This window comes from Prunus dulcis, chromosome 7 (assembly GCF_902201215.1).
Source record: "Prunus dulcis chromosome 7, ALMONDv2, whole genome shotgun sequence".
NCBI classification, from domain to species: Eukaryota; Viridiplantae; Streptophyta; class Magnoliopsida; order Rosales; family Rosaceae; genus Prunus; species Prunus dulcis.
The window spans coordinates 20,264,825-20,334,090 of record NC_047656.1 but is presented as its reverse complement, the minus strand read 5'-3'; the positions used below and the strand labels follow the sequence as shown (position 1 = coordinate 20,334,090).

At 38.3% G+C, this 69,266-nt stretch overlaps 8 protein-coding genes across 13 annotated transcripts; 6 read left to right on the top strand and 2 right to left on the bottom strand.

The window, feature by feature from the left end:
* Positions 1-22,564: 22,564 nt before the first annotated feature.
* Positions 22,565-23,327, bottom strand: LOC117633892. The gene has a single exon (XM_034367728.1). It carries the CDS (start codon positions 23,119-23,121, stop codon positions 22,729-22,731), a length of 393 nt encoding a protein of 130 aa, XP_034223619.1. The 5' UTR covers positions 23,122-23,327; the 3' UTR covers positions 22,565-22,728.
* A 1,640-nt stretch (positions 23,328-24,967) lies between these two features.
* On the top strand, positions 24,968-29,612 carry LOC117633891. Its single transcript, XM_034367727.1, has 8 exons — positions 24,968-25,306; positions 25,674-25,804; positions 26,024-26,978; positions 27,353-27,444; positions 27,767-27,841; positions 28,306-28,367; positions 28,433-28,502; positions 28,675-29,612. Exons 1-8 carry the CDS (start codon positions 25,135-25,137, stop codon positions 29,413-29,415), a joined length of 2,298 nt encoding a protein of 765 aa, XP_034223618.1. The 5' UTR covers positions 24,968-25,134; the 3' UTR covers positions 29,416-29,612.
* Positions 29,613-30,986: 1,374 nt separating this feature from the next.
* LOC117634166 (transmembrane 9 superfamily member 11) lies at positions 30,987-33,898 on the top strand. Its single transcript, XM_034368118.1, has 2 exons — positions 30,987-31,374; positions 31,576-33,898. Exon 2 carries the CDS (start codon positions 31,597-31,599, stop codon positions 33,568-33,570), a length of 1,974 nt encoding a protein of 657 aa, XP_034224009.1. The 5' UTR covers positions 30,987-31,374; positions 31,576-31,596; the 3' UTR covers positions 33,571-33,898.
* A 671-nt stretch (positions 33,899-34,569) lies between these two features.
* LOC117636054 (adenylate kinase 5, chloroplastic) lies at positions 34,570-39,886 on the top strand. 5 transcript variants are annotated; one of them, XR_004586981.1, is made up of 19 exons: positions 34,572-34,868; positions 34,973-35,074; positions 35,215-35,343; positions 35,436-35,570; positions 35,862-36,008; positions 36,290-36,364; positions 36,470-36,563; positions 36,782-36,810; positions 36,901-37,029; positions 37,606-37,641; positions 37,707-37,787; positions 37,877-38,015; positions 38,361-38,440; positions 38,557-38,622; positions 38,922-38,951; positions 39,105-39,135; positions 39,237-39,374; positions 39,500-39,529; positions 39,617-39,886. XR_004586981.1 is itself a non-coding variant. In XM_034370491.1 (19 exons), the coding sequence occupies exons 1-19, from the start codon at positions 34,665-34,667 to the stop codon at positions 39,639-39,641; spliced, it is 1,779 nt and encodes a 592-aa protein (XP_034226382.1). In that variant the 5' UTR covers positions 34,575-34,664; the 3' UTR covers positions 39,642-39,886. The 5 variants fall into 5 exon arrangements, 1 of the variants encoding a protein (XP_034226382.1); XM_034370491.1 differs by having other exon boundaries at positions 34,575-34,868; positions 39,026-39,135; XR_004586984.1 differs by lacking the exons at positions 39,500-39,529; positions 39,617-39,886 and having other exon boundaries at positions 34,570-34,868; positions 38,557-38,691; positions 39,237-39,274.
* Positions 39,887-41,498: 1,612 nt separating this feature from the next.
* On the top strand, positions 41,499-44,685 carry LOC117635599 (sugar transport protein 7). Its single transcript, XM_034369927.1, has 4 exons — positions 41,499-42,015; positions 42,680-42,999; positions 43,279-43,905; positions 44,018-44,685. The coding sequence occupies exons 1-4, from the start codon at positions 41,871-41,873 to the stop codon at positions 44,477-44,479; spliced, it is 1,554 nt and encodes a 517-aa protein (XP_034225818.1). The 5' UTR covers positions 41,499-41,870; the 3' UTR covers positions 44,480-44,685.
* Positions 44,686-44,985: 300 nt separating this feature from the next.
* On the bottom strand, positions 44,986-46,189 carry LOC117635600. Its single transcript, XM_034369928.1, has one exon. The coding sequence runs from the start codon at positions 46,059-46,061 to the stop codon at positions 45,444-45,446; it is 618 nt and encodes a 205-aa protein (XP_034225819.1). The 5' UTR covers positions 46,062-46,189; the 3' UTR covers positions 44,986-45,443.
* Positions 46,190-46,609: 420 nt separating this feature from the next.
* On the top strand, positions 46,610-49,882 carry LOC117635601. The gene is made up of 3 exons (XM_034369929.1): positions 46,610-46,962; positions 48,815-49,041; positions 49,463-49,882. Exons 2-3 carry the CDS (start codon positions 48,859-48,861, stop codon positions 49,742-49,744), a joined length of 465 nt encoding a protein of 154 aa, XP_034225820.1. The 5' UTR covers positions 46,610-46,962; positions 48,815-48,858; the 3' UTR covers positions 49,745-49,882.
* A 9,095-nt stretch (positions 49,883-58,977) lies between these two features.
* LOC117635032 (protein ENHANCED DISEASE RESISTANCE 2-like) lies at positions 58,978-65,905 on the top strand. Of its 2 annotated transcripts, none has more exons than XM_034369361.1 (22): positions 58,978-59,538; positions 59,636-59,710; positions 59,829-59,882; positions 60,167-60,232; positions 60,484-60,542; positions 60,824-60,900; positions 61,233-61,358; positions 61,516-61,550; positions 61,688-61,788; positions 61,856-61,939; positions 62,161-62,225; positions 62,361-62,432; positions 62,722-62,892; positions 63,110-63,294; positions 63,425-63,461; positions 63,726-63,901; positions 64,076-64,177; positions 64,285-64,332; positions 64,573-64,716; positions 64,809-64,904; positions 65,265-65,366; positions 65,591-65,905. In XM_034369361.1, the coding sequence occupies exons 1-22, from the start codon at positions 59,254-59,256 to the stop codon at positions 65,681-65,683; spliced, it is 2,253 nt and encodes a 750-aa protein (XP_034225252.1). In that variant the 5' UTR covers positions 58,978-59,253; the 3' UTR covers positions 65,684-65,905. The 2 variants fall into 2 exon arrangements, with proteins under 2 accessions (XP_034225252.1, XP_034225251.1); XM_034369360.1 differs by having other exon boundaries at positions 61,856-61,951.
* Positions 65,906-69,266: the final 3,361 nt, after the last annotated feature.

Here is a 69,266-nt window from a genome sequence, read left to right as displayed (position 1 = left end):
AATTTTTCTTCATCTTTCATGCCGTTTTGCTTATCTCTTCATCTTTCATGCCGTTTTTACAAAGAAACTCTGAAAAATCGACCTAGGCGGGAGAACACCGCCCCGAGTTCACTCTAAACGTTAGGGGTAGGTGCCAGGGAGTTAGGCGGCGCTTGGGCGCCCGCTTAGGCGGCCTGGGCGGGTCGGGTGGCTGCTTCTCTACTCTTCTCGACCCATCCAGTGGCGGCGACGGCTTCTTCTCTACTCATCAGAGGTATCTTTGAATTTTTCTTCTTTTCTTTGTTGCTGCTGCTGGGCTCACCTTATTTCAAGGGCACGCAAGAGGAGATGATGGAGGCAGAGAAAGATGAGAGATGATGGAGGTAGAGAGAGATGAGAGGTGATGGAGGCGGAGAGAGGAGAGATAAGTGAGGTTAGGGTTCGTCCAAAAAAAGGTGAAGATATAGGGTTAGTGAAACACAACATTTCACTTATGGGCTGCTATTTTAACTGGTATTTTCAGTTGTATTGAAGAAGGGTGACAATAATGTTTAATTACAGGAGGAATATGTGCTCAGTAGAATTTACACTTGGATGAAGGTAGAAGAAATCAAGAAACTAACCCCACAAAGCACCAATATTTCCTCAAAATCAATTTGATGTTTGAGTACTAGTGCTGGAGCAAGAATAAGATAATGAGAAACTTCACAATTAAAATTGCTTCTCACTTCCTAACTAACCTTTCAATTTCTTCTGACTCACCGGTAATCACCATATAATCGAGCTAGCCTCTGAAAACCTCTGTCCATTGTCTATGTGTGTGACAAGGCAGAATTATGAACCCCATTCACACTTCCTCTGTTTCCTGTGGACGTGGACATGTCGTCTACGAGAGGAGAAGAGAATTTGGAAGAAGCTGCTGCCTGAATGCACAAGAAACCGTCACTCCATGACTGTTTCTTGGGAAAAGAAATGTTCCTTTGACAAGCATTGGAGCAAACACCCCCCTCGGACCTGTGCAGAGCGCAACTGCAGTTCTTATGGTAAGGCCTTCGCTCAATTTCGGAGTCCAGCATTGAGAGGCTTCCTTCAAACACACACTGAAACATCATCCCAGCAACTCCTGCGCTAGTCATTCTATTCTTCTCTCTTCTCTGAGTCTCTTAAGTATTTTATGTTAAGGCTGGCTGTGAGCAAAGAGTAGCCACCAAGTGTTTGTGCATGGCTGTATGTTGTGTTTGAGTGTGTGGAAACTTTTGCATGCTTTCTAAAACATTTATATACAAGTTATGATAAATGGGGTGTGGGGGGAAATCAAGAAAAATGTTTGTGCTATTATTGTTCCCACGTAGTTTAGTATGGTATTCTTGCCAAAGTGGAAAAAGAGCAAGACGAGAGTTTTTATCTAGGGCAGTTCAGCTTTGAACTCGACTTGGCTTTATCTTTTGCCGCTCGGCTTTGGTATCTAATAAGTATTGGTCGGATTTATTGTTGGCCTGGCAAGAGCCTAGATTGATACACAGAGGCCTTATTTACCTAACAGGTCAGAAAGGCTGCTTATTTTATTATATTATTGTGCAGGGTTGGTGGCTAAATCTATGCAACAAACTAACAAAGGTCTGAGTCAAGCATCACTTTTCGTTATACAACGACCCACTAATCACTCACGGGGAATTCTAATATGGTTGTGCGCTTTCATTATTATATTAAATTGCACCATTTAGTGTTGAGATGGTGGATCTCTTGTTTGTCAAGTTTCCATCGATAGTCCTTGCACTGCATATTTGACATCAAGTTCTAGGAATTACAGCAACTGGCGCATAAGGGTTCCTTGACTTGGATTTTGTCTGTTTGGCATGGTATTGAAGCTACTGTTGGATTTTGGAGGCTGTTAACGTTTTTAACTTGTTTGATAGGGTTTTTATAGTTATATTGTTAGTCTCGACAACGACTCTGTTTTGAAGTGGTGTTAGTTTCTTTTATTTATATTTTTCTCTTCTGAAACCTTCTATGTGATTCAGTCCTTTGAGGAAAGAGACAGATTGCATTCAACTTAGAAATCAAAGTAGAACGTTGCTTGGTCTTGGTTTGGCTTTGAAACTTATTCTACTACGAAGTTGTGAATTAAGTTAACTAACCTTGTTTGCTTCACCAAAAACAAATCTTTGTAACTTATTTGATTGGAACCATGCCTTTGTTTAAACTGAAACTCCTTGTGCCAGTAGGATGACCTGGATTTATCTTTGTATGGCAGAGGGGTGTCGTCATGCAGAAAAAGGAAATGAAGGTGAATTTTGCCCCGTTCCATTCTCAAAAGAAGAAATTATGATGAGATGCTTTTTTTTCACTGAGACTTTATGTATCATCAGGTATTGGCATTACAATTTTTCATCGCAGCTATTCTGGTGGCCATTCCTCCCTCCTACTTCTCTTCTTTCCTAAGCTTTATGTGCAAGTGCAAGCGAGCATATGTGTGATTTACTTTTCTTAAAAATCTTGCTTGCTGTTTTTTACATTTACATTTTTTGGAAGTGCTTTTTTTACGTATTTGTATAGAACAAGGATGGTCCCGTTGAACTCAAGAGAGGTTTACTGTAGGCACGTTGAACTCAAGAGAAGTTTGCTATGGTGGTGGTTCTTGCCAAAAAAACATTGTTCTTTTTGGCTTTGTTTTCATGTGGTCTTGTCAAGGTAGTTAGGCAAGAAGCCAATTGTGTTTGAGAAATTCAGCTTTTCAATGTAGGGACTTAAGTTAAGAGAGTCAAGACAAATAGATCGGCTTTAGCAGTCGTTGTAATTGTGGAGTTTTAGCATAGCATTCTCCGTAATAACGTCTTTTAACTAATCTTGTTACCAATTATATCGTGACTGTTTCTATGCAACATCATTTTGGTTTTAGTAGTGTCCTCTCTCTCTCTCTCTCTCTCTCTCTCTCTCTCTCTCTCTCTCTCTCTCTCTCTTGTTTTTGGTGAAGATCATTCTGTTACTTAATTCGAGTGGAAGACCCCACTGGTCATTTTAGGAGAACATAGAAAATGGAGTATAACTTCGGCTTTTTCACAAGAAGAATCATGCTGTTGAGTAGAAGGCCCCTCTTGTCTCTTCGGGACATTTCTAATGGTTTTTTTAAATAAATTTTACTGTTTTTTTGGGGCTTAAAAATGAGAAAAGAAAAAACACAGAGAAATACAGGGTCATGCTTTGGTAGCAGTAAGGCCATACCAGAATTCTGATTAGTAGTAATAACCTTGTAGTTTTATGAGCTCGTGAGCAAGCAGCTTCTGTTTATTCTGAGAATCAATGTTATGATATGATGTTTGTTTTCGAGACGCCAAATGTTATGTTGCTTTGTACATTGAAATTGAATATTTTTGTGCCTCTGTACTTTGAGATCAGTAAGTGCACCTCTCACAAATAATTCTCACTTATCTGAATTAAGGTAAATACTTTGAACCTATTTAAGGTTGGAATATACTAAATTATGCATTTAGTTGGCATATGAAGCAATCAGGGCTGTCATATATCTTGTATTTTGCACAGATTTAGGTTGTCCTCTCAGTTGCTTTATGGTTGACCACCACACCTACTTAAGGCTTTCACTTATCTTCACTCTCTTTGGAGTAAGCAGTAATTAAGTTGTCATAATACTGGAATGTAAAAATCCATGGCCTGCTCTGCGTTTGGTATTGGCCAAAAATCAAAGATCTATTGACCTAACGAGACAGGCAATAGAGACGTTGGCATGCCATTTGCATTTGTGAAAGAATTTTTAACATTGCATTATGTGATATGTGAAAGGATGTCAATGGTAACAATGAGTTTGGCTTACTGAGTGTTTCATGCAGGTAAATCCGAAATGTTAAAAATCTGCAGAAAGCTCAAACCCACCTACTTAGTGATGCTATCCAGTAGTAGATCCTTGTACGATTTCATTTCATTCGTGATTCACTGGCTTATTTACTTTTCACTCTCTGTGCATTCTGGTTTATCAATCTGCCTTGCTATATAGTTAACTGGTTTGGTGAGAGATGACCACAGTAGAACTGCATTGGAAGAACTTCTAGAGAGGAATATGAGTAGCCCACCACTTACAGATACAATGTATAACAATTACTCGTAGGTCCTACACTCACAAATTTGCTTTTAAATAATTTTTTATCTTGTTTTGTTTTAGTTCTAGTTATATTTCATATTCTCTCTCCCCAGTTTTTTTATTTTTATAAACATTGTTTTTACCTCTGTCTCTCCTTTTAGTTAGAAAACATAAAACAAAGATAAAAACTTCATCGAACACTCGCCAGTTGATTGTATCTATGCATGAGAGAGAGAGAGAGAGAGAGAGAGAGAGAGAGAGACCTTGTATCAGAATGCTACAACATCAATTGCCACCATCGTCTTCTTTGCATCGTAGTTAGAAATTCTTGTCCATTAAACTAAAAATATTTTAGAGAAAGAAAAGGAAGGGAAACTCCTTTCTTCTCCTTGTTTTGACTATATTTTATATAGAATTATAAAACGCCTAAAAAATTTAAATAACTCATGCCTGCATTTTGTCCATACATGATACATGCGTGTAGTTGAATTGCCTAAGCAATGCCTTGCTTTATTTGTTGTTGCCCTATGTTAATCTAATTAACAATGATCTTCATCTTGAAAACTGTGTGAAATACAATGAAAGCTAAAATATATAAAAAGAACAAAAAAAAAAAAAAATTGCTTGGTTCAAATGCTAATGTTGTAGTAGAGGCATATACTGTGCCAGTGCAGAAAGAATGTTAACAGAGTAGAGTGTAGAATCAGGCATACAAGAACATGTGAACTTCGATAGTCTGTTGTATGTATGCAGTTTGAGTTGCATTGTATTAAAGAGAGAAATGTGACAATGTTTAATTACAGGAGGAATATAAACTCCGCAGAATTTACATTTGGATGAAAGAAGAAGAAGAAGAAACTAACCCACAAGCACCAATATTTCCTCAACGTCAATTTGATGCTGGGTACTAGTGCCGGAGGAGTACAAATTATGGACAAGAATAAGATCATGAGAAACTTTAACAATTAAAATTGCTTCTCATTTCCTAATTAATTCTTCCAACTCACCCGTAACCATCGAATGAAGCTAGCCTCTGAAAGGTGTCTATCTATCGTCTGTGACAAGGCCGAACTATGAACCCCAAGCCACACTTCCTCTATTTCCAGTGCATGTGGAAGTGGATGCTGCCTGCACGCACAGGGAACCGTCAGTCCATGACAGTTTCTTTGGAAAGGAAATGTTCCTTTTTTGAGGACAAGCATTGGAGCAAACACCCCCCTTGGATTTGTGAAGCGCACAAGTGCAGTTTTTATGGTATGGCCTTCGCTCAACTTCCATGTCCTGCATTGATAGGCTTCCTTCAAACACACTCTGAAACATCATCCCAGAAACTCCCGCTGTAGTCATTCTCTTTTCTTATCTGCTCTCTTGAATCTCTTGTATTAATTTGTGTAGAAGGCTGCGAGCAGCAGTGTGTGATGTGTAGCTAAGTATGTTGTGTTTGAGTGTGTTGAAACTTGTGCATGCTTTCTAAAGCATTTATATAGAAGAGGGGATTGATGTATGATAAATTAAGTGTGGGGGAAATCGAGAAATCTTTGTGCTATTGCTCCCACGTACCCTTGTTGAACTCGAACAAGTTTAGCATGGGATTCTTGCCAAAGTAGGGAGGAGACTAAAACAAGGTAGAATGAGAGACAAAAAGGAGAAGTGGTCGACTTGGCCTTTTCTTTTGTGGCTTGGCTTTGGTATCAAATTATTAATTTGGTGGGGTTTCAGGTTGTTAGCATAGATTGATCCGCAAGACGTTACTTACCTAACTAGTTATTAGAAGCTCTGTTTATTTTATTGTTAAGCATGATTGGCGGTTAATTCTATGCCACTAAGTAACATAGGTCTGTGTCAAGCATCACTGTTCCGTTATTCAACCACTCAGAGTTGAGATGATGGATCTTTAGTTTTTACTCCAATTTTGTTTGTGAGGTTTCCATAAATTGCTCTTGCATGGCATATCTGCTTACCCTTTTCATCAATTTAGCATAAACTTTTATGTTGCAAGTTTGACATACAGTGTTGATCTATTACACATCACATTAAACTTATGGGATCACTGACATGGTATCAGAGATTCTTTGCAAGTGATCCTAAGTTCTACCTGTGTTCTCCACTTCTTTGTTGGTTTGCAATTGACGTATGGGGCTGCACTTATATGTTTGTCTCTTTCCGGCCATACACTATTTGGAGCCAGTGCTTGTCTAATAGTAGGAACTTTGAATTAGTTAGAGAATTTAGATTAAACTTTTGCATTTTGTACTACTAGCACATATAACTATACATGAAGCAACATATTGCACCTATATTTGTTTAATTAAACTGATATTTCCCCATTTGCCATTTTAGGTTGACTTTTGAATTTGATATCTTTGTGTAGTAGCAAATATTAATCTGTTTCTGCACAGATACAAGTGAGAAGTGACATAATCTGAAACATAATATAAGATTGTTTCTGGTATCCTAGAAGAAAAGCATAGCATATGACATTTCGCAGGAGTGCCATGGTGTTTGTAGGTTTTACGTTCACCCAACTTGTGCTAGAGTTGGCAGCCTTGTAATGAGTCTCACACTTACAAAAACAATGCAAGAGGTGGTCGCATTGTGCCCGCCTCCATTGAAGACTTTTTTCAAGGGAAATGATTTTTAAAATAAAAAATATTTTGTTTTGGTTATATTTACTTTTCATCTTCTCTTACATCTGTTTTTTTAAATATAATTGAAAGCTTCTCAAAACTCTCGTTTCTCTCTCTTCTCCCTCTCTCCTTTAGTTAGGAAACATAAAACAAAAATAAAAACTTCATCGAAGTGTTCAGAAGAAACTACCTTCTCCTCTTGATGGTATCTAAGAGAGAGAGAGAGAGGTACCTTTCATCAGAATGCTAGAGCATCAATTGCCACCATCGATCATCTTTGTAGAGTAGTTAGCAATTATTGTGCATTAAACTAAAAATGTATGAAAAAAGAAAAGAAAAAAAAGGAGACTCCTTTTCTTCTCCTTGTTTTGCTTTACATAGAATCTAGAAAGTTCAAATGACTAATGCCTGCATTTTGTCCATAAGACTAATTAACAATGGTCTTCATCTTAGAAATTTTGTGCAATGAAATTAATGCTTGAATAAGTCTGGTGTATGTAACGTAGCAGTTTCATTTGTATTGAAGAAAGGTGACAATGTTTAATTACAGGAGGAATATGTACCCTGTAGAATTTACATGGAGGAAGAAGGAAGAAGAAATTCATAAACTAACCCACTTTCGTCAAAATCAATTTGATCTTGAGTACTAATGCTGGAGTAGTAGTACTAATTAAAGGACAAGCATACAATCATGAGAAACTTAACAATTAAAATTGCTTCTCATTTCCTAATTAGTTTCTTCTAACTCACCCGTAATCATCGTATAATCATAGCTAGCCTTCGAAAGGTGTCTTTCTATTGTCCATGTGACAAGGCCGGATTTTGAACACCATTCACACTTCCTCTGTTTCCTGTGGATGTGGACATGTCGCCAACTAGAGGAGAAGAGAATTTGGAAGAAACTGCTGCCTGCATGCACAAGGAACCATCAGTCCATGACTGTTTCTTGGGAAAGGAAATGTTCCTTTGGCAAGCATTCGAGCAAGCACCCCCTTTGGATTTGTGAAGAGCACAACTACAGTTCTTATGGTAAGGCCTTCGCTCAATTTCGGTGTCTCTCATTGACAGGCTTCCTTCAAACACACACTGAAACATCATCCCAGCAACTCCTGCGCTAGTCATTCTATTCTTTTCTCTTCTCTGAATCTCTCAACTATTTTATGTTAAGGCTGACTGTGAGCAAGTGTAACTAAGTGTTCTGTGTATGGCAATTGTGTGTTGTGCTTGATTGTATTGAAACTTTTGCATGCTTTCTAAAGCATTTATATAGAAAAGGGGAGTAATGTATGATAAATTAGGTGTGGGGGAAATCAAGAAAGTATCTTTGTGCTATTGCCTTGACGTACCCGTGTTGAACTCAAGACAAGTTTAATTAGTAATGGGATTCTTGGCAAAGTGGAAAAAAGAGCAAGACAAGCGTTTTCTTCTAGGGAAAGTTCATCTTGGTGAACAGGGCTCTAATTTTCCCACAGAATGAGACAGAGAAATATGAAATGCTCGACTTGGCTTTTTGTTTTTGCGGCTCGGCTTTGGTATCTATAATAAGTATACTATTGGTGCGGTTTATTGTTAGCTTAGATTGATCCGCAGAGACGTTATTTACCTAACTAGTTAGAAAGGCTGCTCCTTTTATTATTAGGAACGCTTGGCGGTTAACACTATGCAACTAACATACATATGTCTGGGTCAAGCATCACTTTTCGTTATACAAGATATTGTCCTACCAATCACTGACCTGCACACTTAACATGATTTTGTGCTTTCATTATTATATTAGCTTTCTCCACTTAGAGGTGAGATGATGAATCTTTTACTTTTTACTGTAAGTTGGTTTGTCAAGTTTTCATCCAATGTTCTTGCTTTGCATATTTGCTTTCCAAGTTTCTCACCTCTTTGATGGTTTCTAAGGTGCGCAGTGGAGCTGCACCACCTATATGTTTGTCTCTCTCTTCGCATGTGTCTCTCCGCATGCATGACGGAATTGCACGTCTTGGTGATTTTAAGTTATCGGGGCAAGTGGTTGTCTAATAGTTGAAGCAGTGAATTAGTTAGAGAATTAAATCCAGCTTTGGCATTTGGTACTCGTGGCAGATATAGTTTTGTACGTACAATTGAGATTTCCCCAGTTGCCACTAAGGCTGACTTTTGAATTGATATCTTTGTCTAGCTAGAAGTTATAGTTTGATACAATAAACAACTGAGTAGCCACATATTCTGATATGATCTTGCAATTTCATCGTTTATTGTTGTAGAAGAAAACTTAAATTGGGAGGAAGTAAGTGCTGTTGGGAATGCATATTATAAAAGTGAGCATCATTTTCTCATTTTTCCACATTGCCTTTCTGTGCGTTTAAGCAACATTCTGCACAAATTGAATTGCTTTTGGTGTGTCCAAGGATACTTGTCCTGTTTGACTGATCAATTTCATTCTTTTTAGAGGTAATCTGCCTTTTGTCTCATTTCCATATTAAGTGCAGATAGAATTTCATCCTTCTGTCTTTTTTTTTGGTAATCAGAAAATGTCTTCTTTTGTAGAGACACAGTCCTTGCCAACGGTATACAGATACAAGTGACATAATCTGAAACAAGAGATTATTTATTTATTTATTTATTTCTGGTATCCTAGAAGAAGAAAAATATATGGCATTTTTATTTTTATTCTTTTGATTGAAAAAAAAAAAGTGAGAAAGGAAAGGGGATCAAAGATGTAAAAACACTGCAAAAACAATGTGAAACTCACAATGTAAGAGATGGTTGCATTGTATCCGCCTCCATTGAAGACTTTTTCGAGGGAAAGATGTGAAAGAATGTACAAAATATTTTTTAAATGAAAATGAAAATATTTTAATATTTCTTCTCTTACCTCTGTTTTTATTTTTATTTTTTATTGACATCTTCTCTTACGTCTGTTTTAGTTAGAAAACATGAAACAACAAGAAAAACTTTATCAAAGTGATCAGGAGATTCCATCTTCTTCCTTTGGTGGTATCTATGCACGCTAACTAATGATGACTTTGATCTTGGCAACTTTGTTGCAACACAAAATAAAAGTTAAAAAGGAAACCAAAACAAAACAATTTTGTTTGGGTAAAAAATGCTATTGACTGGTACTGATCTAGAGCTGAAACGATGTTCACAACATACATTAATTGTATATTTTAAGATTGTATAGAATCTAGAATGTTATGCAAAGAAATAGTAGAGTGTAGAATGGGGAAGAGAAGGGCATGTTGTAGTTTCAGACAATTGTATTCAAATCTGAGAGAAATGTGACAATGTTTTCTTACAGGAGGAATATGTACTCAGTAGAATTTACATGGACTGTGGTGGAAGAAATAATTCCTCAAAATCAATTTGATATTGAGTAACTAGTGCATGAGAAACTAACAATTAAAATTGTTTCTCACTTCCTAATTAATCTTTTTAATTTCTTCTAACTCACCTGTAATCGTCGTATCAAGCTAGACTCTGAAAGGTGTCTGTCTATTGTCTATGTGATGAGGCCGGATTTTGAACACCACTGACACTTCCTCTGTTTCCTGTGGATGTGGAAGTGGACAGGGAGATGTTGTCTATGAGAGAAGAAGAGAATTTGGAAGAAGCTGTTGCCTGCATGCACAAGGAACCATCACTCCATGAATGTTTCTTGGGAAAGGAAATGTTCCTTTGACAAGCATTGGAGCAAGCACCCCCCTTGGACTTGTGCAGAGCACAACTGCAGTTCTTATGGTAAGGCCTTCGCTCAATTTCAGTGTCCCTCATCGACAGGCTTCCTTCAAACACACACTGAAACATCATCCCAGCAACTCCTGCGCTAGTCATTCTCTTTTCTTTTCTCTTCTATGAGTCTCTTAACTATTTTTATGTTAAGGCTGGCTGTGAGCAAGTGTAGCCGAGTGTGTTTGTGTATGGAAATTTTGTGTTGTGTTTGAGTGTGTTGAAACTTTTGCATGCTTTCTAAAGCATTTATATACAAGTTATGAAAAATGGTGTGGGGGAAATCAAGAAAAATATTTGTGCTATTATTGTTCCCACGTACTCTTGGTGAACTCGAGACAAGTTTAGCATGGGATTCTTGCCAAAGTAAGGAGACTAAGACAAACGTTTCTTTCTAGGGTAGTTAAACTTTGTGGACAGGACCTTAGTTTTTGCACACACATATGTCATAGACTTGGCTTTTTGTTTCACGGCTTGCCCTTGGTATCTAAGTATTAGTGGGGTTTCAGGCTTTTAAACATAGATTGATCCGGAAGACGTTATTTACCTAATTAGTTATAAAAAGGCTGCTCATAGTCATTTGATTATTAATAAAGCATGCTTGACGACGGCTAAATCTATGCAGCTAATTAATTAACAAATGTATGAGTCAAGCATCATTTTTTCGTCATGCAAGTAAACGACGTCCCCACTAATCTAATGCAACTCTCGTCGAAACGTAATATGATTTTGTGATTTGATTATTATATTAGTTTGCTCCAGTTAGAGTTGAGATGTTGGATCTTTAGTTTTTACTCCAATTTTGTTTTTCAAGTTTTCATAATTTGTTCTTGCATTGCATATTTGCTTGCTGCAAGTTTGATATACATTATTTGTCCAACACCTTAAGCTTTTGAAATGGTATCATATACTTTGCAAGTGGTCCTAAATTCAGTTGCCATTCCCCATTTCCTTATTAGTTTGTATGGTGCACGTGACGTGAATTTGCGTGTCCTAACTTTTGGGACTAATGGTTGTCTAACAATTTAGGAACTTTGAATTGGTTAGAAAATTGTTTAAACGTTGGCATTTTCTACCCCTAGCACATATAACTTGCAGACAAGACAACTTATATTTCCGAATGCCGGAGAGCTGTTTTGTATCTTGTATTTTTGCACAGTTAGTTGTTCACTGATCAGTTGCTTTTTGGTTGACCATGATAATTTTTTATTTTTCAATTTTCATCCCACCCAGATGTGGCTTTTCACTTGTCTTGATCACTCTCATTTTGGCTAAGCGATTAAGGAGTTTATAAATGGCATGATTAGCAACAGTTATCCATGGCATGATATCTTTGTTTGGACCATTTGGTATTGTCCAAAAAGCTCTGTTTATCTGTTTCCGCACAGACACAAGTGATACACCCTTCAAGGTTTTTTTTCCGGCATCCTAGAAGAAAAACAGAGCATATGACTTCTTTTTCTGTCGAAACTCACAATGGTTGAGGGTCCTATATTCACAAGGTGAGAGATGGTGGCATTTTCTACGCCTCCGTTGAGAACTTTTCCGAGAGAAAGATGTGAAATAGTACACAAAATGAGAATTAAAAATAAAAATAAAAATAAAAGAAATCTTCTGTTTTTATTCTATTTACTTTTCATCTTCCCTTACCTCTGTTTTATTCATTGACATCTTCTCTCTCCCTCTCTCTCTCTCTCTCTCCCCCTCTTAGTTAGAGTTAGAAAACAAAAGGCGCCCATACTCGGTTTTATTAATTTTTCATAAAAATAGTATAGCCGCGCGGCTCTACTTATTTTGACACATAGGCGCCTAAGCGCTGGTGGTTATTCTTCTAGTTGCAGCGGCCATGTTCACCGTGCAGCTAGGTCTGGTCACAGCAGCAGCAGCAGGTATCTGTCAATATTTCTCATTTAATTTAATTTGGTGCATATATCTGATTCTATATATTAACTCGTTAGTGTTGCGTTGCATTGCTTGCAGTTGCAGATGATAAGAATGTTATTATAATTAATAGGGAACTGAGAGAACGGCGGCCACCTCCATTTCGTCCAAAATCACCACTTGCTGAGACTTCCTGCTCCCGATCCTCCACCTCCTCCTCCTCCTCCTCCTCACCCCCCACCCCAGTGACCCACCCCACACCCCCCCGCCCACCTTCCAAACAACTTCAACAATAACCGTGGCTGATGATGACAATAACTCATCATCTAACATGTTGCTGCTACTTCATCCAAAACAACAAACATGTTGCTGCTATGCTATATGCTTTTCTTTTCTTTTATATCTAGCAAATAGTGTTTCCTTGTTTTCTTCCTTCTGTAATTTGGCCCATAAATGGATAAGATTATTGCTGAGGGTTTTTTTCTTTTCTTTTCTTGTCACCGGAAGCTAGCGGGTCCTTTTTTTAAATATATATATAGTACAGCCGACCTACTTTATAAATTTTTTTAAACAGTATAGCGGCCGGCTATACACGGTTTCATTAATTTTTCGTGAAAATAGTATAGCCGCGCGGCTCTACTTATTTTGACACATAGGCGCGTCCTTTTTTGTTTTTTTGTAAATTGTATAGCCGCGCGGCTATACTCCATTTTTTTAATTTTTAAAATAAAATAGTATAGCCGATCGGCTTTACAGGGTTTTTTAATTCTTAATTTTTCTTAAAAAATAGTATAGCCAGGCGGCGATACCCGGTTTTTTCAAATTTTTTTAAAAATACTATAGCCTGGCGGCTATACAAGTTTCCTAATTTTTTAAAAATAAGTATAGCCGCGTGGCTGTACTGGTTTTGACACGTGGTCCCTTGGCGCTAGCCGGGTTTTTTTAAAATATATATATATTTTTTCTTTTTAAAATAGTATAGCCGTTCGGCTATACCCGTTTTGCCCTTTTAAAAAAAAAAGTATTGCTGCCCGGCTATACTCATTTTCCATAGGTTTTCGTAAAAATAGTATACTCGTGCAGCTATACTCGGTTTTTTTTAAAGTATAGCCGTTCGGCTACTCGAATTTTTTCTAAATATTTTTAAAAATATTATAGCCGCTCGGCTGTACTTGTTTTTCCATTTTTTTTTAATGTATAGCCGTCCGGCTGTACCCGTGTTTGCATTTTTTATTTATTTAAAGTATAGCCGTCCGGCTTGACTCGATTTTATCAATTTTTCGTAAAACTGGTATAGCATACTCGATGTTAGCCGCTGCCGTATCCATGGTTTTTCCTAATTCTGAGATATTTGTAACAGATGGCGGATAAAAACTTTGTCGAAGTGATCAGAAGAGTCTACCTTCTCCATTTGATGGTATCCATGCCTCTGAGAGAAAGAGAAAGAGGTATCTTTCGTCAGTACATAGCCTAGGTAGCAATTCTTGCAGAAAAGAAAACGAAACTCTTTTTCTTCTTCTAGTTTTGCCTCTATTTGCATATAGCATTATCAATGGCCTAGAGAATTTAAATAGCTCATGCCTGCATTTGGTCCATTCACATATGTAGTTGAACTGCCTAAGAAATTCTATGGCTTTTCTGTTGCTGCCCTATGGAAAGTCTGTTTGCATAAATTGTGGAATGTAGACTGTCACCAATACATAAAAATAGACTGTCAGACTCTTTGGTACTTGAATAAGTCTGTTTGCATGTATGCAGTTTCAGTGGTATTAAAGAGAGAAATGGGACAAAGTTTAATTACAGTAGAATTTACATGGATGATGAAGGTAGAAGAAATAATAAACTAACCCACAAGCACCAATTTCTTCAAAACCAATTTGGTCTTTGAGTACTAGTACTGGAGTACCAATTAAGGACAATAATAAGATCATGAGAAGCTATTCACAGTTAAAATTGCTTCTCACTTCCTAATTAACCTTTTAATCTCTTCTAACTCACCCGTAATCATAGTCGTATGATCAATAAATCATCTGAAAACCTTTGTCTATTGTCTATGTGACAAGGCTGAATTATGAACCCCATTCACACTTCCTCTGTTTCCTGTGGATGTGGAAGTGGACTTGGACATCTCGCCTACGAGAGGAGAAGAGAATTTGGAAGAAGCTGCTGCTGCCTGCATGCACAAAGAACCATCACTTCATGACTGTTTCTTGGGAAAGGAAATGTTCCTTTGACAAGCATTGGAGCAAGCACCCCCCTTGGACTTGTGCAGAGCACAACTGCAGTTCTTATGGTAAGGCCTTCGCTCAATTTCAGTGTCCCGCATTGACAGGCTTCCTTCAAACACACACTGAAACATCATCCCAGCAACTCCTGCGCTAGTCATTCTCTTTTCTTTTCTCTTCTCTGAGTCTCTAAAGTATTTTATGTTAAGGCTGCCTGTGAACAAGTGTAGCTAAGTGTGTTTGTGTATGGCAATTGTGTGTTGTGTTTGAGTGCGTTGAAACGTTTGCGTGCTTTCTAAAGCATTTATATAGAAGAGGCGATTAATGTATGATAAATTATGTGTGGGGGAAATCAAGAAAGTATCTTTGTGCTATTGCTCCCACAGGAGACAAGCCTAATTAGTAATGGGATTCCTGCCAAAGTGAAAAGCAGAGCAAGGCAAGCGTTTTCTTCTAGGGGCAGTTCAGCTTTGTGAACAGGACAGGACCCTAGTGTTTTCCACATAGAGAGAGAGAGAGAGAGAGAGAGAGAGAGAGAGAGAGAGAAGAGAAGTGTTCGACTTGGCTTCTTGGTTATCGGCTTGGCTTCGGCTTCGGTATCTAATTAAGTATTAGTTAGTTGAGTTTCAGGCTGTTAGCATAGATTGATCCGCAGCAGACGTTATTTAGCTAACTAGTTAGAAAGGCTGCTCATTTTATTATTAAGGCATGCATATGCTTGGCGGTTAACACCATGCAAATAACTAACATAGGTCTGAGTCAAGCATCATTTTTCGTTATGCAAAACAAGGGACCTACAAATCACTCGTGTGGAAACCTAACTAACATAGTGTTGTGCTCTTTCAATATTATTATATTAGATTCAACCACTTAGAGTTGAGACAATGAATCTTTGGTTTTTACTACAGTTTATTGTTCTTCGCATTGCATATTTGCATACCCTTAATTTCATTATTTAGCATCAAGTCCTAGAGGAGCTTTGCATTGGTTATAGCTTCATACAAGACCCAACTGATTATTATTATTTAAACATACAGAAGATGTTAAAAAGAAATTGCAAAGGAGTATTGCCATGTACTTAGTATTTTGCACAGATTTCTGCTGTCCTTTGATTATATGCTTTATTGACTATGAGAGTTTTATATTTTATACTTTTATCACACCCAAATAAGAATTTCACTTCTCTGCACTCTATTTTTGGCTAAATAATTGAGGGTTTTGTAAAGAGGATGATTAGCCAAAGTTAGATGCTATAGATGCTCAATCAAACTACTTCACCAATATCCATGGCATGATGTGCCTTTGGTTTGTAGGCATTCCTTCTAAATTGTGTTATTCTGACATGCATAATCTTGCAATTTCATCTTTTATTGCTGTGAGCTGCTTTGTAGCAGAAGAATTACTGAAATTGGAAAATGCAAATTATAAAAGTGAGCATCGTTTTCTCACTTAGTTTTGTGACATAGACAAATGGGATTTCATTTCCACATTGCCTTTCTGTCTGTTTTAGCAGCACATTTACACTCCAGAGAGAGTACTAATTAAAATGCATTTGGTGCGTCCAAGGATACTTGCCCATTTTACCTGTTTGACTGCCTCATTCTTGGCTTCATGTCTCCCTTCCATATTAAGAACGGACAGAATTTCATTCTTCTCTGAATTCTTTTTTAGTCGGTAATCAGAAGATGCAAGTAAAATGTTACGAATGAGACGTGAAGACTTTTCCGAGGGAAAGCTGTGAAAGAAAATGAAAAATTATTTGAAAAGTTATTTGAATTTTATTTACTTTTCACCTTCACTTACCTCTGTTTCTTCATTGACATCTTCTCTTGTTTCTATCTCTTCTTGTTTTTGAAGGAAAGAAAATAAAAGGGAACTCATTTTCCTCTTCTTCTTTTTGACTACATTTGTGTAGAGAACTCTAGAGACTTCAAATAACCCCTGCCTGCATTTTGTCCAATACATACATGTATTTCAATTGGCTAAGAACTTTCTTTGCTTTTTTTGCTGTTGCCCTATCTAAGGCTATTTAGAGATTTGATCTTTGCAACTTTCAAATGAAAAAAAAATAAAAAAAATAAAAAACAGGACAGAACAGAACAGAACAGAACCATTTTGCTTGGCTCAAATACTAATGACTTGCAGCTCTGCGATGCAATTATGAACTCAAACAGTCAGACACTGAGGTACTTGAATAAGTCTCTTGTATGCAGTTTCAGTTGTATTGAAGAAAGATGACAATAACGTTTAATTACAGCAAGAATTTGTACTCTCTAGAATTTACATGGACGAAGAAGGAATAAGAAAATAACAAACTAACCCACAATATTTTCCTCAAAATCAAAATCAAAGTACTAATTAAGGACAAGAATAAGATCATGAGAAACTATTCACAATTAAAATTGCTTCTCACTTCCTAATTAACCTTTTAATCTCTTTTAACTCACCCGTAATCATCATTGTATAATCAAAGCTGGCCTCTGAAAGGTGTCTCCATATCTACCGTCTATGTGACAAGGCCGAATTATGAGTTCCCGATTCACACTTTCTGTTTCCTGTAGATGTGGAAGTGGACATGGACATGTCGCCGACGAGAGGAGAGGAGAATTTGGAAGTTGATGATGCCTGCATGCACAAGGAACCATCACTCCATGAATGTTTCTTTGGGAAGGAAATGTTCCTTTGACAAGCGATGGAGCAAGCACCCCACTTAAACTTGTGCAAAGCACAAGTGCAGTTCTTATGGTATGGCCTTCGCTCAATTTCGGTGTCCTGCATTGACAGGCTTCCTTCAAATGCACACTGAAACACCATCCCAGCAACTCCTGCGCTAGTCATTCTCTTCTCTTTCAGTCTCTTGTATTAATTTGTGTGTAAGGTAAGCTGTGTAGCCAAGTGTATTTGTTGTGTTAAGACTGCTTTGAAACTTTTGCATGCTTTTCAAAAACATTTATATTTATAGAAGAGGGGGATCCATCATCAATGTATGATAAATGGGGGTGGGAGAAATCAAGAAAAATCTTTGTGCTATTCCTCCCAGCCCAGGTACGTACTCTTGTTCGGCTCTAGACAAGTTTATTGAGTAAAAGGGGTTCTTGCCAAAGTAAGAAAGACAACGTTTCTCTCTAGGACGACTGGGCCCTAGTTTTTCACCACATGAGAGAGAGAGAGAGAGAGAGAGAGAGAACTTTTTTAGCATAGATTGATCCGGAAGACGTTATTTACCTAACTAGATATTAGAAATATATGCTGCTCTTTCTTATTTATTTATTATTAATTATGCTGGGGGTTGGTGGCTTAATCTATGCAACAAACTAACTAACAACGGTCTGAGTCAAGCATCACTTTTTTGTTAGTTATACAAGTAAGGCAAGTAAACAACCCACTAATCACTCATGTGGAGGAAACCTAATATGGTTTTGTGCTTAATTAATTATTATATTAGTTTGCACCACTTAGAGTTGAGATGGTGGATCTTTAGTTTTTACTTCAATTTTGTTTTGTCTGTCAAGTTTTCATCGATGTATGGTTCTTTCTTGCATTAAAATTTGCACATTTGCTTACCCTTTTCATTACTGTTTAGCATCAAGTCGTAGAGGAACATTGAATTGATGAATACATATGACTGCATCTGCATGCAAAGTGTTTGATATTTCCGCCTTTTTCTTTAAGGTTGAGTTTCAAATTTGATATCTTTGTCAGTGGAGTTATAGCTTCAGACATTAATATACAAGATCTCACACAACAACTGAGTTTCTTATATAAACAAACAAACAAACAGCAGATACTCAAAAGAAAGTACTGCAATTCAAGCCCCACAGAACTAAAACTAGATATACATTCATATTTCTCTTAATGGTGCTGCTTTCACTGATCAGACTTAACTGGAATTCTTCTTTTTGTTTTGCAAATCTAGAAATATTATAAGTTCCCCACCAGACCAGGGTTCAAAACATGCCAAGCGACCATCAGAAGAAGAAGAACCAACCAAGGAATTGGGAGAGAGATGATAATCAGAAGGGAAGGAACAAGCGTCTGTTACTGTTAGTAGAGCACGTGAGACACCTTCTAAAACTTCAATTTAAATCAAATATTGTCCTCAATAGGCAATTATTTTCAGATACGACAAACGACCCAGGGGCCAATTCGCAAATATTGACAAGAAAAAAGAAACAAGGGTACTTTTGTCTATCTATACTTATTTTTTTACGTTTGCACGCGTGAACCCACGCGTTTTAGAATCACAACATTGCCCCTGCCCCACTCTCTCCCTCCTCTCCTCTCTCAGTCGCAGCATCTCATCTCAAGAGCCATTTTCTCGTCTTAGCAACTTTGTGTTGAGGTAAATAGCCTAGCCATGCCGAATACGATAAAATGAGCAAAAATAAAGATTTCGATTTCGACTGCAGCAGCTGATCACATCTCTGGCGGACAACCAACCCGATCTATAGAGCACAAGGCAAAGACAAGGCAAAGTTTGTCATTATTCACGTAAATAGGGGGAGTCTTTATCTTTTTTGTTTTTACTCCAAATAACAAGGACAAGGCAATTACTATTCATTTTAATTTATTTTCTATTTTTTATACTTAAACTATTAATTTTGGTGTTGAAAGTGAAGAATATAATTAAGTATTTATTTTATTTAAAAAATTATGAAATTATTGGTATTTTTTAAGATTTTTTTTAAAAGTTGCTGACGTCATTAATGACATCAGCAAACTCATGCAACAACCCAGGCAAGATTTGCCTTTAGGCCTGCCTAGGCTTGTGGACCCCACTAGTTGCCCAATCTTGCTGTTGCGCGCTGGAGCTATTTGCTGGGCCTAGGCCCCCTCCTGCCCGAACAAAATAGGAGCGTTGGAGGTGCTCTTAGAGCACTTCCGGTCATCATATGGCACATAAACTCATGGGCCGATGGGGCCCGTCTAGCCCATAAATAAAAAAAAAGCTCAAACCAATTTGGTGTGGGTCATGGGCTGATCCTGCCCATTAGTTAGTGGACTAAGTTTGGACTAGAGTGTCCTCTCGGCTGATAGGGCCTTACTTGTAGATCATGGAGATGGTTGTAAGTGCCCTCTAGATGTTTGAAGATAGGCCTGATTCGTCAATTGGTAGTTTATGGTCTTCTATTATTAGGATATTCAGTATTAATGTTATGTTTATCAACTTATCATATATTGTTTGTTTCTAGTATCATCTAATAATATTAGGATATTCAAGAAATTGCTGAGATGAATGGGTTTGTTTGTTTCTGATACATTGTGTTGGTATTTGAATAGGAATAAATTGTCAAGTAAGAATGCCGACAAAGTCTACAATACAATAAAAGGGTGATAAACATAGAAATACATAAGGAAAAAAAAAAAGAAAAAAAACGACCCATTTGGCCCGGTTCAACTCGACGGGTTTGCTCAAGCCTAGTTCATGGGGTGGACTTAGGCTTAGAATTATTTGAAAAATCCCAACTCGCCTCGATCCATTATTTTTTCTCTCTCTTTTAAAGCTAAGCTTGGCTCAGCTTAAGCCCATAAAATTTGAGTCAGGCTAGTTCAGCCCGGCCAAGTTACAACCTCCTCAACCTATTCCCTGACAAAATGGGACCTAGGCTTCAAAAACAACACTCATCAAGAAAAATTTATCATGATAAAAAGTGGGCCCCATGAAACTGAGCAAGCCCAAACTAATTCCCATTAACTTTCAGTTGCAGATTCATCCCATATCAAATTTTCCATTGATTTATAGCAAAGTCTACATCTTTCTATTATTTGATGGTTGATAGTGTTTATGTATGTCATATTATGTTACATGATATTTAGATTCTTTTTATTATTATATATAATTAGGGTTTTTAAATTGGTTAAATTAGGGTTAATCATTCTTAATCAATTTAATAAAATTAAAATGAGTCTGCATGGTTGGAGGAAAAAACAGTTTGAGTCGGGCAATACATGAATAGTTATAGAAATTAGCCCGCTTTGTGGTTTCTGTGTTGCATAAGTTGACTCTTCATTCATATCACTTAAGAATAAACATGTGGGAAATAATTTGTAATTTTTTTATATCACTGAGATAAAGTGTTATAGAGGCTTCAATAGTTAGAATATGTTGTTTTTTTTTAACAAAATGTTGGATTGTCCCTACATTTTCCCTTTAGTTTCTATTATGTTGTCATCTGTGGTTGTGAATAGCATGCTGTTTGTTGACGCTTGGCATGCACCGAGCCGGTTCGCCCAATAAAAACACAACACATGGGCATCGTGCACCGCACCAGTAGAAACAAGCAAATCTCCCTCAGCCTCGGACTCTGAGCTGCCTTAGGAAATTCAAGAGGATGCAAATCGGCCATGTCGATGACAAGACCCCCTTTTACTGACGACCTGACGTACCTCATCAAGCGTGCCCACGTCTCTTCAAAAGCCAGATGTAAACTGCCCAATTCATCACCTCATCAGATGGGACTGCCGCTGTGCGCAACAGGCTACTCTGCCCACGCCCGCCCCTAGTAGAAGTATAAAAAGGTCATCATGAGCAGAGGATGTGGACGAACCCGATCCACTCATCATCTGACAGATCTGATGTGACACAAATGGCTCAGCTTCGAGCTGAGTTGGTCGGATTGTAAATTACATTTAGATTTCTCCCATAAATAGAGCAAAAATTTTATGTAGAAGGGGACGACTTGAACCCCTTCAATAAAAAGAGAAAAGCCTTGTTCCTTCTTGGCAATCCTTAACTCATTTTCCATTAAACACCTCCCCTCTTGGAGTTACTTTCAGAATAATTGTTTCTTCATATGTTAGCCACTGGAATATCTATGGTTCAAACACTGTTTATATTGAATTTGATGCAGAAACCAATGGCATTGGCATGGCTATTTGGTACTTCCCATGAGCACCTTTTGGCTTTACTTAAAAGGACTTAGATTGGATCCTCTCCTATATTAACAATCTCATTCCAAACATGCAGGAATTGAATATGAATATATATTTTGTTGGTAATGGTAATGAATTAGGGATTACATTGCAGTCAACAAAATGATGTAGTCCTCTCCTGTCCTTTGTCTTTGTGTTCTCCACCTTTCTATGTTGGATCATGTACTTGACGCCTTTGTCGATGATGTTTCCTTTGCTCGCTACTTGTTTCAGTTTTGGTTTGGCAGCACCTGTGACTCTGAGCTTTGGAACCAAGAACTATATTTGGCACCACCTGATTTCTAGTTTGTATCTTCAATGTACCATTTTCTTGGTACACACAGACAGTTTATTACAAAGACCCCTGCAATTGGAGAAGCTCTGTATATTATTATTATTCATTCTTTTTTTCATTGTTTTTATGTCATGTGACACTTTGTCCTTCTCTCTCTCTCTTCCATTCCATGTGGTACCACCACCAACCAAGCCAGCTTCAATGAAGACTTTGAAAAAGATAGTATTTTCAATTCATATTAACAACAATCTGAATTCTAAAACGAGAGTGTGATTGAGACCACACATGGACATCAGAACAGAACATGGATGCTATTTTCCTCTGTTTCTGTTTTTACTTTGTATTTTCCTCTGTTTCTGTTTTTACTTTGTATTTTCCTCTGTTTCTGTTGTGGATGGAATGGAACGTGGTGATTGAAACATGGTAGTACTAGTAGCCGACCAAAGGAGCCATCCAGCCAAGAATACGTGTGTGGCTGTTGCTGCACCATTTGTATTCTATAATTTTATTCGCATTTAATTTGATTATTTGCTAAACACACACACGTCAAAGGCTGATTATTCCAATTTACAACCTGGACTGGACTGGACCACTACTCTTTAACTCGAGCCTTTCTTTTCTTTCTGCTACCTAACTCCACTGCAATTTAATCTTGGATCCAGGAAACTCCAGAAAAACCTGATCAAATATCCCATCTGATATGAGGCATATATATGTTTACAATTTTTATATGTTTATGGCACTGGTTCCAATGGAATATCAGCACCCAAATCCCCAATTTCGGTTTTGATTTGAATCATGGAGATCGAGGAACAAGAGGAGGATCCACCAAAAATCTAGAAAGTACTCAAAAATTAGTTCATAATTACAAAACTTGATTGTGAAATCTGTCAACTGGGCTCCAATAGTTATTAGAACAGAGTATATGTACTTATTTGTAATGAGGATCAAAAGAGTAGTAGTATTTAGTACTCATCATCATATATAGACTAGTACAAATCAAACCTTGAAGAAAACAATATTCTCATCTTCTTCCTCCTCCTGATCATCATCACACAAAGTACCCAATTGAGGATGCTGCTGCTGCTGCTGCTGCCTCCCCACCGCCACCACATGATGATGCTGAGCAGGTGAAGAAGAGGGTGAGGAGTGAGCAGAAGAAGCAGCCACCAATGCCAAAGAGCCCTCGCTCCAAGCCCGCCTCATTGGATAGGACACCTTCTTGCACTTAGGCCCTCCCTGCGTACATTGTTTGTTACGTGACTTGTTATGCAGCGCGCACCCGCAGTTGCGGTGGTAAGGCCTCCGCTCCACCCCTACATCAGACCCTGCGATGCACCCCTCGTAAACGCACCGGAATAGCCCGTCCGCGGCGGCTCCCGTGGCGGCCATGCGGTGCTCTTGATTTTATTTTTTTTCTGTTTTGGAACAGGTCACAATGACAAAACAATAATGTTGTGCACCACCACCACCGCCACCCTCTAAAAGAAAGAAGTTTTTAGGGGTTACTGGGAAGAGAGGTGGGCATTTATAGACTATGGGCGTCGGGTAGTTATATAGTGGAAAACTACAAGGTTTCGGTGCCAAGACAAAAGTTGGTTGTCAGCTTTTGGGTTTGCTGTCTATGTATGTATGTATAATGTATCGGCATATGCGGCAGTAAATTAAGCGTTGAAGCCGCCGTGTGTTTTGGTCGGTTAATGGACTCAGTACATGTCCACGAGGCTTGGCATGCAATTGTCCATGTGTCTACCAAGAGTTAGGAGAGAAATTAGGGTCTCAAGTTACCAACAAATACAAAATTCATAATATTAATTCAGGATATATTAATGTAGCTTGAAAATGAAGAAATGAAATGGTGCCTTGTGCAGAATTAAAGCAGATATATTCATGCATTTTAACATTTTGGTCCCTGATTTCATTCCAGATTCTCAACCAACAACACCTAACAAGTGTTGTAGCATGTAAAACTGTAAAATGGGTTTTGCTTTGCTTCTTGGGATTAGGAGCCAGCCAACTTTCATCACTTAATTATAGACGATAATGAAAATTAATATTCATCTAAAGATAAATTAATTAGAATTTGGGATCGGATCTAGTCTCTAGAAACCAAGTAGCATGCGGCAGCAGCAGCAACATACGGACGAATTGTTTCTGTCATATCACGTGAGACTGGAAGCAAGCATTGTGAGAGCGCCATGGAAGAGGACACCTCCTCAGGAGAAACACTTATATAATACGGGAATAACACTATTTTGTTAATTTGGTTAATTATGATATGTCACGTGTAATAATTTTTTTATATAACAAACTGTAATTAGTCAAAAATTGCAAAACTACATTATTCCCATTTTATACAAGTTTTTCAGCCTCTAGAGGAGGAGGGGCTCCAGTGAATCAATGCAATTTACATATACTGCAGGAAAAAGAAAAAAAAAAGAAATTAAGAGTAATTGGGCCTGCCGTACCTACAAATTAGATGCGTCATAATAAACAGCTAAGTCAACATTGAACAATGATATTGCAGATTGTAGTTGCCACCCCACCTGTCAGTCAGTGAGTCAGCCTAGTGAAAAACTTTGGAGTTAATAAAGTTGGCAAACATTGTAGTTACTTGTAGAGGGGAGGTTTTTGGACCGTCTATCATATTTGTAATAATAAATTTATAAAAATATCTAGTACCAATGTCAATATCTGCCGCTGCCATGCCAATATGAATCTTGGTGATGCCCCCCACTTGGAGTTCACGTCTATTTAATTCATCGGTTTTCTTCTTCCAACTGCCTCTGCTCATCATTAGTCTTACACCATTAATTGGCAACCGCAACCACAACCAGCAAATAAAACATACATTCAATATTAACAAACTAATAACCAACTAATAACCAACTAATCATCAAATCAAAGGGAGGAGAAAACCCAATTTTTCTTTTACACCTCATCATCAATCAACTACCAACTTTGTGGTACGTATATACGCCTTTGCATCTATCCAGCTGGGCTATGGTCCTCTGCCCATTATGGCAGCATTAAGGGGGAAGAAAAGGCCGAGTCCTGCTTCGGGCCAACCCGTACAGAAGAAGACTGCAGCCGCTAAATCCAAGAACAGATCGCAAATTGAATTAGTCAGTACAGGCCCACTTGAATTTGGGCTCGGACCTTTTTGCCTTGCTGGTAGGGTTGGACCATTTTTCGAGCAGGCCTCATGGTTTCTGCTAAGCATATTCTACTGCATGATTCTACAAGTATTGACTGGTTTGATCTCCCCGACGGTCATAGAACCGCACGCATGGGCTTTGACTGCGACCATCCAGATCCAGAAGACCCTTCTCTGTGTATCCAAAGCTCCAACTGAACATATATCATCTGAGTTTCCGTTTCTCCGTGGAGGCAAAACGCGCAGCTATGGCGGGAGGAAGAGGAAGAAGAAGACCCAACACCAATGATAACAACAAAGTAACTTGGAGCAGCAGAAGAGCATCGTCGTCATCTTCATCAAAATCCAATGCTCGAGGAGCTCCGTTTGTGGAGGGTGGTGTTTTATCTGATTGGTCATCCCCTCAAACCTCTCTTCGAGGTCCTTCCTTTATCTCTATCAATTATCATACTTTGCTAATTGATTCCTGGGAAAAACAGAGGAAAGTGAGATGGAAAATGAAAGTTTTGATTCATTTTTAACCTATATTGAACTGAAGATTCTTACATCAGATAGCCAAAATTTGTTTGTTTTGATGAACTGGGTAAGAATTGATTTCATATTACCGTCCTACAATGGAAAAAGTTCTTAGTTTTTTTAATTCGTTTTTGTTGTTTCCTAAATTTTTCTGAGCGACCAAACAGGGATTTAAGAGATTGGACTTGTAATTGCTTCTATTTTTCCATTTGTTCTGATTCGATTTCCTATGTGCTTCTGTTTTGGATTTCGTTTTGGTTCTGAATTTCAGGGAAAAATCCGAGTTCGAATAACAAATCTGCCTCAAAATCGGGAGCAAAAGTAGCTTCTGCTTCTAAAAGTGAGTCTCGGAAATCTAATGTTAATGCTATAGGATATCAGTATCCTTCCGTTGAAGGTCAGGTGTGTCCTATTTCTTCTTCTTTTAAACATTTCTTTTACAGTTTATCTTGTTAAATACATTTTTAGCTGTCAGGATGCAACCTCAGCAATGTCAGAGAGCAAACGAGCTAAATTTATGTTTAGAGGGAGACAATTATGAGATTGAAACTGATTTTCCTGTCTTTCAATTTTTTTTTTTTTTTAATGGACTTGGTTTCAATATGCTTTGATGGTGAACAGGAAGGTTTGCATCCAGGACTACATGAGGGCAATGATGTAGGTAAAAGTACGGACGAGTCCTGCCCTTTGGTTTTAGTTGATTTCAAGAATACCCAAATTGTAGCGCATGTGGACCAGACAGTAGCTTCAAGTCCCCACGAAGTGGAATTTACATATCAATACGGTTCAAGTTTTGTGTTAGGTGAAAGCTCTCATAGAGGGTTGGGGTTCTATGATGAACTTGAGGGAACTGCAAGTGGTATTGAAGCTTCGTCAAAGCAAATGGAAGAGCCAGAAGATTCATGTTTTGATTCGTTGTCTTCTGAGAAAGATATGGATGTCAATGAAGGGATGGATTGTGAAGTTGGCGATGAGATGGCTGAAGAGCTGCCAACAAACATGTATCCTATGAAAAACTCAGGATTTTTGTCAATTGGAGGCATGAAATTATACACCCAAGATATTTCTGATGAAGAAAGTGAAGAAGGTGAAAATGGAGATTCACCATATGAAGGAAGCTCAGGCTCTTCTGAGCCAGGAGGAATACTTGGATCCTCTGAAAGTGAAGATTCTGAAGACACGTCTGATAGTGATTCAGATATAGATGATGAGGTTGCAGAAGATTATTTAGAGGGAATTGGAGGGAGTGCCAGCATTTTAAGTTCCAAATGGTTGGTAGGACAGGAATTGGATGATCCGGATAAGCATACCTCTTTGAGGAGTGGCTTTGATGAGACTTTACAGAAGTTGGGCGGAATTGCTCTTCAGGATGCATCTAGAGAATATGGTAGGAGGAAGGTCCATTCACAGAAGAAATACAATGTGACGGAAAGACATGCTAAGTCTTTGGCTATAGATGCCCTAATGCTTGTAAAGGATCCGAGAACTGTTTTGGCAAAAAAGAAGCCCGTCGCTAGGTTTCCTCAATCTTGGCCTTCAGAAGCTCAAAGGAGTAAATTCTCAAGACATTTTCCTGGTATAAGATTGCTAAGATATGCTTATCTCTATAAGTTTTGCTTTCATATATTTAACTTGGTTAACATGCATCTTTTCCATGAAGGGGATGTGATATGGCTCTCTTTGAGCACCAAGTTAATATGTCTCTGACATTTGCTCTTATATTCCATAATTTCTAGCAGTCCTAGTATCCTTTTTGAGATGGAATTTGATGAAAAGTAGATAGATAGGATTGTCCTTCATGCTTTTGCCTCATACTATTTATTGTTCTAACTTTGCGTTCAGGTATGAAAAAGAAACATTGTAAAGAAAAATAAAATATCGTAATTTTTTTGGTGGATTGTCCTTCATGCTTTCACCTCATACTATTTATTGTTCTAACTTTCCGTTCAGGTACGAAAAAGAAACATCGTAAAGAAATGATTGCTGTGAAGCGTAGGGAGAGAATGCTACGGCGAGGTCTTGATCTTGAGCAAATCAATTTGGTAAATTTTTTTTTTTTTTTTCAGTGAAGTTGTGTACCAATCAGTATACTCATGTAGTATATATGGTGTAATGCGTTTTAGTTAGATTGTGAATATAAATAGAGCTGTCCATGCCGGTTCTAAACATTTGACTCTCTCAAAGAACTTAGGTAGTGTCCGGTTAACGGGAATGAACCTTGGATGGTACCAATTACATTCATTGGTGATTTTTAACTCTCTATGTTCCTTATTTTGATTTTATTTCATTCCTCTCAAATTGCATTTTTGTTATTCATTCTAGCAACCACACACTATCTTACAGCTTTGTTCTTTTCTATTGTAGAAAATAGAGCAGATTGTTTTGGATGGAGTGGATATGTTTTCTTTTCAACCTATGCATTCCCGGGATTGTGCCCAGGTACATAATTTTAATTTATCTTTTAAGTTGCAATTTGTAAATCCTTGCAGTTTCAATTTTTGCACTTCTGCTTGCATGGATCATCTAGGAATTTTATTTAGTGGAATATTGTTTGAGGTGCTTAATTTTGTAACTTTTGTTGAAATTGAAATTGGTTTAACTCTCTCTCTCTCTCTCTCTCTCTCTCTCTCTCTCTCTCTCTGCGCGCGCGCGCGCGCACACACACACACACTCACACACGCACACACTCAAAACTCATGCCAAAGCATTGAAATTTAGAGATTTCTTGTAAGCTTTAAGCCTAAATTTTTGTTACCATGTCTCAGATTCTTGACCGCAATATAACAAAAGAAAAGCTAGGGTTTAACCTAAGTTCTGTAGCCATTTTTGAGTGTGCTTAAAAATCCCTTGAAGGAGTGTCCATCAAAGTCTTTCTTTGATAGATAGTGCTTTTGATATTTTAGGTGCAACGATTAGCAGCAATTTATCGCCTGAGGAGTTCCTGCCAAGGATCTGGCAAGAAGAGGTACATAATTTCCTTTTGTTTTCTACAAAAGGAAAACATGGTATTGATGTTTTTTCTTTTCTCAGATTTGTAACAGTGATGCGGACACAACACACAGGCATGCCATCAGCAAGTGATAAACTTCGTCTTGAAAAGGTTCATTAGATTTCATAGTTATAATTACGTGTTGCCTGGTCTGGCTCTTTTTTATTCATATTTTATTTGTTTCTCATTGCCTTTCTGGTTCTGCTGTGAATTGTGTCACTATATGCTTGGATCCTATATATATCTGTGCAGCAAAATTGAGTGATTATTTTCTGTATTTCAGCTGATTGGAGTTGACATGGAGGATGCTGATTTTTCTGTTGTCGAGCCCCGTGGAGACAAAAGCAGGTCAAAGAAAATTGGAAAAGGAATTGATTTAAAGCCACCAGAATCTAAACATTACACTCAAAGAAAGACTCCGAAGATCGCGGCCAAGCGTGGCAGTGGCAGAGCCTATGAACAGAAACTTGGTGGAAAAATGGATTCATATGCCAATCAACCGGTATCGTTTGTGTCAAGTGGCTTGATGCAATCAGCGACTGAGAGCACAACTGTTGATTCAATAGACCCAAGTTCTAAAAATAAGGATGTTGTTGAAGCAGCTGAGTTTCATTCGTTTGAGGTACACACTAAGGGTTTTGGATCAAAAATGTTGGCTAAAATGGGATTTATTGAAGGTGGTGGATTAGGAAAAGATGGACAAGGTATGGCAGCGCCCATTGAAGTGATCCAACGGCCTAAATCACTTGGGTTGGGTGTGGAATTTTCCAACACCGTTGACCTTCCAGTAAATAACACCCCAGTAAAGAGTAATCCAGTGAAAAACAAAGCTCAATCTCAAAGAGTTTCTCAACCTCAGAGAGTTGGATCTTTTGAAAAACATACCAAAGGCTTTGGATCAAAGATGATGGCAAAGATGGGTTTTGTTGAAGGCATGGGTTTGGGGAAAGATTCACAAGGCATCGTCAACCCTCTGGCTGCAGTCAGGCTACCAAAATCGAGGGGATTAGGTGCCTCAGGTTAAGATATTATGTGTTGTTGATATTGCTAAGCTAATTTCAATTTCAATTTCGTTTCCTTGTAGTTCTGCTAATTCTGCACATACATGTGTTACCATTATGTTAGCTTATTAGTTGTCTTTTACTCACACCATAGATCTGTCTGTACGTTCTACTTTTATCATTGAAAAGAAAACGTGTGCTCGGTTTCGTTCCGTCTTTATTCGTGATTTTGAAGCCTTGTTGCAATTTGCAGCAAAGTTAATAAAGGTCTTTTTAAGGCTGGTTTTCTCACATGGGCTTGTCTTGTGAGAGATAAACATGGTCATGGAAGAACATCCGCTTTCAAATTTGACAAAATGTGAGGGAAGAATGTGTTAAACATTGGAAGGTGATTCAATCACTAATACAACATGAGCCTTTCAAAGAGAAAAACTTACTCGCGGCGGAGATATCATTGTTTTGCTATCTCCGACCAAAGGGAAAGTCTTGTCCTTTTAAGGCAATTCAAAGAAAGAAACATTTTTAAGATTTTCTGTCAAACACTAACAGAAAGTTATTTTTAGCTCTTTCAAACCGTAATGGAGATATCACTATTTTGCTTTTTCTCATGAGCAGTCTCAAATAGAATTTTGAACTTTTATGTATCTCATCTTACTTTCAAATTCAAGTAAAAAGAAGAAAAATTATTAAACCAGAGAGCTCAAATACTTATAGGGGTTTATCATAGTCGTGAATCATATGTTAATGTGTGATTACTGGAATCATTTAAGATGTACTTACTATATTTTTCGATATTGAGCCTTATTTGTCTTTACTTCCCATCTTGCCATATTAAAAATAATTTTATCCACTGTCTCAAAAATTAAAAATTAAACAATGAATCGACGGCAGAGATACGCATTTTATATCGTGTAAAAGTAGGATTGAAGAAGTCAATGTGAAGCGACTTATGGAAAAAAAGAAAAAAGAAAAATAGGTTAAATAAGATCTTCCGCCGTGACTTCCTGACAGATAGTAATACTAATACATGTAATTGTTTTAGAATTTTTCCCTCTAAGCTTCTAATTGAAATCAAAGTTTGGCAGTTTGGCATCTTGCTTTTTTTTTCAAATTGATTCCAAAGCACTAAAAGTTAGTCAAAAAGCATGCTTGATTAAGGAGTAAAAAGGGGATGTTATAGCATATTATGATGATAAGAGGGAAATAGATACTATCATGAATATTATAGCGACTAATAAAAGATATATACTTACGTACAATGAGTGTTATGTAAAAAAAGAAATTGCGCAGTTCTAAAAGCTTATTAAATTTTATTAATATTTATGTGTAGACAATTGATTATTGCATACTTAAAGATGATTTAACTGTATATATTGTAGTGCTAATATTAAGCTTATGAATAACTTCACTAAATTTTTATGATACGAAAAGAAAAAGAAAAACCGCAATTTATATTCCCAAAATTTATGAAAATGGCTTTTTTCTTTTCTTTTATTCATGTACTCTTTAACCGCCGTGTTAATGACTTAACAACAACGTTATTAAATAATAAATAATAAATAATAAATAAATAATCATAAAAAAATAATTAATAAATAAATAATAATAATAAAAGTCTGATCCAGCCTCCACGCAGGCAATTAGGCAAAATAGCAATTCTCGGAAAAGGACACGAATTAATGAAAATGGTAAATCAAGCAAATGCGACTTGAGGCGAGATCAGATCTGGCATTTCAGACATTGTGTAGGGGCATTTAGGATCCATCCAGAAAAAAGGCCAAAACAGTGGCGCTCTCTCGAAGAAAGACCAACCATATATAATATATTGATTGTCTATTTGCACTGCGCTCCAATCCTCACTCCTATTTGGCCTTTTCCTTCCTAAAATTCCAAACCCAGCAGATTTCCAGAGCTCCAAGATCTCTGCCGCTTCAGTCAGAGACGTCTTCTCTGGGTTGTCCATGTCTGACACACTGCTAAAGGTCAGTTAGATCCTCACTTCATTTGAAAGAAAAAGAAACAAGTTATTTTGCTATTTGTATGGTTATTGCTGGATCTTTAATGCTGTGGCTGTTATAGTCTGATTAGATTTTGTAACCGAATCTTCCTTGAATTTGAAAACCCATATAGAGACTGCTAAATTTTGGTTTAATTTTGCTCATTTTCTCTTCTGGGTCTCCCAGATCTGACACAAACCTTGAAGAATGGAATTTTCTCATCGACTTACGACCTGGGTTCTGACCATTTTCTTGATATTTCAATCGGGATATGGGTGGTACCTTCCGGGTAGTTACCCTCACAAGTACGTTGTCGGGGACACCTTAGGGGTGAAAGTGAACTCTCTGACCTCCATTGATACAGAAATACCCTTTAGCTATTACAGTTTGCCCTTTTGTCAGCCCCAAGATGGGGTTAAGGACAGTGCTGAGAATCTCGGTGAGCTCCTCATGGGAGACCGGATTGAGAACTCTCCATATCAGTTTAAGATGTACACCAATGAGTCTGAGATCTTCTTGTGTCACACGGGTCCATTGTCGGGAGATCAGTTTAATCTCTTGAAGAAGAGGATTGATGAGATGTATCAGGTCAATTTGATTCTCGATAATTTGCCTGCGATCCGGTATACCAAGAAGGAGGGCTTTGTGTTGCGGTGGACTGGGTATCCAGTAGGAATTAAGGTTAAGGATGTGTACTATGTGTTTAATCATTTGAAGTTCAAGGTACTTGTTCATAAGTACGAGGAACCCAATGTAGCACGTGTGATGGGTACTGGTGATGGGGCGGAGGTCATCCCAACAGTTGCCAAATCAGATTCAGATGTCCCCGGGTATATTATTGTAGGATTTGAGGTGATACCTTGCAGTTTCATGCATAATGCAGACTCTGTGAAGAAGTCGAAAATGTATGAAAAGTACCCTGCTCCTATTAAATGTGATCCCACCACTGTGGCAATGCCCGTTAATGAAAAGCAGCCAATTGTCTTCACATATGAGGTTGAATTTGAGGAGAGTGACATCAAGTGGCCCTCGCGGTGGGATGCTTATTTGAAAATGGAGGGATCCAAAGTCCATTGGTTCTCAATTCTCAATTCTCTGATGGTGATCACTTTCCTTGCTGGTATTGTCCTCGTGATTTTCTTGAGGACTGTTCGGAGGGATCTTACTCGTTATGAAGAGCTTGACAAAGAGGCTCAAGCACAGATGAATGAGGAGTTGTCTGGCTGGAAGCTTGTTGTTGGAGATGTTTTCCGTGCTCCAAGCAATGCTTCCCTGTTGTGTATAATGGTTGGTGATGGGGTTCAGATCCTCGGGATGGCAGTGGTGACCATATTGTTTGCTGCTCTTGGGTTCATGTCACCAGCTTCTCGAGGGACACTTATTACAGGTATGCTATTTTTCTATATGATCCTTGGTATTGCAGCTGGTTATGTTGCCGTTCGTCTTTGGAGGACAATTGGTTGTGGAGATCACAAGGGATGGGTTTCAGTCTCATGGAAGGTTGCTTGTTTCTTCCCTGGAATTGCCTTTTTAATTCTGACCACTCTGAATTTCCTATTGTGGGGTAGTCACAGCACAGGAGCCATTCCATTTTCTCTATTTGTTGTTCTCCTTTTGCTCTGGTTCTGCATCTCTGTTCCCCTTACCCTCATTGGTGGATACCTTGGGGCCAAGGCACCTCACATTGAGTACCCAGTACGAACCAATCAGATTCCTAGAGAAATCCCGGCACAGAAATACCCATCCTGGCTGTTGGTTCTTGGGGCTGGCACTCTTCCGTTTGGCACCCTATTCATTGAGCTCTTCTTTATCATGTCTAGCATTTGGATGGGCCGTGTTTATTATGTGTTTGGGTTTCTCTTCATCGTATTGATCCTTCTCGTTGTGGTTTGTGCTGAGGTTTCTCTAGTTCTAACCTACATGCATCTTTGTGTGGAGGACTGGAAATGGTGGTGGAAGTCCTTCTTTGCTTCTGGTTCGGTTGCCATATACATTTTCTTGTACTCCATAAACTACCTTGTATTTGATCTTAAGAGCCTAAGTGGACCTGTCTCAGCCACGCTTTACTTGGGGTACTCGCTCTTCATGGTGGTGGCCATCATGCTTGCAACTGGCACAGTTGGATTCCTTTCGTCATTCTGGTTTGTGCACTACCTGTTCTCTTCGGTGAAGCTGGACTGAAGAACTTTAGCGACTCAAAGATTGGCACTTTAAAGAGTAGCAGTGAATGATATCATTGAGGGAAGAAAGAATGCAAACTCTACAGATGTGCTCTATCATGTGTTACTTTTTCATTTTGTTGTGTTAGGGAACTTAGTTCATTGTAATAACAATAATTCGTCCAGTTTTGCTAAATTCTTTAATAGATGGACATCATGGGTTATAGCTTTGATACCAAAGTTTATTTGCATTCTGGCGGATAGGAGAGTCGTATCGTTCTGTACTCGATTGGTTTATATGGTTTTTAGAATGCAAAAGCTGTTTATTATTATTTCTACATTTTGTGGCATTCTAGTGGTTTTTTCATGTCATGCTTCTTTTATCTGATTTTCCTTCCCTGGGCGCATATCTGCCAGGCAATTTGTATGAATTAGAGCACCAATGTCTCAGTACTGGTGGACCCTTCATGGCCAAGTTGCTGCATCATAGTGCAATTTTTTATTTTTCCATTCAACAGGTTCAACTATGGAGGACACAGATACAACGATAAACCAACTGAAGTTCTAACCAGTTATAGCCAATGCATGAGTAGGAAGAACAAATCGACACGAGGAAGTTTTTTTTTTTTTTTTTTTTTTAAATAAAAAAAATTTAGTAGCTTAATGATATTTCATAATAACCAATTAAACAAAATTGAAATAGAAGAAAATGAAGTGATGACCCCAAAATTCAGACTTTTTGTAGAGATACCAACAACAGCTAGCTGTTCTTTCTAATTGAAGAGAGGGCTTCCCTCGGTTCCAAAGCCTCGATCTTCAACAAAAACGCAAGGCAAATAGCACGGGCCTTGCCTTGCCTTGCCTCCCAAAAGAGAGAAAGGCCCCTATCATATAAAGAAAGGCCCCTATCATATAAATGGCCAGCAGGACAAAACTGTCAAAAGCCACCAAAAAGACAGCCTTTCCAATTGAGAAAACATAACTCGTGGTGTCCGTTTTTCCGTTAGCATCGGCCGCTTAAACTTGTTGGCCTGCCTTTACCCCATTGCTTAAACTTCTACCCAAAACTCTCTCTCCTCTCTCTCTCTGTCTTTCATACACAGTGAGAGCAGAAGAATGTTGCCCACCTCACTCTCTCCAGTTCACTCCTCCAGTTTATATTCTCCCTCTCTGTTTCCTTTTTCTCCTTTTCCCTCTTCTTCTTCTTCTTCTTCTTCTTCTTTTTCTTCTTCCTCTGTATCGCTTGAATCATCTTCTCATCGTCTCTGCTCTCTGCGACTCTACAACAATGCCCATTTGAGGATTACCTACAAATCCAATGTATAAGAAAGAAAAAAAACAGATATGAACCTTGTGCTCGATGTCAATTTTTTTAAAATTAAACAAGAATATTAATTGTACACTTTCTGTTCTGTTTTTGACAGGGACTGAAACTCAACTGTTCTTTAAAAGAGCCTCTGAAGGTGATGATATCCGGTGCACCGGCATCAGGCAAAGGAACTCAGTGCGAATTGATTGTCCGTAAGGTAACCATTTTAATAGATATAAGTTACTTGTTCATTGTTTATGAGTTAAGTTTATATATAGAAGGGCCTGGTGTGTGTGTTTGGAATGGATAGCCCGTTTTGTATGACTGATGAGTTCTTTCTTTCTCTTGGTTCTTCAGTTTGGATTGGTACACATATCAACGGGGGACCTCCTAAGAGCTGAAGTGTCATCTGGGACAGAAATTGGAAATAAAGCCAAAGAGTTCATGAATGCTGGCCGTCTGGTCCCTGATGAAGTCGTGACTGCGGTATTCTATCAACTCATGACTCAAAATCTTACATGGTGTAAGTTTCCCTTATCAAATAGTTGGTAATCGTATCGAAAACACTTGCTTTGTAGATGGTCACAGCACGATTATCACGGGAAGATGCAAAAGAAAACGGGTGGCTTCTAGATGGCTACCCCCGAAGTTTTAACCAAGCACAAAGCCTGCAAAGTTTGAAGATAATACCAGATGTTTACATTGTATTAGATGTATGTGAGTCTTGTATAGAATGGAAGCTTTCTATTTCTACTGAATTCCTTATGATGTATGTTAGCAGTTTCATTTAATTCCAACTCATAATATCTTAGTTTTGACAAATACGGTTGGGTGTCTTTTGGTGAGTGACATTTGGGAAGGAAATTATAACTTTGCTGAAAAGAAGTAGTTTCATGCATGTGTATTTTTAGAAAGTTTTTCCCCTTGGTCATCTCAATTGCATCCATACAAGCTTTGTACAAATAGAATTGATCTTTACATAGTCGTTATTTCTTAATACTCAGGTTCCTGATGAAATTCTAATCGACAGATGTATTGGAAGAAGGCTAGACCCAGTTACAGGGAAGATTTACCATCTCAAAAGTTTCCCTCCAGAGACTGAGGAAATGAAAGCAAGACTTATTACCCGTCCTGATGACACCGAGGAAAAGGTATGGTTTGACATCATGAATTTCTGTCCTACATTGTTAGTCCAAGTGATTTCTCATAAACGTATGTAACTTGTAAGTGATTTTCTAATATGCACATGTAACTTGATATTTTGTCCATTCTTCCTTTATATGTGATGTGGCAATACTTTGGACCAGATAAAATCCATTAGGATGTGTATGGTATTAGTATGAAAGTATATAGGATATACTAAGTTCAGATTAGGTGAATTCCATCAAATAGGGCTTCAGAAGCTTTTGACTTCATTCCGTTTTCCATTTAGGTGAAGTCACGCCTTGAAATATACAAGCAAAATGCTGATGCAATCTCAACCACTTACTCCCACATAATGAAAAAGGTGAGTGTTTAGTGATATAGTGTTATCATTTTTCCTTTTCCGGTTTCTTTATATGAATCTGTGTAGAGGACTTCATGTTTTACACAAAAGCTCTTGAAACCACAGATCGATGGGAACCATCCTAAGGAAGTAGTTTTTGAAGTAATAGACTCTATACTGTCACAAGTGCAGAAAGATAAAGAAACGAAGATGAAATTAGGTAAGTCTGTTCAGGATCTGAAGCTCATTATATGAGTTTGTCCTAATTTAAGTGATTCATACTTATATGGAGCTGAGTTTCTCTCAGAATGTGTGCAACTTTTTTCTCCATTGATTTTGTAAGAGAGTCTTAAATCTATTTTTGGTGACGCTACTTGTTCCTAAATGAGTTTTCTAAATAACTGTGCATGATGATTTTAAGAATTTTCCATTTTCCAGGGAAATCAAATCAGTCAACTTCAGTCCAGGTATATGTTTAGTTATAGAATCAGTCATCTTTAATCCAGATAAATAATTTGTTATAGTTCCTTTCTAATTTTTATTTTGCAATTTTACAGGATAACTGGAGGGGAATTCCTACTAAATTGAATAACATTCCACATTCTAGAGACATCAGGAAATATTTCTATGAGGATGTGCTGCAGGCCACCCAAAGAGCAATAAATGATGGAAGAACTCGACTAAAGGTTTCTTATTGGTCATTTCTACTTATAAATTATAATGCATAGGTGATCATGGATATTAACCATTGGGCCTGATAAGGCATGTTAAGGCAACTTCAAGTACCAAGGTGAACTGTGCTTGTTACATATACAAATCTCTGTTGATTTTGTAACCTATTTTCAAGCTGGGTTGTGAGATGCTCCTGTACATTCTCATCCATTTATCATAGGGAATTATTCTTACTTTAGAAAGACGAAATTTGTCTTCCTGCTTAGAACTTAGAACATATCATCTAATATAGTTTCGGAGCAGTGTACAAACTCGTAGCCTTACCATATCGTCTCTTTCTTGGGCATTTGATTTCTTTTTGGCTACTGCACTGCCAGGCGAGATGCTGTAGTTCTTGGGACCCCTTGACTGACATCAAATAACCTTGGTAAACAGGGGATTACAATTATGTCAGTTAGGACTTAGGGGTCTGGTTAATCTGGAGACATCATCCACTATGTTACACAAAATCATTTTCAGTCTTATTTTACTATCATTTTCTGTTTCGATAAGTCTATTATTTATCTTAATCTGTCTTTGAAAATTGGCAGGTGGAGATTAATATTCCAGAGCTGAACCCAGAAATGGTAAGGGACATTTAACTTAGTATTCCTAAATCTGTTTGGAGTTAACCATATCTTATGATGCACAGGATGTTTATCGAATAGGTACCTTAATGGAACTTGTTCGATCTCTTGCTCTTTCATTTGCCGATGATGGGAAACATGTCAAGGTAATTTAGTCCTGGTTGCTACTGATTTAGATTAGTGGCCAATGATAATGTAAGCTCTTCCAGGAGTCATCCAAAATTTTGCTTGTCAGGTTTGTGTTCAAGGCTCTATGGGGGAAGGCGCTCTTGCTGGAATGCCATTACAGCTTGCTGGTACTCGAAAAATCTTGGAGTTCATGGACTGGGGTGAATATGAGGCTATGGGGACGTTTATCAATATTGGTTCTATAGGTACAGAAATGTCATGCATTTGTCAGCTCGACAGTTGATGTTCATTTTACTGCATCTCTAGATATTGGTCCTCCAAATGCCTTGAGACATTTGGAATAATGCTCCTTCCATTATGAATTCGTGATGATGTGTATAACTCATTAACACAACTCTTCTCCACATCAATGATTGGTGCATTGGAGATTCAGTCCTTGTCTTCTAGTTGCTCCACTTGACATGAAAATTCTCCTCCTTTTTTTTCACATATGTTCTATAGAATTTCCTTCCAAAAAAATAAAAAAAGAAAAGTTCTACAGAACATGATTATGATATCCATACCCTTAGTCTCTCTTTTGGCAAGTGCAGGTGGCAAAGAGGTAGATGAGCAAGATGACCTGTTTATCTTAGTAGCTCCTCAAAATGCTGTTGGGAATTGTATTATCGATGTAAGCATCTTGATGATTGAATGTTCCACTATTATAGTTGGAGAGAGCAATTGTACTTGACATGCTTTATTTCTACCTTTCTGTTGTTATTAAGAGCCCTTTTATTAAATTTACAGGATCTAAGAGCTATGACCGATGCTGCTGGGGACCGACCAGTAATTCTTATCAATCCCAGGCTCAAGGTTTAGTTTCTATGCTACATCTTGATGGAATGATTTGCAGTTATAGTTATGTGATATCCACATGTCCAAGTAATTCTTATCCACATTTATTCCCTTTCCTCATTACTTAAAACTTTGTAAAGGAAATCTAATTTAAAACATGAAATTGTTTCACTTTGAAGTTATGGCTTATGAGTAGTACACTGACCGATCTAGGGTCTTTTCTAGTATCACATTATGCATTTGCAGAAAACCTTAAGCAACACTATGCAATTTCTTGTTTTTAAGTGGATATATTGATAGAGTTTTTTAAATTTCAGGATTTGCCTGCTTCGAGTGGAATCATGCAAGTAAGTCAAGAACTAGTGACTTCAATTAACTTGATAGAAACCAATCAATTTCTTGACTGTGTTTCCTTTTAAAGACCATGGGGCGCGACAAGAGATTGGAGTATGCTTCATCATTCGAAAATTGCTATTTCTTTCGGCTTCTCTATTATGCAGGAACCCAATATCCAATTATGGGTGCTCTCAGGTAAGCTTAGTGTGACTTGCTACTCCACTATGCCACGCCTGAAATGTTATGAACATTGACATTTCTAAAGTGCACTCAACACTTTTCACCTCATGTCTTAGGATGTCTTATCCATATCGTTACGAACTGTACAAGAGGGTGGATGACCCTTCTGGGAAAGAGAAGTACGTTATCTTGTCTACATTTCCTGAAAAGCCAAGTACCGATGAAGTGAATGATGCTTTCGAAGGAAAGCCTAGGTAAACTCTCACTAAGGATAATTTGTTTTCATGAAAACACCTGCCCTTATCTTTGTTTCATTCCTTAAAATTGATAGACCAGCACTTCCCTGACTGAATGATCCCATTTCAATCAACTTTTGCAGAAATAAGAGTAAGAAAGCCTTGGGATTCTGGTAAGAAACCTTCAACTTACAGAAGTGTTTGTAGCCACAACGCTCTGGTATGCTATTTTAACTATTTCTTTCCTTTTCAAATTGCAGGGGATTCTTAAGTGGTATATTTTGAGTGGAAACTAAAAGAAGTATATATGTAGTCTGCATCACATGCGAGTATATTAACCAACGAGGATGAATTACCTTTTAAAATGCTTTCTGTCAGTAAATTGGGGAGTTTGCTTCTAGGCATCATGGAAACTTAAAGCAGGGGTATATAGAGAAGAGAAACAAAATGTAATAAAACCTTTCCAATGAAATGATCTGGTTGAGAAATGTCTGCTTATTGTTATGAATGCATTTGAGGATAAGAGAGAACCGCAGAAAAATCACACACAATTCAACCTTTCTGATTATTAATATCTAATAAATTTAATATTAAATAAATTAGTGTGACTTTGTTGTGGAATTAGTAGTTGATCCACGAAAAGACACCACCGAGGTTAGTTGGACCACAAGATAGGATCACCGCAACACGCAACCTCATATGCCTAACCTCTCTCTCATTTCTTTTGGATTCATAATCAAAATGGTAAACGTAATCAATAAACAAAATAAAATGAGATGGTCAAATGCCTTTTTCTTTTCTTGATATTTGTTGATAAGACTGAGATGACAAATTGTACAATCATCTTGATGTTTATAGAATCCACTCACTCAGCCTTTGAATTCGTTGCTGTGACTTGTCTTTTTAAACCTTTGTTTTATTTACTTGTTTATATTGAGAAAAGATACCCTCCACATTGGGAAGTTCATCTATCCTAAGCCTAACTTTGATGCTATTGAATATGAGGAGGAAAACTTTCATAAAATAGCCCAACTTTCACCACCTTTTTGCTTTTTCTGGGACCTCATCTATCAGATTTGCCTGCAATACTAGAAACAAAGAAATATTGATTGGGATATTCCCCAACAATCATTCAAGAGGCAAACTAACCAACAATCATTCAAGGGGTTCAACAGCCAGCTGCTCACCTTAAATTACAAAAATTACTAAAATCCAGAATATTAAAAATATAAAAAAGAAGAAGATTATCTTATCTTACTAAAATCCACCACCTTTTCTTTGCCCTTTTTGTGTGTGATCCAAAGCATCGAACTTTAGAGCTAATATAATTGCGGAGTGGCTAAAGGCTTGCAAAAGTAAGACTAAGACTATACCATACATGATGTCTCACTCACCCAACTCCAAACAGAGCAGACAACATCTGAGATTCTGCATCAAATATGAAACCAAAAGCATGCAACAATCTGCCCAGTCCACCAAAGTGTACAGTGGAGGCTACAATTCAACAAAAAAGACCATCCTCATTTTGACTCATCATCATCATAAAAGTGAATTGAGACCTCTCTCTCTGTCTCTCTAGCTTCATGATTTCATTCTTGAATATTGTAGATACGGCATTAAATCACTGACTCAGTTCAATACTCTCTTTTTATTCACGCACCACAACAGGGCTATCCACACACAAGGAAATAATAAACTCAAAATCCAAATGTAAGAGCATTAATAAAAACATTTATGACTCTTTAAACTATGGTATATTGTTGGAGTTGAAATTTTATAGAGAGCTCTTAAAATAGCTTTATAGTGTTTTTAACTAAATTTTAACAAAAAAATAGAGAGCATGATTGTGGATGCCCTAAATATTCAAGGAATTGCATTTCCTTATGTGAAGGGATCTGTTCGTTGCTTTTTATTAATTACCATAAATGAATGTCTCATCCACTTGGGATATCGAAAGGATAATCCGTACGGTACAATTACCATGTAAAATTAACCAAAATGGAAAATTTATGGCAAGATCTTTAAAAAAATCCAGGTTAAGGTAAGAATTAGATATGTCGACCACTGTAAGTTATAACATTGCAACAAAAAAAAGGGGAGCTATTCAGTCTTCCCCGCATAACTTCCGCACTCCAGTGGCATACAACACACCACATGACATCAATACGACTTTACAAGGCAGTGAAAATCAACAGAAAGACAATAAACTAGAGTTTCCTCTTTCTTTGCTCACAAACACGTCAACATAAACAAATTTTCTTTCTTTCTTTTTCTAAGCTCAACACTGCGGGATGTTACTTCTGTCCTATTTCAGAGAGCCAAGTGGGGATTTCATTTTCATTTCAGTCAACTGGGATTTTGATAGAAAAACCCCGAACCAAACCCAAGTGAGGCAGGCTCATCATATTCATTCATTTCATTTCACAAGGTCGAAAACGTTGTTTCTGTGTGTTGTACCATCAGAATCTCAGAGAAATTGGTGAAGTTTCAGAAGCAGCTCCTCTCTGTTTGGAAATGGCAGGTGGGTCTTTTGCTCCAGCCGGCGTGGCCAAGGAGAGAGCAGAGCAGTACCAAGGCAAGCTCACCGTTTATGTTATCGTTGCCTGCATTGTTGCTGCCGTTGGCGGCTCACTTTTCGGTTATGATATCGGAATTTCAGGTAACCTTTTCATTTCCTCACCGCACCCACCCACCTGCTTTTTTGGCAAGCTCTTTTCTTTAGATTCTGGGCTTTTTTTGGCTTTGATGAGGTAATCTACCAAGACGTACAGGTATAGAATGATCACGAAAGCAAAGTTACTGTTGAAAAGTTCTGCTTTTTTACCTGGTATTATAAATTCTGCATATCTGGCTGACTAAAAAAGAGAAGGGAGAAAAATATGCATCACTTTTCCCTGGTTAAGAAATCTCGTTGAGAAACAGAGAAATACAGGTTTAACATGCAACAAATGGTGATGAGATTAATTATTATTGAAACCAGTAACAACAGAATAGAAACTGAATTATATATGTACAACATGCAGTGTTTCCAGAGGCTGCTCTACCGAGATCTAGATTGCAATTCCTGATTTCTGCTACTTTTTGCTCTAATATAATATAAGAATTTAGAAAGTAAGAAAAATGTCATGGTTAGTCTATCAGCAGATAGATTCATGTGAATTTTACTATACTTTTTTATGGGCATGAATGAATCAATCAGCAGAAAATGAAGCTATCACAAACTATTGGAAATTCAGCGTTAATTTGTAACTGAATGCATGTGAAATATTGAGGGGATAGTCTTATTGAAGATTTCATTTAAAATGTTGGTTAACAATCAATAGGTGGGGTTACCTCAATGGATGGATTTCTTCATAAATTCTTCAAAACGGTGTACAAACAAAAAATGCTTGCACATGAAAACAACTACTGCAAGTACGACAACCAAGGTCTTGCAGCATTCACCTCTTCTCTGTATCTTGCCGGTTTAGTTGCATCTTTGGTGGCTTCTCCAGTTACAAGAAACTATGGACGGCGCGGAAGTATAATCTGTGGTGGAATCAGTTTCCTTGTTGGAGCAACTCTAAATGCTGCAGCTGCCAATTTGGCCATGCTTCTCTTGGGTCGGATCATGCTTGGTATTGGTATCGGATTTGGAAATCAGGTATCACACTTTGCTTACCCTTAATCACTACCAAATGTAAATTTGTTTTCCTTTAAGGCCTACCACATGAGCCAAATGACAGGGTGAGAAGCACGAATGTGAGAATATTAATTAGGACTCAAATGTATCTAATTTACAGAAGAGACAATGACTTCTTTCTAGCAACAATTTATTGACCATAGACTGTAGATGAATTATAATATAACCAACTGTATGGTTAAGCACCCTCAATGTTCAAATAAAACTGATTTTTTCTGCCTCCTTCTTGTGTCTTAAAAGGCTATTCCACTATATCTATCAGAGATGGCGCCGACTCATCTTCGAGGAGGCTTAAACATGATGTTTCAGTTGGCAACTACGCTAGGAATCTTCATAGCAAACATGGTAAACTACGGAACACAAAAGCTCAAACCATGGGGTTGGAGGCTCTCTCTAGGCCTGGCTATAGTACCTGCTATGGTAATGACGGTGGGAGGAATATTTCTTCCTGAGACACCAAATAGCTTAATTGAACAAGGAAGTAAAGAAGAAGGACGAAAACTTCTGGAGAGAATCAGAGGAACCGAAAATGTCAGTGCAGAGTTTCAGGACATGTTAGATGCAAGTGAGTTTGCTAGTGCAATAAAGCACCCTTTCAGAAACATCCTGAATAGAAGGAACAGGCCTCAACTGGTTATGGCAATCTTCATGCCAACATTCCAGATCCTCACAGGCATAAATTCAATTCTCTTCTATGCTCCAGTGTTGTTTCAAAGTATGGGGTTTGGGGGAAATGCTGCTCTCTACTCCTCTGCTTTAACTGGAGCAGTTCTTGTTTCATCTACATTGATATCTATTGCAATAGTTGACAAGCTCGGTAGAAGAGTTTTGCTCATTAGTGGTGGAATAATGATGATTATATGCCAGGTAAAATTGATCTCTCTTCATAAACACTAACTGATTAAAATTCCTTCTTTCCTTTGGATTTCTAGAAGGCTTTCTAAACACTTAATATTCTCTCCTCTTGAATGTGAAACAGGTCATAGTCGCCATAATCTTGGGGGTCAAGTTAGGTGAGAATCAAGAGCTATCAAAAGGATTCTCAGTATTGGTGGTGGCAGTGATTTGCCTCTTCGTGGTAGCTTTCGGATGGTCATGGGGTCCGCTCGGCTGGACAGTGCCAAGCGAGATATTCCCACTGGAAACCCGATCAGCCGGACAAAGCATTACAGTGGCTGTGAACCTTCTGTTCACCTTCATCATAGCACAGTCTTTTCTTGCCCTCCTATGTGCGTTAAAATTCGGGATCTTTCTCTTTTTTGCTGGGTGGATTACTGTGATGACGGTGTTCGTTTACGTGTTCCTGCCTGAAACCAAGGGAATTCCTATTGAAGAGATGATACTGATGTGGAGAAAGCACTGGTTCTGGAAGAGGATAGTGCCTGAATATCCTGAAGTTGATAGCTCTGTTAGTCGTAGGCCAGACAACTCAACAGTGTGACATGTTTTAGAGTAGTGGATATAAATGAAGTAAGCACATGACTACCCTTACAATTAAGTCAGCAGCAGTATCAAATCAATATCTATGCCTTTATTTACACGATCTCAGGATTCTCAGACCCAGAGCAATCTCTTGTGTTCACTGCAGCATGCAAGCAAGAAAGAAACCCTTCAAAAATAATAATGTCCATTTCTTATTTGATCACAGGATTGAGCTTTGTGCCTTGCAGTGCTGCTGGCTTCTTGTGTGAGCCAGAGGTTTTGGTTTTAACAGATTCTTTTATTTACCAACAAGAAATGAAATTGCAGCAGCTTCCTTGTAGGGAGGGCAGGGCACCACTATTATTCCCGAAACCATTTCCAACAAGAAAAACTTCGAATCCCATTTCCCATCATCAGCACCAGAGGCTTGGCATCATGAACAACAACGATAAGCATCCAAAGAACATTCAAACCAACGGCTGGAGAGAGAACTTGCAAAACATGACAAAATGATTGCCAGTAACATTAAGCAGTACAAATCTAGGATTTTATTCCAACAACTGTAAAACTAACACATTCTTTTGTTCTTGATGAGTTATGAGTACACACTACTAACATTATAGTGAGAGAATAGAAGACGAAACAGACGCAGACTCAAATTACATCATTATAACTTCTACGAGCCCATTAACTCACACATTTACTCCTACTTGAGGATATACAAAGCAAGACCCAAACTTCCTACTACTTACTCCTTTTCTTCTTCTTCTTTCATATTAAGAAACTTAGCAACACGCTATCATTTGCTAGCACTCAATATAACTTTCCTCTTGAAAAAATAAAGGAAGCAATTGAGACAAACCGAACAATATCCAACACTCTCTCGTATTCATCATCTATCAATCGATTCAAGCACCCCTACTGCCAGATTGCCAAGCCAGACCCTTTCCCCTGCTTTCCAGCCATCGAATGCCACCGAGTGGTCACACCGAATCGAGTCGCAGCAGCCGACGCAGATCGCTCGTCGCCGTGCCGTTTCTTCCCAAAAAAGCAGGCAAAGGCACTGAGCTTGGGGGTGGAGACGCGTAGTAGGCGCTCGATCCAGCGTAAATCGCATCCATGACCTTGAATTCTGCAACCTTAATCTGCTTCTGCACGGTCTCCGGGTCGGGGCCCAAACGGTCCGTCGATCCCAGTACCAAATCTGGAACATCTTCGCTCTTTGCCCTCGGCTTGCCAGCATCGCCGGAAACAACTCCGAGTCCTCGGTTGTTCTTCTCCGGGCTCAAGGCCTCCCCGCGCCTCAGGATCTTGACCTGGCCCATCACCAGGTTTTTGGCCGGGACCTTCGCAACCATGGAGCGATCAGGGTACCGATCTCGAGCGCGATCATGTTGATTGGATTGGAATCCCATCGGACTTCTCTTCCGGCGGCGAGATTGATGAAGATTAGCGTTAGAGCCATAGTTGGGGCTGGGATTAGGGTTCGGGTTAGAAAAATTAGGGCTTCGGCGTGATCCGGAGCGAGGGGTTAGGGTTAGGGCTTCGTGGCGAAACCGCCCTCGAAGACAATCCTGGGAGCGAAGAATCGCCGTCCCCATTTTCCCTGAGGAGAAGAGAGAGCAGAAAGAACGAAAATGAAAAAGAAAAAAGAAAATGATATTACTTATGACGCTTCTGGAAATTTGCTTTAGTAGAAGGAATGCCTATATTTTGAACAGCATGTGTGAGTGTGTATTTATAGAGAGGTTTCGGTAATTCACGTGACGTGGCGTGAGGTTTGGAACCGTCCAAGGCGCGTGAGTAGGCTAGGCGTTACCCGCGTGGTAAAATTTGACCAACTTGGTTTTGCACTTTTACCAATATTCAATTACCATGTTGCACTTTCTCTTTTTAAAATTACGAATTTCGATTGACTGTGTGTTGGTGCGTTTGTAAATTTGGTACGATAGATGGGCTAACGATATGTATGGTAAGAACCCTAGTTGCCGAGAAAGGGACCGACAAACCACGTGTCTTCAAGTGAATGGCTGTAAGGGTTGTTCTTATCAACACGTGTTGCCTTTGTTTCGTTGGGCGGTTTGGGCCTTCTCTTTTTAAAATTGTTTTGGCGGTTTGAGTCTGAAACCGCCTTGTTTGAGGTCCGGCCTACGAACGGATCGATTTGAACCCCGAAAGACGCTGAGGCAGGCCTTTTGGTCTACACGTGCCAACCACGTGCTCTTCTGCTATCATACACCAACCTCTTCAACGGGTGAGGTTAGGCCTTAGTGAGATCGTTGATCCATCAAAAAATTGGATCGGGCTGGCGTTAGGTGAAAATGTTTGGGGGAACGTGGCCCATTTTCATCCGTTTTCATAATTTACGGGCCCAGATTTAGAGATCACAGAGAATGATATTAACTCCATTTTTATCGGCCTGTTCGCCTTCGCCTTCTCCTCCGTCTCCGTCTGGGCGGGCGCTCTTTGAAGCTTTCTCAGTCCCCTAAGAAAGACTACAAGGTACTGAGCTCCTTCCCCGCCCCTTTCCCCTTGGATTTTAACTTTTGGACGCAATTGTCTCATTCTTTTTATTTTAATTTTCCAATTCTTGGTTCATTTTCTGTTTGCTTTATCAGCCATTATAAATTGGTTTTATTTTCCCTGTAACTTCGTCTGAGTCTAATTAGGGCTGTTATTTTGGGGATTTAGGGTTGTCATGTTTTGGGATTCGTTGACGCCGGGTATGGGTTGTGGTGGTTGTGATTATGTATATGCTAATTTGTTTACATTAGTCCTTTTTATTTTTATTTTCAAGGGGCTGCCGAAAATGTTCAACTTTCATCTTTATTTGCTGCCTAATGGACCTGTGAGTGTTCGAAAAGGCGGCGCCTAGGCTCCTAGGCTGGTGGACACCGCCTAGGCGGGTCTGGGCGGGTCGGGTTCTTTTTTTAAAAAAAAATTTCGTGACTTTAAAGAAAATCCTCACGCTGCCTCTCCCTCCCTCTCTCACGAAAGACCACCACCACCAGGCCGCGACCGGCTCGGAGGATATGGAGAGGAGGAAGAGTTAGACATAGAGGCCTAGCCTTTCATTTCAAGTATTTTTCTTTGTAGTACTATGATGCTTAATTTTTTCGTTTTTCAAGGGGCTGTTGAAAATGTTCAACTTTCATCTTCTAATGGACCTGTGAGCACTGGCGGACCCAGAAATTTTTTAGCGGAGGTGCAATATTGACCAAGTATGAAAAATGGTTTTTCGGAATAATCATTTTCTCAAAATAATTTTTGGCGGCTTTTATTCCTTATACATCAAATAAGAAAACTTGATTTTATGGAATTTTAGTATGAAGTATATATTGACTTAATGAGCCGTCATTTTTAGCCTAAATCGTATTTTGCACTAAAACTGAATTTTCATATTTTGATTTGGTGGGAATTTGATTTTCTAGTATTTTTATTTGAATCCAAATGAGAGATACTTTCTTATTTACATTGTAAACTTAAGTAAATAGAGTAATATAAAAATAAATAAAAGTAGAAGGACAAAGACATTTACTTAAATGTTGAAAATGAAAATAAAGTAATCTGTACACCAATTGAGCAAATGGGCAATTTGAAGCACCAACAATGATTTTTCCAACGAGGGGAGGTGCAGCTGCACCTCCTTGCGCCTTAGTAGGTCCACCCCTGCCTGTGAGTGTTCGAAAAGGCGGCGCCTAGGCTCCTAGGCGGACACTAGGCGGAAGGACACCGCCTAGGCGGGCTCTAGGCGGGAGTACACTGCCTATGCGGGCTCTGGGCGGGAGGACACCGCCTAGGCGGGCGCTAGGCGGGAGTACACTGCCTATGCGGGCTCTGGGCGGGAGGACACCGCCTAGGCGGGCGCTAGGCGGGTCTGGGCGGGTGGGGTTCTTTTTTTTAAAAAAAAATTCCTGACTTTAAAGAAAACCATCACGCTGCCTCTCTCTCCTCTGAGCCCTCTCTCTCTCTCACGAAAGACCACAACCACCAGGCCGCGACCGGCTCGGAGGATATGGAGAGGAGGAAGAGTTAAGACTTAGAGGCCTAGCCTTTCATTTCAAGTATTTTTCTTTGTAGTACTATTATGCTTAACTTTTTCGTTTTCCCCCCATGTTTTATATCAATTATGGTACTTTATATTTATATATCCTTTATTTTGCATGATTTTGGTATAAATTTATAATTTATAATTCAAAATAATTATGATTTTGGTTAATAATCTTCAGTTTTAACTGTGAATATAATTTATAAATTATACAACATTGTTGGAAGTTCATTTTTTCATTGATTTAGGGTTTATAATTTGCTGGCCTTGGATTTCTGTTAATGATATTTGTGTATATGCGTACAGTTTTAAAAAGCCAGTTGAGCTGCACAAAAGGAAAAGAGAAAGAAATGCCTCTGTATGATTGTATGCTTCTGGTGAAACCCCATGTAAGGAAGGAGGCTCTGATGGACTTGGTTGCTAGAGTAAGCAAACATGTTTACAGAAGAAATGGAGTTCTTACTGACATGAAGTCATTTGGCACTGTTCAGTTGGGCTATGGTATTAAGAAGCTTGATGGCAGATATTATCAGGTGGGTTTGTTTTTTCTGCAACCTAGTGAAATAGTTGTTATTGTAACTTAGATTTCGGGCCTCTTTTAGTTGTTTTGAATTGTTTCATTTTGCAATGTGAGAGCAAGCCTATTGTTTATTGCATTGCATTTGCGGATGTTTTCAAAGTGAACTTGTTAGATGCTATTTTGCTATAACTTTAGGGTCACGATGATGCCACTGAAGCTTCCTGCTGATATATATATAATTAATTTGTATTTCATACCTAGAAATTAGAAAGGACAATGTATCGCAAAATCATGGATGATACTTTCATAGGATTCTGTCCTTTTTCTATCTCCGTATGTTGTCTAGTTGGTATTTCTTTCTGAATACAAACAAATTCTTATCTCATTTTGACCAGATAAAATTTTATTATAAATCAATTTGGTATATGGTATAGGGTCAACTAATGCAAATGACGATGATGGCTACACCTAACATCAACAAGGAGCTGCATTACTTGAACAAGGAAGATAGATTGCTGCGCTGGCTTTTGGTTAAACACCGAGACACGAAGTATGGACTGGAATTTCTTAGTGAAGAGGATGCAAATAGTGAAGTCAATAGGCTTCATCGGAGCAGCATATATGATGATGATGAGGATGAGGACGGGGACGAGGACGAGGATGATGACGATGATGAATATGATGTGGACCAAGGAGGAAATCCAACTGAAGGATAATGTAATTCTGTCAGGGATGGCTCGTTGGCATTTTGTTGAAATTCCGTTTTTATGTTTGTCATAATAAGTTCTATGAACTATGTTGGGTGAGAATTGGCTTATCAATGTATTAAATGTTGTGAGCTTTTAGTTTTGATCTGGTTGGTGCACCTAAATTTCTTTTTTTCTTAATTGGCTAGTGTACAGAACCCTTTGAAGGTGAACTTGATCATCTGATGTTAGAGAATCTGTCATTGAAAACGTCTTCTGAGAGTTAAAAGAGCAATGTGGAAGTGGCGCTACATTGACATGAAAGAATGAAAAGTGTTTTAGCTTGAGTCTCTCTTGTCTCATCGGCTCTCTCTTGATGTTGAGTGGTCCTGGGAATTGGTTTACTTGAATTAGACGGAAATACAACTACAAGGCAAAAGGTCATGGGAAAATTATGAACTGTAAGAGCAGCTCCACTGATGGAGCCCAGCCCGAGGCAAGGGCAGAAAAAAAAAAAAAAAAGTCCAGCGTGCAGCCCAAGCCCGAGTTTGGTGTGGGACCCACCAACTCGGGCCAGCCCGAAGGCCAAACCAGCCCCAGGTCCAAAACTCGGTTGCTGACGTCACGCTGACGTCAGCTAGCTACAGTATCGCTACAGTGCCTGCAGTGCTACAGTGCCGCTACAGTATCCGCTACAGTACCACTAAAAAGTCCACGTGTCGCACTCTGAGCTCTCCGATCAGATTTTTTTCCTCCAATCCAACGGCAGCCAATTTTTGCGCAATAAAAAAATGAAAAAAATTGAATTTTTTTTAAAAAAAATTCAAAAAAATACTCTTTTTTTTTTTTCTATAAATACCAAAAAAAATTTCGATTGAGATATGAATTTTATAATAAATATTGATATGTACGAACCCAAAAATATTATCTAAATTAATTATTTTTATTAAAACATTTGTGAAAAAAACAAAAAAATGAATAGTAATTGCCCTTAGCTAGGGCAACGGGTAGAGACACAATTTACTATTTGCAAGGGCAAGCACTATTCACGTGAATAGTGCTTGCCCTAGCTCCACCCTTGCCATGGCTAAGGGCAAACGGGTGGAGTTGCTCTAAGAGCATTTCCACCAGTTGCCTCTTGCCATGGCAAGATTAGCCCTAGGGCAGGCACTATTCACGTGAATAGTGGCTGTCCTAGCCCCCTCCAGCAAAATGTGTTTCCAGCAGTTGGGGCTTGCCATGGCAAATACTATTCATTTTTTTGTTTTTTTCACAACTTTGTTTACTTAAACAATTAATTTGGATAATATTTTCTGATAAGATTTTTGGGTTCCTACGTGTCAATACTATTCATATCGGATAAGATTTTCGGTTTCAAATTTCAGATACATTTCAAAATTCAAATTTTAGATAAATTCAAAATGTCAAATTTCAGATACATTTCGAAATTCAAATTTCAGATAAATTTGAAATTTGAAATTTCATTTGAATTTCAAATTTCAGATAAGATTTTCATCCTCTAATATTGCGCCGCGTGTCATATCTATCTGTGTACATTTTTCTATAAAATCAGAGGTTCAGCTCATACCTCCCACACCAGTTCGTCTCTACATTTCCATTTCTCAAATTTTAGATTTCATTCTCCATTCTCAATGGCAGACATGGAAGAGGTTTTGGAGAGGCAAGAGCGAGAAACTTGAGAAAGAATGCGTAGACGAGCTGCAAGCAAAAGGGCGCAGAGAGAACTAGATGAGCAACTTGGCATAGCAGTTGCTTAGCTGGAGGAAGAAAACCAGGGTTGCCGTGGTTCACGAGAAGGCCGTCGCCTAAATGTGGACAGACATAGACATTCTCGGGGTAAGAATCTTATGGGACTTCTTCTAGAGCATGTAACCCCATTTGTTCAATAAAGTCATGCATGATATTTGCAATTATGATGAATATTTTGTTCAAAAGAGAAATTGTGCTGGAAATTTGGGACTTCTTCTAGAGCAGAAGTTCACAGCTGTGATACGAATGTTGGCGTATGGGTCATCTGCTGATCAGGTGGATGAGATTGCTCGGATGGGGAAGTCCACTGTTTTGGAGAGCTTGGCGCGATTTTGTGATGCAGTGGAAACTCTGTACACCAGAGACTACCTCCGCAGACCTACGCCCAGGGACCTGCAAAGGCTTCTCCAAAAAGCTGAGTCTCGAGGATTCCCTGGCATGATTGGTAGCATTGACTGCATGCACTGGCAGTGGAAAAATTGTCCAACTGCTTGGCAAGGGGACTACGGAAATAGAAAAGGGCAGAAAAGTATCATCCTGGAAGCAGTTGCTGGTTTTGATACATGGGTTTGGCACGCCTTCTTCGGAGTTGCCGGATCTCAAAACGATTTGAATGTCCTAGGTCAATCCCCGGTGTTCAATGATGTTTTGAGAGGTGAAGCCCCAAATATCACATATGAAATTAACAATATCATCTACCAGACCGGGTATTATCTAGCTGATGGCATATACCCGAGGTGGACAACATTTGTGAAAACAATTCCACATCCCCGATCCCATAAGCAAAAAAATTTTGCTCGCTATCAAGAGGGGTACAGAAAAGATGTTGAGAGGTGCTTTGGTATCCTTCAAGCTCAGTGGGCTATTGTCAGGGGCGCGGCACGTCTATTTGACGAGGAGGTACTTAGGAGTATAATGATGACTTGTATCATCCTCCATAACATGATTGTGGAAGATGAATATGATTACGATGCTGATGACGTGTATGAACCAAATCCCATGGACACGGCCTTAACACGAATTTATGAAAAACCAGTGGGGCCAAATGGAGAAGCAGTGTAGCATGAACCGTTGGTTAGAGACGGTAGTTTCATGCCCCGTATGATTGATCGCTACACGGAGATGCAATCGTCGTATATTCATGAACACCGTCAAGTTCACTTGATGGAGCATTTATGATAGGACCCGATCCCAATTCCACTTTCGAATTCGAACCAAGCCTTGTGTGTGTCCGACATCTGGCAACTGTCGGGCACAGATGACCATTTTACCCTTCCTGTTACAGTTACTATGAAAACTTCCCTTGGACTTCTGCCGAAAATTCGGCAGAGTCTCCCCTGTATTTTGACCAAACCCAAATTTTTCCATCTGTCAAACCATCATATATACCCACACCAACTGCCAGAATAGAATAACCAAGTATTCACCAGCTCCAGTTTTCCACTAAAATGAGATATCATAGCATTTTCTAAAGTTTATAGGGTTTCAAGGATTTTTCCACAAAACTCTACCTGATTTGGTGGCGCGGAAGCTAGGAATGGCCCGGTGGTGAATCCTGCGTACTTCTACGGCCTGGGGGCGAAAAATAGGTTGAAAATGTGAGTGGACAAAAATAATGTTCTTGAAAACAATTTATAACCATAATAACCCCCATTTTAAAATAAGTAAGGATATAAATCGATGGTTTGTCTATATTTCAATACAAGGTATTCAAATAAGCATATAAAAACATACTGAAGAATATACTCGCATAACTGAACAAATATATAAAGATATAAATGTGCGAATATCAAAGAAACTAGTATAAAATAACTGAAAGTCATAATTGGATAAAAGAAAGCTCAAAATCCTTTGAAACTACCACCTATTTGTACCCCTGTCATATCCGTCAATTCCCCTGGCAGGTCTCGGGCGTCACGCAGTCTACCCGAGCCGCAAACTGGCAAAATCAGGGGACTATGATCAGCCTGATCCGCCGGCAGGTCTCGATGACACCAAGTCGACTCGAGCCGCTCTGGCAAGATACAGGGGACCGTAGTCAGCCTGATCCGCAATCCTGGCAGGTCTCAGGGACACAGAGTCAGCCGAGCCGCAATCCTGGCAGGTCTCGGGACACCAAGTCTGCCGAGCCGCAAATCCTGGCACTCACGGTCCGAGCGTCCCCGAAACTCGTGAGGCAAAGTCAAGTGCACTGACTGAACTGTAAACAGACTGGATGTCCGTAGACATCGGTCCGTCTGAGGGTAATCACCAAATAAAAAGGCGGGTACACGGTGGTTTTAAACAACTATTCTAGAAAAACCTGATAAGTCCCTGTAATCTGGTAAATCTGAGATAAGCTGCCATTTCTGTATCACAAATCTCAAGTCTACTACTCAACTGAGTAATATAAAGATAAAGATGTTTTACACTACATTTCATACTCGAAAAATATGTAATAACACTTATTCAAGATCAAATACTGAAATTTATTCAGATAAACTCATTTATAAAAACTTATTTGTATAAAATTAATATAAAATCACTTATGAAATCTTATTTATGGAAATCATCTATATAACTTATTTATATAAAAGCCTTTATGAAAGAAAGTCCACTCACTGATGGTCCGAGCTAGCTGGACCCTTCGAAGGTCCCTCATATGGGTTAACTGGACCTCTGGTGCCTGATTATCCATAATAATAAATTAATAAACTGCTGAACAAAAGAATTAAATTAAACACCCTGCCCCCGGCTCCTAGAATTACGTGCACTCGTTTTAGAATTACTCCTATGCCCACTTTAACCTTTCAGACAATTAGAACGGTCTTAAGAGACTCGAAGCCTTACTAAACGATAAATTCCCAGACCGGCCGATCCGGGACCCGTGGGGTCTAGGGGTGGGCACGGTTCGGTTTGGACCGGTTTTTGCCTCAAATTAGAACCGATTCGGTACTATTCATGCGGTTTGGTTCGGTTCGGTTTTAATTAAAAAAATTCAAAAACTGTCCGGTTCGGTTTGAACCCATTTTGGTCCGGTTCCGATTCCGGTTCGATTTTGAACCGGATTATAAAAATTATTTTTCTAAATTGTTTTGTAATACAATTCTCAACTGAAATATTATTTTTTTACTTGAAAATTAACAAATTATTCAATTTCATATAAAAAATAAATATTAAAGTGAGAAAAGAGAGATATTTTGACATTGAACTTGGATAAATATTAGGTTTTTTTTAGTGAAATTAAAAATATAGCATTAAATATAAATATATATTGAAATTATATATTTTTTTAGTTTCACCGGTTCGGTTCGGTCCGGTTCGGTTTTTGAAGACATGGAACCGGATCCGAAACCGGTCCAAACCGGTCCGGTTCGGTTTTTGACCGGTTTGTGACTTTTTGGTCAACTCGGTTTTTTTCCGGTTTGGTTCGGTGTGGTTCGGCTCGGATTTTCGGTTTGCCGGTTTGAGTGCCCACCCCTAATGGGGTCCACTATCTCCGATGGCCAATCTGGGCTTCTCTGAAGGTTCCTCATAGAGAAGGAACCATGTTCCGCGAATTTGGTCCGAAACAGACGGTCGGATTGGCCAAAATCGCGTTACCGCTTAAAATTCAAACCCTAGCCCCAGGGTTCGCGAATTTCGGAGTATCCGGGACTCCGATTCGCAATCCGTCAAATCCTACACGATCTTGAAATCATGTAGACCGACATATCCAAAATTCAATGCGATCCAAAGATCTGACGACACTGCACCCAAGGATCACGCGATATGTAAAATCCGTTCGGGGCTCAAACGGACTCCAAATCGAGATCCTCGAAATCCTACGCCCTCGTGACGACACGAGGATCACAAAACTACACAGAGTTACTTCACTACCCTCGCGGGCAGATTGGGTGTCCAAAGCGATTTTGGGTCGCCGGAAAAACTCGAAACCAAGACTCCAAACTCCTATCCTAGGTAAAACACCCCATTTGGAGTCACTTTTGTTCTTGGACATACCCCAGTGGCCGAAAATGGCCGATCACGGCGGCCGAAATTTCAAGTGGAAAATCGAGTGATCTAGAGGTGAAATCGATCGAAACTCATACATCCATCATTTAGAACACGAAAAATAGCTGAGAAACCATACCTTACTATCGATTTGGTGGAGAATTGAAGGAGAACGAGGAGCTCAAAGTTCGAACTGGAAAATCGAAAAAAATGGCAATTTTCGGCGAGCTCCGGCCACGGCAAGGGCGGCGACGGGTCGGGGAAGGACGGCGGTCGAGTGGTGGTTCGTTTGGTACAGGTTTCGGAGATCGGCTCCAGCTGTGGCGGCCGTGGCGACGTCGGGAAGGGAGGGAGGTCGGCTGGCGCGCGGGATCGGGAGGAGAGAGAGAGAGAGGGGAGAGAGAAATGAGGAGAGAGAAGGGAGGAAGGGATAAAAATCTGACTTTTGACCAAATTACCATTTTGCCCTTCGCGGTATTTTGATCGTAATTTCTTCGTTATAACTCTGATTCGAGTCTACTCCATGTCTACGGACTCATTTCGCTGTGCTCTACGCAACGGCGCAAGCGGAATTGCCAAATTATTTCTCGATCAAAAAGTTAACTTTTTTTCCTATTAAATAATGCGAGGGCAAAATTGTCTTTTTGCTAGAATATATTAATCCTACTTTTTAGATATTTTATTTTGGGTTATTACAATTTATGGGCGGTGAAAGGCAATGAAGGAAATGAAGGTGAATAAAGTGAAGTGAAGAAGTTGTTTTTATTTTATTATGTTTATGTTGTATGTTGTTTATTTTTGTTGTGAGTGGGTTGTTTATGTTTTATGCTTTGGTTGTGGGTTGTTTATTTATTATGCTTTGGTTGTGGTTTGTTTTATTTTTTATGCTTTGGTTGTTGTTTGTTTATTTTTTTATGCTTTGGTTGTGGTTTGTTTTTTTATGTATGGAGTTTATTTTTTTATGCTTTGGTTGTGGTTTGTTTTTTTATGTATGGAATGTTTTGAATAAAAAGGATTTTTGTTGAATATTTTCTTTATTGACTAAAAGAAAAGCAATACAACTAATAATAAAATAAAATACATGAATTAAACAAAACAAAAAATACAATGAAATCAAAGGTACATGAATTAAACAAACAAAAAATACAATGAAATCAAAGGTACATGAATTAAAGAAAACAAAAAATACAATGAAATCAAAGGCAAGTAAACTAAGACATGAAAGGCAAACAAACTATTTTAATGGTTTCCATCATTTAACCAATCCGTGTTGCTAGGTCCATCGTCACGAAAAAGTCTTCGTCTCATAACATCCCTTCGTTCTAGCTTCCAAAATTGTTTTGTTTCAGGGGACATATGGCTTGTATCCATGGCCATGGTTTCCCGATCTTTTTTTTCAATATTTTGTTCGCGTACATACTCCCTTTCTTTGCGTACATACTCCCTTTCTTTTGCATATTCTACTTGAATAGCCATATCGTGCTCTTGTTGTTTCAAGTCCATTTCAATTCTCATGGCTTGGTGCTTTGAAAGTTCCCCCAAAAATTGAGATGCATTCTTGCTAGAATTACTCCCTTTCTTCGCTTTCGCCGCCTTCCTCCCAATAGGCCTTGGATTACTTTCAATGGGTGAGTCGGTACTCATTGGGGAATCCATAGGTGAATCCGATGCCGGCGTCTCATGAAGTGGAGTCTCGTTCAAGACTACCGTCGGACCGGTTAGAATAATTTGGAATCTCTTACAAGTCTTCACCACCTCCCAACAATGGGTATGGTTGAAACTTTTTTTCCCTTGGCCAGTAGCACCAAACCACATTTATGCTTGTATAATCTATAAAAAAAAAATGAAATGGAAATGCAAGAGAATTTTTAAAATATTGGCAATGCAACATGTAAAAAAAAAACTAATGGAAATTAAAGAAATAATAAAAAAATGCAACATGTATTAAAAAAAACTAGAGACATATTAACAAAATATATAAATTGCAAGAAACATTTAAATAAAAATTAATATGACATAGAAATTAATAGAAGAAAAATGACAAATAATTTACCTCACTGCTAAGATTTTCTCCGCTTCGATGGTTGTCAATCGCTTTTGCTAAAGCATTTCTCCATTTCCCCAACTCTTTATTAAGAACTTTCCACCTACTGGATAATGCCATTTCTGTACGTGTAGAACCAATTGCCCTTTCACAAAATGCTTGATGAATTTTTTTTCCACATATGAGAAAATTTAATCTCATTGCCCGTTACTGGACAATGACTAACTTGGACCCAAGCCTCACACAAGCTAATATCTTCCATCATGCTCCATGCCCCTCCATTTTCATTAGAAGAACCCATAATATGCTAGAAAAAAAATTACAACTTCAAAGTGAAAAAATATTGAATAGAAAGTGAATAAATTTTGAGGAGAAAGTGAACAATAGTAGAAGGAGAAGAAAATATATGAGGATTTGGTGTTAAAAGTGAAGAGTATTGGTTGGTATTTATACACAAAAAATTCTGTAATTTTTGTGTATTTTTTTAAAAAAATTCGATTTTTTTTCAATTTTTTATTGCAGAAAAATTGGCTGCCATTGGATTGAAGAAAAAATTCCAATCGGAGCGACCAGAGGCTGCCACGTGTCAAGTAGCCGTTGGCGGCCACTGTAGCGGTGATTTGAAATTTTTTTTAACGTTGGCGCGTGCATTGCACGCGCCAACGTTAAAAAAAATTCAAAACCTCCAGGGCTGACGCCAGCATGGCGTCATCAATTTTGTCCGCGCCCTCGGGCCCGAGTTCGGGCCGAAATCGCCTTCGAGCCTGCCCGTTTTGGTGACCCCCACGCTCGCCCGGGCTGAGTCTTGACTGCTGGACTTCATTTTTCGCCCAAACCCCCCCAGCCCGAGTCCAACAGCACTGCTGGACTTGCTCTAAGAATCTCACCCGCCCGAGAGGAATGGGGCAAAGCTATATTGCTCCCAATCCCTTCCCGTTTAAACCGTTCAATTACGCATCTTAAAACTAACGTGCCATGTATTAACCAAAAGAGAAAAAACGTGTCATGCATTAAAACCATACGAGTTATTTTTCCCATGCAGAAGCAGTAATGCCAAATTGCTACATGAAAAAACCATACGAGTTATTTGTCTCAATCGTCCTTCCAAAAGAAATAGTACTTATCATCATCCATCATTAGAGGCTAGGGAAGTTCCAAATCAAAGCTCGTTGTACTTGTTTTAGAAGGTTGGTTATTAATGCACTTTTTTATTTGGAAGATTAGCTTATTTGGTAAATTAGTTCATAATGTATTTTAATTCCGTATTTTATTAATTACAAGGGGATACAAATATAAATGCGACGCGTTTCGTTTATTACTAATTTACGTAGCAAGTCCGTGTACTGCCAAATTCTGCATGTTGACCTCCCTCCATCAATGTGAAGTGGAGCCCACAACACCAACAACGTAAACGTACGGTCCCCCCACGCCTACAAGAAGAAACGAATTACATATAAGAAGGAAGGCCACACCGATTTTCCCGCTGGTTAATTGTAAGTTGGAAAATATAGAAAGTAGAAATTCAAAGATAGCAAATACAGGATTGCAAGAAAGCAGTGGGAGAGTGATCATCATCTTCCTCCCTCTCCCTCCCTCCATGATCTCTCTCTCTCTCTCTCGCTCCTCTCGGACCTCCCCCGATCGTTTCCCTGAGAGAAGGATCGATCGCACAAAGCTAAGCAGCTCCCAATTAATTAATATATAGCTTCCCCTGCCTCTGCCTCCTAGTAGGCTAGGCTAGCTTTTGAGCACGATGGATGCGTCACCGTCTCCGTCTTCATCGTCGTCGCCGTCGACGTTGAAGAAGGTGGGGAGCGAACGGTCCGAGGTGAGCACGATGAGCGGATTACTGGGACTCGGCGGAGGAGGAGGAGGAGGAGAAGATCAGAGAGGGTCCTCCACATTTGAGTATTTCGGTTGGGTTTATCATTTGGGCGTCAACTCCATCGGCCACGAGTATTGTCACCTCCGCTTCCTCTTCATCCGCGGCAAGTATGTCGAGATGTACAAGCGTGACCCTCACGAGAACCCCGGCATTGTAAGCCTAATTCAATTCCTTTCTTACTCAATTAATTACCAATTCCATTTTCTTTTTCAATTTCCTTGTTTGTAAATATATGCTCTGTGTCGGCCAGAAACCCATTCGGAGGGGCGTTGTTGGGCCTACACTTATGCTGGAGGAGGTTGGGCGTCGAAAGGTCTACTATGGGGTAAATTTATATCTCCTTTTAACTTTTAAGTGATTCTATACAATGCAACCATTGAATTTATTAGTTAATTTGGAGCATTTTCAAGCTGCTGTGGATGCTTGTTTCTCTCTTTTTGCAGGATGTTTACGTTCTACGGTTTTTCAATCGATTGGATGAATCAAAGAAGGGAGAAGTAAGTTTTGGGGCCATATTAACTATTCATTTTTGCAGCTACTGCTAGAATGCGAATGTCATTGTTTCAGTTTACAAGAAATGATGCGAATATATTGTATAGAGTTACTTTTGTGAATTTTCATATACTGAATTGGTGATCTTGGCAAGTGTTTGTTAGTTTTGAGCCATTTCTCATACTCTCTGATATTCCTAGGCTTGTTGAAATGATTCTTTTTACACATTACATTTGGATTTCCTTTCTCTTATTTGATGAGATGGTTGACAATTAATTGGTTTCTGAAGATTGCTTGTGCTACGGCTGGAGAAGCCCAAAAATGGCTAGAGGCCTTTGATCAAGCCAAGCAACAGGTACGTCAAGTTTCCTACCAAAATTCCATGGCTAACATAGAAAAAAACAAAAATAGTATAAAATTTAGGCGGCACTTATCCTTGTAGAGAGTGTTCTTACTTTGCGAATTGAACATTTACAGTCGTCCTTGTGACAGAGCCGGTACTTTATTTTCCAAATGTTGAAACTGTAGTGCCGAATGCGATTGAGAATTGCATGTTTCCAGTTCATTGTTGTGTTTAATACACTGGAACTCTGCTTCTGATTACAGGCTGAGTTCGAGCTGACAAGAGGAGGTAGTGCCAGAAACAAACTGAACATGGAGACCGAGTACGCTTATAATTCCTGGATTGGTGATACACGGGCATAGTAATTCATATTAGCCATGTTGATTAGGACCCACGTTTTTTATTGTTGGATTCCATATATGATGATGGAATCTGTATGCTTGCACTATAACTTGATATATTCTATTATCGTGTTCTTTTTTTAATCTCTTTTGAATGTCCTACCATACAGGCTTATCATTAAGTCAATTAATTTGATTCTCTTCAATGTGCATATCGCATTCTTTTTAAATGACCTTTTGTCTTGCTCTGTTAATATTGAAGGCTCAATCTCGATGTCCATCGACCTAGAGTAAGGCGCTATGCAAGTGGATTGAAAAAGCTTATAAGAATTGGGCAAGGTAAGGTGGTATGTAAATGGCTTATTTTTTTAATGTTTACAATGGGACTGAGTTGGTTCAGGGTCCCAAAGTTCATTGGTCATTGGTCATTGAATTGACATATTTATTGAAATTTATGTTAGAGAAATAATTTTTTTACAATCTGGTTTAAAAAATAGTCTTTTTGGGTGCTTGGTTATATCGGTTGCTTATGTTCTTACATAAGTTCTTTTACATGTTTATTAAACGCATAATCATAAGCATCCATTTCTTTTTTTTTCTTCAAATTTGAGAGTTGAGACATATAATACTAGTTCTATATTAATTTTAAAAAAATTATCTTTGTATTACAGGACCAGAGACGCTTTTGTGCCAGTCCTCAAGCTTGGGTGCAAATGCTAGTACAGATGGATACTTCGAAAGAGATATCAATGATGCAATTGAAGCATATGAGTGGAAATGTGTGCGAACAATTAATGGTATTCTTCTCTTACTATTCACTTGATAGACATCAGCAGGCAAAGAATAGTTATCTCTTTCTCTTACTGAATTTTTAGAACTGCAGTTTGGTGATTTCAGTGAACCATGCAATCTTCTGATTTATTTTCTTCATGCGTATGTTGTTTTTGGTTTCAGGTGTTAGAATATTTGAAGATGTTGCTAACTCTGAGGTATTTCATTGTAGATAGATACATGCATTTTTCTGTATTTGTGTGTAAGCATCTGTGTGTTTGTTTGTGCGCGCATGTAAGAGAATGCATCACATTCTCAGCATCATCTCATGCGTTATTAATTCCACTGTTGGTAGAGTGGTAAAGGTGTTATTGTCAAGGCTGTTGCTGTCATCGATGCAAGTGCAGATACTGCTTTCGAAGTGCTTTTAAACCTTGGGCGACATCAGAGATATGAGTAAGTTGTCTTACATAATAAATATATCACTAAACAAATTTTCTCTGTCTAATAATTTTCGTTTCAGGTGGGATATGCTGACAGGTGACTTGGAGCTGTTAGATTCTTATGATGGGCACCTGGATGTTGTCTATGGGACATTTGATCCTAGGTATCTTACTCGGTAATGATGTTATATGTGACTAGCTCTCTCTAATCTTGGAGAAAATACCTTCGTCTTAATTCTACTGATCAAGCCCTTATTTAATAGTGGAAATTTTGCAATGCATTAGTTAATAGAACATGGCTTCTTAACATAATAAAGTCAGTCTGCATTCTGTTTATTGTTTCATCATCATGAGGTTTTCATTTGTTACTTAACATGTTATACAGGTGGCATTCGAAAAGAGATTTTATATTTTCTAGGCAATGGTTTTGCGGACAAGACGGAACATATAGTAAGACGATGAGCATAATTTCACCTTGTGAAGTAGGGAGTAGAGCTTAACTGTCGCTTGCTTCATTTTTGTTCTCAAGAAAACATGGCTTTTGCCTTCCTATTTTGCTGATATCTTTTGTTAATCTTAATGCAGCAATCTTGCATTTCCCAGCTGTTCATAAGAAGAAGCCTCCAAGATCTGGATATCGTCGTACAAAAATAAATCGTAAGAGATTTTATCTGCTTTACAGAAGAAATTGATAATTAGTGAAGCTTGCTATCACAGATTTGTACCACTTGCTGTGGTTTTATAAAACCCTTGCAAATTTTAGGATGAATTGACTGGCTTGCTAGCACAGATTTGTAGCACTTGATAACATTTTTTTCCAAATCTGATGACGCTTCTTTTTTCTTTTTTTTTTGTTCTCATCAATGAAGCTCAATTTCTGCTATCAGAAAGTCTCTGTTTCTTCATTAAGTTGGTGTTCTTTTTATGTTTTTAATTTGTATCGCAGCATCTACTTGGGAGATTAGAAATTTGAACACATCCATGGGTTCAAATACTCCAAGATGTCTTGTCACTCAAATGTTAGAGATAAATTCTGCGGGCTGGTGCAGATGGAAGAAAAATCACTGCTCAAAGTTTGAAAAGAGTGTACCTTATGCATTATTGTGCCAAGTGGGAGGTTGAGACATTAATTATCTATATTTTTCTTTTTTGTTTTGAATTTATGATCCGAATGTTCTATGCTATAAAAAAAAAAAAAACCTTCATGTGAGAACTGTCACTCAACCTACCCTTAAACTGATTTCCGAAACCATATAACATGAGATATCTCAAGTATTTCGTAAAATGTTTATTGCAAAGGCAGTTATGTTTCTTTTGTTTTTGTAATTGTTCAGGTCTTAAGGAATATATTGGAGCAAATCCTGCACTCAAATTCGAATCTTCTACTACAGTTATCCAATCAAAACTATCTGAAGTTTCCGTTTCCAATGCTGAATTTGAGGAGTCAGAAGTCAAGGATGAGTTTTATGATGCAATGTCTGCGGACTCTTCATCTTCTGACGAAGAACTTGACAACAAGGTTTTCCTTTTCTGGTTTTCTTCATCTTGGAATGGAACACTATTTGTGGTCCAATTGAATGCATCTCACATTTGTATTGAGATATTATTTTGAATTCCAGATATTAATAGCCACCCTCTATACTTTGCAGGATTCAAAATTGAACTTGGCCTTGAAGCGAACCTCAGGTTTGCTCACATCTAAGTACTTTTAATTATGCATTGATCTATTATGCTACTATAAATTATTATCATCAGTTCAAGAGTGAAGCTATCTTATGTAAACTTCCTGCGTACTAGAATGGTGTCCCTTCTTTTTTCTTTCTTTTTTATAAAGCTTTTTACTTATTTAAGAACCAAAAGACATGAATACATTCAAAGACTGGTTTGTCATTATTGTTTACCCTTTTTAAAAAATTATCAGTGCTTAAGTATAGGTCATTCTGGATACAGCTGCAGATGCTAATAAGGAACTGGATTCTGAAGTGGCTCCTGTCATGATTGATCCAAGCCAATTCCGTGGTTCATTGCGCAATGGGAAGGATGAGGCTGACACAAACTGTTGGACATGTCCAAGCGGTACGGGATTTATGATCAGGGGAAAGAACTACCTAAAGGACAATTCCAAGGTGGGCTGTACTCTGCCTTGAACTAATTTGACTGAGAACTTGCACTGTGTTTGTACATTTGATCCGTATGTGGTGTTTGGTTTAGTTTCCCTTTTTTTTCCTTGGAACATTCTGCACAAAATTCAATGACCTCCGGTCATCTTCTTATGCTTATTACTGACTAACTCTTTCCAGGTAATGGGAGGAGATCCCCTTCTCAAGCTCATAGCAGTAGATTGGTTCAAAGTTGATAAAAGCTTAGATAGGATTGCACTCCATCCACGGAGTCTTCTTCAGGTAGAGTTAGTTTTTCATGTTCGAATTGCTTTTATATTGATAAAGTAAATTGTTAATTTGAAAGTTCATTTCTGATTTCTGTCTAAGCATACACTTCTTGATTTCAGTCACAGGCTGGAAAGAAGCTTCCATTTGTACTTGTCATTAATCTCCAGGTACGTATATGAATTCCTCCCAAACCATTCCTTTGCTAGGAAATGGGATGACTGTTTGTCATTTACAGAAGTGCAGACGGAAATGGACAAGTAGTCCCAATCTTGTCTCATATTTGATATATGTCTCATCCTTGACCAATAATGCTAGGTTTAGAAGATAATGAAAGATATACGTTGAACTATGTTTATAAGTGAACTGCCCTCTTACTATCTTTATGATATGTCGTTTTTCTGTTTCAGGTTCCCGCAAAACCAAACTATAGTTTGGCACTTTACTATGCTTCTGACAGACCTGCAAAGCCAGGTTCTTTGTTTGCTCAATTTGTGGATGGGAGTGACATGTTTCGTGATGCACGATTTAAGTTAATTCCTAGTATCGTTGAGGTATGTTATGCTTTAACTCCAAAGGATGCATAGGCGCGTGGGTGTTCTATGTTTGATGGAAAAGAGTAGCTAATGGTTGTCTACTGTTACAGGGATATTGGATGGTCAAGCGTGCTGTTGGAACAAAAGCTTGCCTATTGGGGAAAGCTGTGACTTGCAAATATTTCAGACAAGACAACTTTCTAGAGGTAATTTTATCATATTATTGTGCAGTTCCCTCTGTTTGAGGATACTGATGTGTTCCTCAACTTTCAGTCAACTGTCACATTATTTTTGAGTTTTTTCTAGTTTGGTAAGTTTAGTAACTGAACAAACTTTCAAAGAATCTATATAACTATTTGTAGCAATAACAAATCTATGAGTGGCTTTTTCCTAGAGCAATTTTTCTATGATCCAAGCAGAGACTCACTTGACAGTGTAGAACTAAAACTGTTATTTCAAGCATTATTAACCTTTCTTGATTGCTTATGGGGCATCTCTAATGATTGCCCTGCTATATTCTGCTTTTTTTTTTTTTTTTAATGAAATAAACTACTACAACTTTTCAGATTGATGTGGATATTGGATCATCATCTGTAGCAAGGAGTGTCATCGGACTTGTCCTAGGATATGTCACGAGCATAGTGGTTGACCTTGCCATTTTAATAGAGGTTTGTGTCTTTATGATTGTTGCATTCTTGGGTACAGTGTTCCTTATATCAACTTTTGGTCTTCTTTTGGTATGAACATGTTCTGAACTTGTTAGAGAGAGAGAGAGAGAGAGAGAGAGAGAGAGAGAGAGAGAGAGAGGGATAAATAAAGAGAGCTTCTAGTAACATTGCAAAAATATTGATGTAACCTGGTTGCATGTGATAAACACATACTTTGCTTGCAGGCAAAAGAGGAGGCGGAGTTGCCCGAGTACATTCTTGGGACTGTTCGACTAAATCGTTTGAAGCTCGACTCTGCTGTCCGTTTGGAGGTTTGATGTTGTATCAACATTCTTTAGTCATTTTTACGACCTTTGTCATGAGCTATTGGTTCAACGGGGTGGTTTTCTTTTTCCTCTTTTTTTTTAAGAGTCACCGGGGTTTTGATTTGAATTACACGGTCTACTGTAGAATAAAACATTAATTGACTGTTATCACATGAAATATGAAGTCATACAAAGATGGAAGACCATTTCTTCCACTTGTTTTCTTTATCCAAATTCCGTTTGCAGTTTCAACTTTCAAGGACCAAACCTTGTTAGTATATAGGCTGTTATACTTGATTTCTTCCATTTCATTTTTCTTCTCTTTACTCGAGTCCTTGATGCATACAAAACTGGTCTTGCAGAAGATGTACTTAACAAAATGATATTTCAATTCTTCCCAAATATGCTGTATAATATAAGATTCTAAGCTTTGTGTGCTAAAAGATGCAGTGAAAAAAAACAGAGGCGCAAACAAGTAAATTGCAACCATGTATATTTCAGAGAGTTTATTATTGTTACGGAACATTACTTTTGGTGATTGAGAGTTGTATATGTGAAGGTCATACATTTACTCTAGCATTCCCTTGTCTATTTTTTCACGAAATCCTGAATGATGTTAGATCTAAGTAGGAGGATTATGCTGATGCTGGTGATATAACGCTTAAGACAGGTTTAAGGGTTATTACTAACAATCAAAAGCACAAGTGAAAACTACTATAATTGAAAGATGGATGAGTGTTATAGAGTTAGATCATGGATGGATGAAGAGGGTCCCTTTCTTCAATCACTTTATTAACTCCACCCACTCTATCTTTGCTTTTCTTTTCTTTTCTTTTATGTATTATACAATACTTTATGCATGATTGATTGATTGATGCCTTTTTTTTAGCAAAATGTTAATCCCATTTTGCTTGTTAGTTTCTGCACCACTAATATTTTGACTAAATATTTCCCCTATTTTAATCTCTAAATTAGCAGAAAAACTTTCTTATAACGAGGATAAGATTATTTTGCTATTTTCGTCTAATAATACAATGACATGTGAAAAAGTTATTTCGTATATCATTACGCTATTGGCTAACAATAACAAAAAATATTATCCTCGTTGCATGAAAATCTTCCCCCCAAATGAGACCCAACTAACTTCATGTACAGCTATCAAGCTTTAGTAATATACCCAAAATAGGACATGAAATTATAAAAAAACCCTATATGGAATAGACTTTAGAAACACACCCAAAAATCATTTACTATCTAATAAATGAGTGTTGAAGTTCCTATAAATTACATCTCTGCCATTTATTAACTTAAAACAAGCCCAATACAAAAAACTCAAAAAAAACCCAAAATAAGCCCAGCAAGCCCGAAGTACATTGTTAATACCATGTCATAGAAGTGTATTGTTAATACCATGTCATAGAAATACATTGTTAATATCATGTCATAGAAGTACAATGTTAATATCATTTCATAGAAAAACATTGTTAATACCATTTCATACAAAAAACCCAAAAAAGCCCAGCAAGATATCCGATATCCTTTGCAAAAACATTGTTAATACCATTTCTGAAAAATCTGTTAATACTATGTCATGGAAGTACCCTGTTAATACTATGTCATAGAAATCAACTCAATTGCAAGGTATGAACAGTTTAACAACTGTTCATACCATTTCCTGGAAGCTAACAACTATATTTCATTTGCATAATAGGTACGATAACTTAAAACAAGCCCAACACAAGCCCAACACTAATTTAATGCTAAAAAGGGTAATAAAGATATTTCATCTTATTAATTAAATTAAAAAATATACAATTGTTGATTTTTGGGTTTATTTTGGGTGTGTTTCTATGTTTTAAATAGTGTAGGGTATATTTATAGTTTCATGTCTAGGAATGGGTGTTTCACTAATTTTGTATATGAAGAATGGGGGTAAAACAGAATTTCTGAGAAAATCTAGGTTTAATAATTTTTTAATTGTACTTCATGTGTATGATTGGATGAGGGAGGTATCAGATCAAACATAATAAGCTGTTACACTTTTTGACTCTAATGGGAATCCAATTCGGGTAAATTACTTTCCTAAATAAAAAGATGTCATTTCTCAGCACACGGGCAAACGCAAATCCAATTCAAATCAAAGCAGAGGTTGAAACTTGAAATAGTGAAGTTTGCTTTTCAATTTCAAACCTACCCTGTCGGTTGGAAACTTCTTCGGCTAGTTTTTTTTGTTTTTGTTTTTTATCTACATTCAACACCATTGCATCATCTTCCGGGCTAAAACACAAGGTACCATGTTTTGATCACTCATTTATACCATCACTTTTACTTGGGCCAAAAAAGAACAATAGATTCTTAAAGAACGGTTGTTGCCACTTTTATCACAGAGCCACCACAAGCAAGCGGCAAAGTGAAATAGGAAGATGACAAAATGTGCAATGTCTTGCAGCAGAGCAGATACACTTATATATGGCATTATATGGCATAGCAGCAGGTTTACATTAAGAGAGTCACGAGATTTCCTGAGGGATTTAATTGTCAGGGTAGCTCTGTCTCTGTGTGTGAAGTTAGTGAACCATTGCTTGCTTGCAGGCCCCTCTGGTCTCGTGAGCCGTGATAATGGTAAACCCAAAACTTGAATTACCAATTGGAACTGTTTCCTTTTAATCAACAGAGATTTGCATGACATGTATGTTTGTAAACTTTGTACTTTGTATGTATGACCCTAGATTTTTCCATTTTGTATTAAACCAAAATAAGTGCTTCTGTTTCTGTACTGATAATAATAAGGCAGGCTTTTCTGGTCCTTTTTATACACTTTTAATACATTAATTCTAAAAACTCTAATGCTTTTTAGCAGTTTTACTTTCCTCTGTTCCAGTTATGTTTCCTCTATTTGCTTTTCTTCTGGGCATCACACGTTTTAACCTAAAAGTAGATGTTGACCCATATCATCACAAAGCCGCCCATCCATAGGAGAAATACTTCCCTATTTCCGTTTCATTGCCCCATTCTTCCTATCTCTATCATCATTTAATAAGTGACATGGGAAAAAAGATAGGAAGACGTGGAAGTTTTTCTCCACCCATAAGGATGTACATGTACATGATGTGTTCTTAAGGAAACCTATCTCAATTTTACCTCCATCATGATCCAACAACAAAGATCTGGTTTTGTTTGAAGGGTTTCAATGCCTCTAAGTTAACTAATCCATCCCTACATACTTAACAAAGGCAAAATGTTTCCACTGTAATATAACCTCCTGGGAGGCCACTGCCATAGAGGCCACAGCATACCGCTCAATAAAATCGTTCAATTTTAGAAAATGTATAGCAAAAATGTTATGAACAAAAAAGGTTCAAGAAAACACGCACGCACGCACACGATCTCTCATCCCTGGAATTCACTGTTAAGGTCAAGATTCAAGAATGGGCGAAACCCTTTTGTGAATGTCCTTCCCTCAAGGAACACAAAAGGCTCTGCTGATCATAAATCAAGAAAAAGGTGACTTCTTTTATTGAACAGAAACCTTGTCTTTACTCCTTTACCTACCCTTTCCCCCTGTACTGCACTGCTCCTCAGCACCTGCCACTGT

What these genes read in the sequence shown, in the direction of transcription:
- LOC117633892 (XM_034367728.1), bottom strand. Translation starts at nt 23,121, where the DNA reads ATGGCCGCCACGGGAGCCGCCGCGGACGGGCTATTCCGGTGCGTTTAC.
- LOC117633891 (XM_034367727.1), top strand. Translation starts at nt 25,135, where the DNA reads ATGGCGGGAGGAAGAGGAAGAAGAAGACCCAACACCAATGATAACAAC. An exon ending in CAAGGATCTGGCAAGAAGAG is followed by an intron (nt 28,368 to 28,432) that starts GTACATAATTTC and finishes TTCTTTTCTCAG; the next exon opens with ATTTGTAACAGTGATGCGGA. An exon ending in ATAAACTTCGTCTTGAAAAG is followed by an intron (nt 28,503 to 28,674) that starts GTTCATTAGATT and finishes TCTGTATTTCAG; the next exon opens with CTGATTGGAGTTGACATGGA.
- LOC117634166 (XM_034368118.1), top strand. Translation starts at nt 31,597, where the DNA reads ATGGAATTTTCTCATCGACTTACGACCTGGGTTCTGACCATTTTCTTG.
- LOC117636054 (XM_034370491.1), top strand. Translation starts at nt 34,665, where the DNA reads ATGTTGCCCACCTCACTCTCTCCAGTTCACTCCTCCAGTTTATATTCT. An exon ending in GCGAATTGATTGTCCGTAAG is followed by an intron (nt 35,075 to 35,214) that starts GTAACCATTTTA and finishes TTGGTTCTTCAG; the next exon opens with TTTGGATTGGTACACATATC. An exon ending in ATGGAAGAACTCGACTAAAG is followed by an intron (nt 37,030 to 37,605) that starts GTTTCTTATTGG and finishes GAAAATTGGCAG; the next exon opens with GTGGAGATTAATATTCCAGA.
- LOC117635599 (XM_034369927.1), top strand. Translation starts at nt 41,871, where the DNA reads ATGGCAGGTGGGTCTTTTGCTCCAGCCGGCGTGGCCAAGGAGAGAGCA. An exon ending in TTATGATATCGGAATTTCAG is followed by an intron (nt 42,016 to 42,679) that starts GTAACCTTTTCA and finishes AACAATCAATAG; the next exon opens with GTGGGGTTACCTCAATGGAT. An exon ending in GTATCGGATTTGGAAATCAG is followed by an intron (nt 43,000 to 43,278) that starts GTATCACACTTT and finishes GTGTCTTAAAAG; the next exon opens with GCTATTCCACTATATCTATC.
- LOC117635600 (XM_034369928.1), bottom strand. Translation starts at nt 46,061, where the DNA reads ATGGGGACGGCGATTCTTCGCTCCCAGGATTGTCTTCGAGGGCGGTTT.
- LOC117635601 (XM_034369929.1), top strand. Translation starts at nt 48,859, where the DNA reads ATGCCTCTGTATGATTGTATGCTTCTGGTGAAACCCCATGTAAGGAAG. An exon ending in TTGATGGCAGATATTATCAG is followed by an intron (nt 49,042 to 49,462) that starts GTGGGTTTGTTT and finishes TATATGGTATAG; the next exon opens with GGTCAACTAATGCAAATGAC.
- LOC117635032 (XM_034369360.1), top strand. Translation starts at nt 59,254, where the DNA reads ATGGATGCGTCACCGTCTCCGTCTTCATCGTCGTCGCCGTCGACGTTG. An exon ending in TCGTCGTACAAAAATAAATC is followed by an intron (nt 62,433 to 62,721) that starts GTAAGAGATTTT and finishes TTTGTATCGCAG; the next exon opens with CATCTACTTGGGAGATTAGA. An exon ending in TAATTCCTAGTATCGTTGAG is followed by an intron (nt 64,717 to 64,808) that starts GTATGTTATGCT and finishes CTACTGTTACAG; the next exon opens with GGATATTGGATGGTCAAGCG.